This window comes from Anomaloglossus baeobatrachus, chromosome 8 (genome assembly GCF_048569485.1).
Source record: "Anomaloglossus baeobatrachus isolate aAnoBae1 chromosome 8, aAnoBae1.hap1, whole genome shotgun sequence".
In the NCBI taxonomy this organism is placed as follows: Eukaryota; Metazoa; Chordata; class Amphibia; order Anura; family Aromobatidae; genus Anomaloglossus; species Anomaloglossus baeobatrachus.
The window spans coordinates 56582960-56654578 of NC_134360.1; the positions used below are offsets into that span (position 1 = coordinate 56582960).

At 49.9% G+C, this 71619-nt stretch overlaps 3 protein-coding genes across 3 annotated transcripts; 1 reads left to right on the top strand and 2 right to left on the bottom strand.

The window, feature by feature from the left end:
• Positions 1-757: 757 nt before the first annotated feature.
• NPRL2 (NPR2 like, GATOR1 complex subunit) lies at positions 758-23419 on the bottom strand. Its single transcript, XM_075320793.1, has 12 exons — positions 23336-23419; positions 22731-22807; positions 22550-22641; positions 22199-22367; positions 20727-20835; positions 13837-13973; positions 5936-6033; positions 5623-5659; positions 3970-4063; positions 3674-3791; positions 3277-3419; positions 758-1922 (listed from the first exon to the last, which is right to left on the bottom strand). Coding segments are annotated over exons 1-12 (1143 nt in total). The 5' UTR covers positions 23337-23419; the 3' UTR covers positions 758-1854.
• A 192-nt stretch (positions 23420-23611) lies between these two features.
• Positions 23612-40725, top strand: CYB561D2 (cytochrome b561 family member D2). The gene is made up of 4 exons (XM_075320794.1): positions 23612-23801; positions 29027-29158; positions 37827-37864; positions 40118-40725. The coding sequence occupies exons 2-4, from the start codon at positions 29032-29034 to the stop codon at positions 40619-40621; spliced, it is 669 nt and encodes a 222-aa protein (XP_075176909.1). The 5' UTR covers positions 23612-23801; positions 29027-29031; the 3' UTR covers positions 40622-40725.
• Positions 40726-49485: 8760 nt separating this feature from the next.
• On the bottom strand, positions 49486-54274 carry TMEM115 (transmembrane protein 115). Its single transcript, XM_075321642.1, has 2 exons — positions 52924-54274; positions 49486-50195 (listed from the first exon to the last, which is right to left on the bottom strand). Exons 1-2 carry the CDS (start codon positions 53763-53765, stop codon positions 50000-50002), a joined length of 1038 nt encoding a protein of 345 aa, XP_075177757.1. The 5' UTR covers positions 53766-54274; the 3' UTR covers positions 49486-49999.
• Between the last annotated feature and the right edge of the window lie 17345 nt (positions 54275-71619).

A 71619-nucleotide genomic window follows, 5' to 3' on the forward strand; every position in this document is an offset into this window, starting at 1 on the left:
TTCCAGGTGGCTTGTGGCAAACGTTAAACCACACTTTTTCTGGATATCTTTGAGAAATGGCTTTCTTCTTGCCACTCTTCCATAAAGGCCAGATTTGTGCAGTGTACGACTGATTGTTGTCCTATGGACAGACTCTCCCACCTCAGCTGTAGTTATCTGCAGTTCATCCACAGTGATCATGGGCCTCTTGGCTGCATCTCTGATCAGTCTTCTCCTTGTTTGAGATGAAAGTATGGATGGACGGCCGGGTCTTGGTAGATTTGCAGTGGTATGATACTCCTTCCATTTCAATATGATCGCTTGCACAGTGCTCCTTGGATGTTTAAAGTTTTGAAAATCTTTTTGTAACCAAATCCGGCTTTAAACGTCTCCACAACAGTATCACGGACCTGCCTGTTGTGTTCCTTGGTCTTCATGATGCTATCTGTGCTTTAAACAGAACACGGAGACTATCACAGAGCAGGTGCATTTATACGGAGACTTGATTACACTCAGGGGCTTATATTTATCATCATCAGTCATTTAGGACAACATTGGATCATTCAGAGATCCTCAATGAACTTCTGGAGTGAGTTTGCTGCTCTGCAATTAAAGGGGATGAATAATATTGCATGTCCCACTTTTCAGTTATTTATTTTTTTAAAAAAGTTTAATATAAGCAATAAATTTCATTCAACTTCACAATTGTGTCCCACTTGTTGTTGATTCTTCACCATAACATTAACATTATCTTTATGTTTGAAGCCTGAAATGTGGGAAAAGGTTGAAAAATTCAAGGGGGCCGAATACTATCGCAAGGCACTGTAATGGGCCTTCTTAGAGAGCAGTGAACTCGCCGGCTGTATTGTCTCCACAGAACAGACCCATAATATTTATCCTCTATTTGTGAGGAGGATGAAAGCAAGGTCAAACATGTCCGTTTTCGTAAGCCACGTTTCATAGATCCAAACAATGTAAGGGGTCGGTACGAGTGTCACGCATGTCTGGAAGGGGCCACACAAGTGTCGTCCACGTCTCTAAGGGGCCACATCCATCACCACTATCAGTGTCAACCAGTAACTTGTACACATCATTAGATGGAGCACAAGTAACCCCCGATCCCCCACACAGTATATAAACACTCAATCTGTATTGAGTCCAGGAAGAGAACTGAAGAGAAACGTAAACATTTCTATGGTCATTTTTGTATTTTTATTATAGTTTTAGTTTTTTTTTATGTAACAATGTGATGGCTTCCCAAAACAATCCCTATTTAGGGTTAGAAAAATTGTAAAACCATAAAAGTAGCTGTTCGTAATAAATGAAGACAGTATTGTATTCTGTGCCCTACACTTGATCCAACAGCCCCTCTGCTTCTGCCATCTGGCCATTTCTGATGCAGAGCGCAGCATCTTATGACAAACTCCTCTTACTGCTGCACTCAGCAGAAGCAGACGGACACTCAAGAAGAAGCGGAGCTTGCGAGTTTCGATCTTTTGACAATGGCTGCACCACTGCCCTTATATTACAGTGTCATATACATTGCCTAATTAAAGTGCTCCCTATAGGACTTTCATGCCAGAGGAAAGTCTATAGTGTCCACCAAGATGGAGGCATTTATCCCAATGTTTACAAGCCCTTGCCATGTCTGTTTTGGGACATCTCACCACCTACATGGACATCATCCGTGCAAAAGATAAAAACAAGCTTCAACTAAAAATCATTGTATATGCCAGAGTCTACAGTCACAGGATTGTGGGAAATGTTAAAATCCAGAAATGGTGCGAGCGAGGCTTTTCTGGTCAAAACGCCTCCACTCCTGAGGTTTTCTGGGTCGGATCGCCTCCGCTCTCGAGGTTCACGCCATCGGTCCTGTTACTTCATGCACACAATGATATTGGAGTCAGAGTCCAGTCTTTCATCCAGCTCTCGATAGCTCATGCCTGGGTATGAAAATGTAAAAGCCACTGGTGAGCACCACTCTCTGACTGCTCATGGAGGGGGAATACGTATGGGGTGCAGCAATCGGATTCATATGCATAGACTATGATTAAGGACTCATATTCAATAGCACTATTTCCCCAAATGAGTAACTAAACTTTAATATATACTTTTCATTTTATAAGACGCACCGGATTATAAGACTCACACCAAATTTAGAGAAAAAAAAAAAAGGGGGGAAAAAAAAGGTCAGTTTTCTAATCCAGTAGGGAGTGGCAGTGGTGGTAAAATGGGGGTCATAGGAGGCAGGGACGGTTGTGGAGCAGGGTGATGCTGCAGGCGGTGCGGTGGGTGTCCCAGATGCTCTGCGGCGCTGTGAGGCAGAAAATACATCCAGGAACTGTCAGCAGTGCCGGCTTCAAAGAAATGGCACCCGGAGGTGGCGCATGCGCAGATTGAGTTATCGGCTCAATGACAAGCCGAGATTTCATCTGCTCAAGCGCCACCTCCGTGCGCCATTTTCCTCAAGCCCGCTGCTGGGACATCAATGGGCCAGAGGCGTCATGTGCACAGATGAGATCTTGAGCAGAGCGCTCCATTTGCGCATGCGCCGACTGTGGGTGCCATTATTTGATGCCCGTACCGCCGACGTCTTCAGGATGGCCCCTGCCTCACCGCCTGCAGCACAGAGCAGCGCCATCCCGCAGCACACAGCCTGCAGCATCGCCCCTGCCTCCTGTCACCGTTCTCCATCCCCAGTAAGCTACATTCGGATTATAAGATGCACCCCTCATTTTCCTCTGAAATTTTTTAGGAGGAAAAGTGCATCTTATAATCCGAAAAATACGGCTATCAACCATTGTTATTTTCTGAATTACCTTATTTTGCTTTGTTCTCTCCCAAAATATTACACTGAGCTGCTGAGTTCATGCTCTTTCAATAGCTGCTTTGAACTGCAACTCTAGCCAGAATCTTTACTCCAGCACCAATTACAGACCCTCTCCCTTTGCGAGCTTCCTGCTCCCCTCCCTCATGCTCAAACAGTGAGAATATTTGTAAATAGTACATTACAACAGATTCTTGTAAGAGCAGCAGTTCAAAGCAGATACTAATAGAGCACGAACTTGGCAGCTCAGACAGCACTTTCATAATGTTTGGAAGCAAGATAAAGTAATGAAGTAATGAAGCTTTAGAACTTTGCAAAAGCTGATTAATAAATAAAAAGTTTATAGTTACTCAAATAATTTTTTTAAGCCATTATTTTTTTTTCTGTGTATGTTACCACTCCTCCTCTTACCACAGAAACCGTCATTCTCCTGAACATTGTGCCATGTCCGGTTACACCGGTGCCGGTACCTGTCTTGCAGCAGATCTCATCATAGCTGTGGCTTCCTGTGTAGAGACGAGCAGGGGGGCTGCGCTCATCTCGAGACACCTTTACGGGGTATTTCTGGAGTCTTCGGATCAGATTCTTCATCAGCCCAAACTGGATGAGTTTCCTGTGTTCACATAGAACGTAACGTACATTATGTCTCCAGCACAGAGGAGCTTAAACTGTGAGTGGCTACCCCAGAAGTACCAGAAATTTGGGGTTATAATGCTCCCCACAGTCCTCCTTACAGCAACGATGTTTCCAGTGTGTCCCAGTGATGCCCCAAGCCCCCTGTGATTCATAGATGCTGAACCCGCGGGGTTTCTGGACGTCTCACTTCTGGGGTCTGTAATAGATCGGGCGCACTTTATAGTCACTGACCTTTCGTCCACTCTCTGCAGCTGCTGTGTGTGTCGGGCGATTAGATCTCGTACGGTGGTGCCGGGACTGAGGCCGCAGTACAGCTGGAAGACGTCACGAAGACTCGGCCGCTTAAGACCTAAGGGAAGTATCAGGCAAACAAGCGAGCAATAAATGGAGGCCTACCACACGCCAACATGTAAGGAAATACATGGGAAAGTATAGGAGAGCTGTAAGGATGGCTGTGCCGAGAGAACAGCAAATCTGCTATGGGGAACAGTCAGGGAAGCTTTCTATTAGAGATTGCTAATGGTCACCTGGTTTACTTATGTAGGAGATGCACTCCTCCTGCAGAGCCTTGTCGTGGATCAGCTCCTGCACCCGCGGAGTCGTGCAGTACACATTGGAGTACTGGAAGGAGAAACAGAATCCATAAAATAAACTCACCAGCCACCCCTCCTGCAGTCACTCACACCACTTAAGGCCCTTGCACCGTCCCGCAGGCCATAGCCAGCCTTAGCACCATCCCATAGACGGTAGCCACCCCAAGCTCCATCTCGCAGGCCGTAGCCACACCTTGTCCCATCCCACACACGGTAGCTACCCTTAGCACCATCTTTCAGGCTGTAGCCACCCTTTCCCATCCCACGGGGTGTGGCCACCCATAGCACCATCCCGTAGGCACAGCTGCCCCACGCGCTGTCCCACAAACCATAGCTGCCCTTTGCACCATCCTGCAGACCGTAGCCGCCCATACCACCATCCCGCAAACCGAAGTCACCCCTAGCACTATCCAGCAGGCCGAAGCCGCCCCTAGCACCATCCAGCAGGCCGAAGCCGCCCCTAGCACCATCCAGCAGGCCGAAGCCGCCCCTAGCACCATCCAGCAGGCCGAAGACGCCCCTAGCACCATCCAGCAGGCCGAAGACGCCCCTAGCACCATCCAGCAGGCCGAAGCCGCCCCTAGCACCATCCAGCAGGCCGAAGCCGCCCCTAGCACCATCCAGCAGGCCGAAGCCGCCCCTAGCACCATCCAGCAGGCCGAAGCCGCCCCTAGCACCATCCAGCAGGCCGAAGCCGCCCCTAGCACCATCCAGCAGGTCGAAGCCATCCCTAGCACCATCCAGCAGGCCGAAGCCGCCCCTAGCACCATCCAGCAGGCCGAAGCCGCCCCTAGCACCATCCAGCAGGCCGAAGCCGCCCCTAGCACCATCCAGCAGGCCGAAGCCGCCCCTAGCACCATCCAGCAGGCCGAAGCCGCCCCTAGCACCATCCAGCAGGTCGAAGCCACCCCTAGCACCATCCAGCAGGCCGAAGCCGCCCCTAGCACCATCCAGCAGGCCGAAGCCGCCCCTAGCACCATCCAGCAGGCCGAAGCCGCCCCTAGCACCATCCAACAGGCCGAAGCCACCCCTAGCACCATCCAGCAGGACGAAGCCACCCCTAGCACCATCCAGCAGGCCAAAGCCACCCCTAGCACCATCCAGCAGGCCAAAGCCGCCCCTAGCACCATCCAGCAGGCCAAAGCCACCCCTAGCACCATCCAACAGGCCGAAGCCACCCCTAGCACCATCCAGCAGGACGAAGCCACCCCTAGCACCATCCAGCAGGCCAAAGCCACCCCTAGCACCATCCAGCAGGCCAAAGCCGCTCCTAGCACCATCCAGCAGGCCAAAGCCGCCCCTAGCACCATCCAGCAGGCCAAAGCCACCCCTAGCACCATCCTGCGGAACCTAGAGGCCCCTAGCACCAACCCGCAAACCCCAGCCGCCCCTAGCACCATCGCGCAGGCCATAGCCACCCCTTCCCGCAGGCTAACCCACAGAGTGCTGCCCATTATATTGGCCCGGATAACACAGCTGTCCTTCTAGCCTCCAAGAGATGGGCAATAGGGAACAATCGTCGCGGTACGATGCAGATCAGGCTGAGATTGATGCTGAAAAATACAACAGAATTCCCCAGATCCTTACCTGGAAGATGGAGACGAGAGTCACCACCCCGTAATACCTAGAAAGCAAAAGGTGAGAGATAAAGTGACAATTCTGCTGAATTTATGATGGACACATCCCATGCATGGGTGCTGGATTACCACCGAGCTGGACACTGATCTATAACTACAAGACCCCCGGCCACAGTGCTCTTTCCTGCTTTTAGTATTGGAAAATTCCATGTTGTTATCAGACCGATTGGATTATCCGGTATTATGGATAATCAAATGCCAGATTAATGGAATGTGACAGCATTATTTAGCCAGATATTTCACTCTCCCACTAGCGCACTCACATGAGGTTCTGTATCGCGATCCGCACTAGGTTCAGCTCCACGTCGGCCTCCGCAGAGATCTTCTGGATGTGACGAAAACCATCGATATATGGAAGAATCTGGGGGAAGCAATGGAAGTGGATCATAATCATAGAATATATGGAATAACCTCTCCAGGAGCCCGCCGGAGCCAGTCACAGGTCCTAGAGATGCAGCGAAGACCGACACTTTAAAGGGTTGTCCACTTTTGGAGGCATCTTTTATTTTACCTAAATGCATTTTTTTCGGGATAACATTTTTTTTTTGAATTGTAAAATGTTGCACCATTTGTCTCCTTCACCTCCTGTGCTGCAGAATGAGTTAACTGAGAATTCATCAGTGAGCTCACACCATCAGTCTAAGGCAATAGCAACTGTACATCTTTTCAGGAGGCATTCAGACACAGCAGACGCATTTGGAGCCTGCAGACATTTACTTAGCGGGTTTATGTGGCTTCATTAAACATGCTTGTGTGTCTTAACCCCTTAACGACCGCAGGCAGTAATATTACGTCCTAGCGGTCATAATGTTACTGCCCGCGGTCTGCCGCCGGCAGCATGCCGCGATCGGCGCACATCTCAAGTGATTTTTACAGCTGAGATGTGTGCCTGCTAGGCACGAGCAGAATTGTTATCTGCTCGTGCCGTTTAACCCTTTAAATGGCGCTGTCAATATGTGACAGCACCATTATAATCGCGATAAGCTTTTACTTACCACCCGATACCGGAAGTCACGTGGCGTGACCACGTGACTTCTGGTAGTTGCCATGGTAGCACAGGGTCATGTGATGACGCCTATAGCTATCATGAGTCACTTTCGGTTTCACTCGGTCCGCAGCACAGTGAATCAGAAAGTGAGGGTATCTGCTGTTTACAGCTGTGTAGCTGTAATCAGCAGATAGGGCAGAGGGATCGGATTGTTGATCGCTATAGCCCCCTAGGGGAACTAATAAGATAAAAAAAAAAAAAGTTTTAAAAAATTAAAAATAAACACAAAAAAACCCCTAAAAGTTCAAATCACCCCCATTGAAAATTAAAGGGTATAAAAAGAAGGGAATTTTGTTACTTACCGTAAATTCCTTTTCTTCTAGCTCTTATTGGGAGACCCAGACGATTGGGTGTATAGCACTGCCTCCGGAGGCCACACAAAGCAATTACACTAAAAAGTGTAAGGCCCCTCCCCTTCTGGCTATACACCCCCAGTGGGATCACTGGCTCACCAGTTTTAGTGCAAAAGCAAGAAGGAGGAAAGCCAATAACTGGTTTAAACAAATCCTCTCCGAGTAACCTCGGAGAACTGAAAACCGTTCAACATGAACAACATGTGTACCCGCAAACAAACCAAAAATCCCGAAGGACAACAGGGCGGGTGCTGGGTCTCCCAATAAGAGCTAGAAGAAAAGGAATTTACGGTAAGTAACAAAATTCCCTTCTTCTTCAGCGCTCTATTGGGAGACCCAGACGATTGGGACGTCCAAAAGCTGTCCCTGGGTGGGTAAAGAAATACCTCATGTTAGAGCTGCAAGACAGCCCTCCCCTACGGGGAGGCAACTGCCGCCTGCAGCTCTTCTACCTAGGCTGGCGTCCGCCGAAGCATAGGTATGCACCTGATAATGTTTGGTGAAAGTGTGCAGACTCGACCAGGTAGCTGCCTGGCACACCTGTTGAGCCGTAGCCTGGTGTCGTAATGCCCAGGATGCACCCACGGCTCTGGTAGAATGGGCCTTCAGCCCTGATGGAACCGGAAGCCCAGCAGAACGGTAGGCTTCAAGAATTGGTTCTTTGATCCATCGAGCCAGGGTGGCCTTAGAAGCCTGCGACCCTTTGCGCTGACCAGCGACAAGGACAAAGAGTGCATCCGAACGGCGCAAGGGCGCCGTGCGGGAAATGTAGATTCTGAGTGCTCTCACCAGATCTAACAAATGTAAATCTTTCTCATACCGATGAACTGCATGAGGACAAAACGAAGGCAAAGAGATATCCTGATTAAGATGAAAAGAGGATACCACCTTCGGGAGAAACTCCTGAATGGGGCGCAGCACCACCTTGTCCTGGTGGAAGACCAGGAAGGGAGCCTTGGATGATAGTGCTGCCAGCTCAGACACTCTCCGAAGAGATGTGATCGCTACCAGAAAAGCCACTTTCTGTGATAGTCTAGAAAGTGAAACCTCCCTCAGAGGCTCGAAGGGCGGCTTCTGGAGGGCAACTAGTACCCTGTTCAGATCCCATGGATCTAACGGCCGCTTGTACGGGGGTACGATATGGCAAACCCCCTGTAGGAACGTGCGCACCTTAGGAAGGCGTGCCAAACGCCTCTGAAAAAAGACGGATAGCGCCGAGACCTGACCTTTAAGGGAGCCGAGCGACAACCCTTTTTCTAACCCAGATTGCAGGAAAGAAAGAAAGGTAGGCAATGCAAATGGCCAGGGAGACACTCCCTGAGCAGAGGACCAGGATAAGAATATCCTCCACGTTCTGTGGTAGATCTTAGCGGACGTGGGCTTCCTAGCCTGTCTCATGGTGGCAACGACCCCTTGGGACAATCCTGAAGACGCTAGGATCCAGGACTCAATGGCCACACAGTCAGGTTCAGGGCCGCAGAATTCCGATGGAAAAACGGCCCTTGGGACAGTAAGTCTGGTCGGTCTGGGAGTGCCCACGGTTGGCCGACCGTGAGCTGCCACAGATCCGGATACCACGCCCTCCTCGGCCAGTCTGGGGCGACAAGTATGACGCGGCTGCAATCGGATCTGATCTTGCGTAGCACTCTGGGCAAGAGTGCCAGAGGTGGAAACACATAAGGGAGCCGGAACTGCGACCAATCTTGCACTAGGGCGTCTGCCGCCAGTGCTCTTTGATCGCGAGACCGTGCCATGAAGGTTGGGACCTTGTTGTTGTGCCGTGACGCCATTAGGTTGACGTCCGGCACCCCCCAGCGGCGACAGATTTCCTGAAACACGTCTGGGTGAAGGGACCATTCCCCTGCGTCCATGCCCTGGCGACTGAGGAAGTCTGCTTCCCAGTTTTCTACGCCGGGGATGTGAACTGCGGATATGGTGGAGGCTGTGGCTTCCACCCACATCAGAATCCGCCGGACTTCCTGGAAGGCTTGCCGACTGCGTGTCCCCCCTTGGTGGTTGATGTATGCCACCGCTGTGGAGTTGTCCGACTGAATTCGGATCTGCCTTCCTTCCAGCCACTGCTGGAAGGCTAGTAGGGCAAGATACACTGCTCTGATTTCCAGAACATTGATCTGAAGGGTGGACTCCTGCTGAGTCCACGTACCCTGAGCCCTGTGGTGGAGAAACACTGCTCCCCACCCTGACAGACTTGCGTCTGTCGTGACCACTGCCCAGGATGGGGGCAGGAATGATCTTCCCTGCGATAATGAGGTGGGAAGAAGCCACCACTGCAGGGAGTCTTTGGCCGTCTGGGAAAGGGAGACTTTCCTGTCCAGGGATGTTGACTTCCCGTCCCATTGGCGGAGAATGTCCCATTGAAGTGGACGCAGATGAAACTGCGCAAACGGAACCGCCTCTATTGCCGCCACCATCTTCCCGAGGAAGTGCATGAGGCGTCTTAAGGAGTGCGACTGACTTAGAAGGAGAGCCTGCACCCCAGTCTGTAGAGACCGCTGCTTGGCCAGCGGAAGCTTCACTATCGCTGAGAGAGTATGAAACTCCATGCCAAGATACGTTAGTGATTGGGTCGGTGACAGATTTGACTTTGGGAAGTTGATGATCCACCCGAACGCCTGGAGAGTCTCCAGTGCAACATTCAGGCTGAGTTGGCATGCCTCTTGAGAGGGTGCCTTGACCAGTAGATCGTCCAAGTAAGGGATCACAGAGTGTCCGTGAGAGTGCAAGACTGCTACCACTGCCGCCATGATCTTGGTGAACACCCGTGGGGCTGTCGCCAGACCAAATGGCAGAGCTACGAACTGAAGATGGTCGTCTCCTATCACGAAGCGTAGAAAGCGTTGGTGCTCTGTAGCAATCGGCACGTGGAGATAAGCATCTTTGATGTCTATTGATGCTATGAAATCTCCTTGAGACATTGAGGCAATGACTGAGCGGAGGGATTCCTTCCTGAGGGGGGACAGGGATCACGACTCCTTCTGCTCTTAGAGAGTCCACCGCCTGCAGCAGGGCATCTGCTCGGTTGGGGTGTGGGGAGGTTCTGAAGAACCGAAGTGGAGGTCGAGAACTGAACTCGATTCTGTACCCGCGAGACAAAATGTCTGTTACCCACCGGTCCTTGACCTGTGACAGCCAAATGTCGCAAAAGCGGGAGAGCCTGCCACCGACCGAGGATGCGGAGGGAGGAGGCCGAAAGTCATGAGGTAGCCGCTTTGGAAGCGGTTCCTCCATTTGCTTTCCTGGGGCGTGAGTGAGCCCGCCAGGAATCTGAGCTCCCTTGTTCTTTCTGAGTCCTTTTGGACGAGGAGAATTGGGCCTTGCCCGAGCCTCGAAAGGACCGAAACCTCGACTGCCACCTTTTCTGTTGAGGTTTACTTGCTCTGGGCTGTGGTAAGGAAGAGTCCTTACCCTTGGACTGTTTTATGATTTCAGCCAATGGCTCACCAAACAGTCTGTCTCTAGATAATGGCAAGCTGGTTAAGCATTTTTTGGAACCAGCATCTGCTTTCCAGTCCTTTAACCACAAGGCTCTGCGCAAAACCACAGAATTGGCGGACGCCATAGCGGTACGGCTCGTAGATTCTAAGACAGCATTGATAGCATAGGTCGCAAACGCAGACATTTGCGAAGTTAGGGACGCCACCTGCGGCACCGCTGGATGTATGATAGCATCCACCTGTGCTAAACCAGCTGAAATAGCTTGGAGTGCCCACACGGCCGCGAATGCTGGAGCAAACGACGCGCCGATAGCTTCATAGACAGATTTCAACCAAAGGTCCATCTGTCTGTCGTTGGCATCCTTAAGTGAAGCGCCATCCTCTACTGCGACTATGGATCTAGCCGCAAGCTTGGAAATTGGGGGATCCACCTTTGGACACTGGGTCCAGCGTTTGGCCACCTCAGAGGGAAAAGGATAACGGGTATCCTTAGAACGTTTAGAGAAACGCTTGTCTGGATGAGCGTCGTGTTTCTGGATCGATTCTCTGAAGTCAGAGTGGTCCAAAAAAGCACTTAATTTACGCTTGGGATACAGGAAATGGAACTTCTCTTGCTGTGCCGCTGCCTCCTCTGCAGAAGGGGCTGGGGGAGAAATATCCAACAGTCTATTAATTGCCGATATAAGGTCATTAACCATGGCGTCACCATCAGGGGCATCCAGATTGAAAGGAGCCTCAGGATTAGAATCCTGATCACCGTCCTCAGTCTCATCACAGAGAGACTCTTCTCGCTGAGACCCTGAGCAGTGTGATGACGTTGAGGGTCTTTCCCAGCGAGCTCGCTTAGGCTGCCTGGGACTGTCATCTGAGTCAGAGACTTCAGCCTGTGATGCTTGAGACCCCCTTGAAGTACGGATTAGTTCCAACTGAGGGGGACCGGAGAGCAGAGACACAGCAGTGTCCATGGTCTGAGTAACTGGCCTGGACTGCAAGGTCTCCAGGATTTTTGACATAGTCACAGACATTTTATCAGCAAAAACTGCAAAGTCTGTCCCCGTCACCGGGGCAGGGTTCACAGGCGTCTCTGCCTGGGCTACCACCACATTAGGCTCTGGCTGACGAAGTGCCACTGGGACTGAACATTGCATACAATGTGAGTCTTTGGAGCCTGCCGGTAGATCAGCCCCACATGCAGTACAAACAGTGTACACAGCCTGTGCCTTGGCACCCTTGCGTTTTGCGGATGACATGTTGCTGCCTCCTCAGAGCAGTACAGGGTGTCCAGCCAAGAAGCGACCTTACAGTGCAACTATATATATATATATATATGGTACTAAGAAAAAAGTACACTAATATAACACTGAGGCACTAGTGGGGCCAGCACTAAAGTGCAGCTTACCGCCCGCTTAGGAGCGGGTGTGTGGTCGCCGAATTCCCTTTAGTCTGGGTCTCCCAGAGCCTGCTGCCTCTCCCCAGCCAGACCGCATGTGTAATGGCTGCCGGCGTCCTTGTGGAGAGGGGGGGCGGGCCCTGGGCGTATACAGACGAAGAGCGTGAAGCCTGCTTCCCACTGTGCCTAGTGAGAGGGCTGGAGCATGTAAATAAGCTCCAGCGCTCGGCGCTGCCAATTGAGCAGCGTCTCTCCCCTACCCTGATTGACAGGGTAGGGGCGGGAACGAAGCGGCGCTAGGCCGCAGAAGCCGGGGGCTAAAGTTAGAAGCGCCGCCGCCGTAAAAGCGCGGTCGGCGCAAAGTCCCCGGCGCACCACAAGTCGCAGTTGCGCCGCCGCTCCAGTAGCGGTCGGCGCAGTAGTTCCCAACATGTAACGTCACTCAGCAAGCTGCAGTGACCTAACCCCAGCGCACAGCGCTACTGTCCCCGGCGCACTACAACGCTCAGCAAGCCTTGAGAGTGTCCGTGCCTGCCGGGGACACAGAGTACCTGAAAGTTGCAGGGCCTTGTCCCTGAACGGCACTCCCGCTCCAAATCCAGCAGGTTCTCTGGGTCTGTGGATGGAGCCCGGCCTCAGGGCTTGGAGGCCGGTAAGATCCCACTTCCACAGAGCCCTCCAGGGGATGTGGAAGGAAAACAGCATGTGGGCTCCAGCCTCCGTACCAGCAATAGGTACCTCAACCTTACAAGCACCACCACGGGTGAGAAGGGAGCATGCTGGGGGCCCCATATGGGCCCTCTTTTCTTCCATCCGATATAGCCAGCAGCTACTGCTGACTACAAACAGTGGAGCTATGCGTGGATGTCTGACCTCCTTCGCACAAAGCAGAAAACAGGTGAGCCAGTGATCCCACTGGGGGTGTATAGCCAGAAGGGGAGGGGCCTTACACTTTTTAGTGTAATTGCTTTGTGTGGCCTCCGGAGGCAGTGCTATACACCCAATCGTCTGGGTCTCCCAATAGAGCGCTGAAGAAAATATACACACATTTGGTATCGCCGCGTTCACAAATGCCTGATCTATCAAAATATAAAATCAATTAACCTGATTGGTAAACGGCGTAGCATCAAAAAATTCCAAACGCAAAAATGACTTTTTTTTGTCGCCACAACTTTTGCGCAAAATGCAATAACAGGCGATCAAAACGTAGCATCTGCACAAACATGGTACCATTAAAAATGTCAGCGCGAGACGCAAAAAAATAAGCCATCACTGAGCCATAGATCCCGAAAAATGAGAATGCTACGGGTCACGGAATATGGCGTAAAACGTGCGCCACTTTTTTCGGACAAACTTCTGATTTTTTTTAACCCCTTATATAAAAGTAAACCTATACATGTTTGGTGTCTACGAACTCGCACTGACCTGAGGCATCACACCCACACATCAGTTTTACCATACAGTGAATAAAATATCTCAAAAACTATAGTGCTATCGCACTTTTTTTGCAATTTTTCTGCATTTGGATTTTTTTTGCCATTTTCCAGTACACTATATGGTAAAACTTATGGTTTCATTTAAAAGTACAACTCGTCCCGCAAAAAATGAGCCCTCACATGACCATATTGACTGAGAAATAAAAGTTACGTCTCTCAGAAGAAGAATGGTGAAAAAAAAAAACCCGGAAAGCGAAAAATCGGCCGGTCGTGAAGGGGTTAATTGTGGTTTTAGTGTTCCAATTTCTGATTTTTTTTTTTGTTTTCCTTGCAAACGCATGAAAAGAAATAGATAAAACAAAAAATATTACATTATATCCAGCGTTCATGCCAAAGGGAAGAAACACAGAGCAGACAACAGAGCAGCGCCCATAGACTAGACCGGAGGACGGGGGGCTCATTCTCTACACCTGCAGATTTACCTGCTGTGTTGTCAGATCCCACTGTGCGTTACAGAAGTCGTCTTTGTCTTCTGTGAATACTGGGACGTCGTACTCCTGGGCTGTAGGGGGCGCCACCCGCAGATCTATTACCTTTAGGTGCATGGTGTTACTTTCATCTGGAAGAACAAGGAAGAAGGGAATTTTGTTTACTTACCGTAAATTCCTTTTCTTCTAGCTCTAATTGGGAGACCCAGACAATTGGGTGTATAGGCTATGCCTCCGGAGGCCGCACAAAGTACTACACTTAAAAGTGTTAGGCCCCTCCCCTTCTGCCTATACACCCTCCGTGCTCCCACGGGCTCCTCAGTTGTGGTGCAAAAGCAAGAAGGAGGGAAAATAATTAGAAACTGGTTTAAAGTAACTTCAATCCGAAGGAAACTCGGAGAACTGAAACCATTCAACATGAACAACATGTGTACACAAAAAAACAGGGGCGGGTGCTGGGTCTCCCAATTAGAGCTAGAAGAAAAGGAATTTACGGTAAGTAAACAAAATTCCCTTCTTCTTTTTCGCTCTATTGGGAGACCCAGACAATTGGGACGTCCAAAAGCAGTCCCTGGGTGGGTAAAATAATACCTCGTAAGAGAGCCGTAAAACGGCCCTTTCCTACAGGTGGGCAACCGCCGCCTGAAGGACTCGTCTACCTAGGCTGGCATCCGCCGCAGCATAGGTATGCACCTGATAGTGTTTCGTGAAAGTGTGCAGGCTCGACCAGGTAGCCACCTGACACACCTGTTGAGCCGTAGCCTGGTGCCTCAAAGCCCAGGACGCTCCCACGGCTCTGGTAGAATGGGCCTTCAGCCCTGAGGGAACCGGAAGCCCAGCCGAACGGTAAGCTTCGATAATTGGCTCCTTGATCCACCGAGCCAGGGTTGATTTGGAAGCCTGTGATCCTTTACGCTGGCCAGCGACAAGGACAAAGAGTGCATCCGAGCGGCGCAGGGGCGCCGTACGAGAAATGTAGAGTCTGAGTGCTCTCACCAGATCTAACAAGTGCAAATCCTTTTCACATTGGTGAACTGGATGAGGATAAAAAGAGGGTAAGGAAATATCCTGATTGAGATGAAAAGGTGGATACCACCTTAGGGAGAAATTCCGGAACCGGACGTAGAACCACCTTGTCCTGGTGAAAAAAACAGAAAAGGGGCTTTGCACGACAACGCTGCTAGCTCAGACACTCTCCGAAGAGAAGTGACTGCTACTAGAAAAACCACTTTCTGCGAAAGTCGGGAGAGGGAGATATCTCTCATTGGCTCGAATGGTGGTTTCTGAAGAACCATCAGCACCCTGTTTAGATCCCAGGGTTCTAACGGCCGCTTGTAAGATGGAACGATTTGACAAACTCCCTGCAGGAACGTGCGTACCTGTGGAAGTCTAGCTAGGCGCTTCTGGAAAAAACACAGAGAGCGCTGAAACTTGTCCCTTAAGGGAACCGAGCGACAAACCCTTTTCCAGTCCAGATTGAAGGAAGGACAGAAAAGTAGGTAATGCAAATGGCCAGGGAGAAAAACCCTGAGCAGAGCACCACGACAGGAAAATTTTCCACGTCCTGTGATAAATCTTGGCGGACGTTGGTTTCCTAGCCTGTCTCATAGTGGCAATGACTTCTTGAGATAACCCTGAAGACGCTAGGATCCAGGACTCAATGGCCACACAGTCAGGTTGAGGGCCGCAGAATTCAGATGGAAAAACGGCCCTTGAGACAGCAAGTCTGGTCGGTCTGGTAGTGCCCACGGTTGGCCGACCGTGAGATGCCACAGATCCGGGTACCACGACCTCCTCGGCCAGTCTGGAGCGACGAGGATGGCGCGGCGGCAGTCGGCCCTGATCTTGCGTAACACTCTGGGCAACAGTGCCAGCGGAGGAAACACATAAGGGAGCTGAAACTGCGACCAATCCTGAACTAAGGCGTCTGCCGCCAGAGCTCTGGGATCTTGAGACCGTGCCATGAACGTTGGTACCTTGTTGTTGTGCCGGGACGCCATGAGGTCGACGTCCGGCACCCCCCAGCGGCAACAGATCTCCTGAAACACGTCCGGGTGAAGGGACCATTCCCCTGCGTCCATGCCCTGGCGACTGAGATAATCTGCTTCCCAGTTTTCCACGCCTGGGATGTGAACTGCGGATATGGTGGAGGCCGTGGCTTCCACCCACATCAAAATCCGCCGGACTTCCTGGAAGGCTTGTCGACTGCGTGTGCCGCCTTGGTGGTTGATGTATGCCACCGCTGTGGAATTGTCCGACTGAATTCGGATCTGCTTGCCTTCCAGCCACTGCTGGAACGCTTTCCGGGCAAGATACACTGCCCGAATTTCCCGAACATTGATCTGAAGCGAGGACTCTTGCCGGGACCACGTACCCTGAGTCCTGTGGTGGAGAAAAACCGCTCCCCACCCTGACAGACTTGCGTCCGTCGTGACTACTTCCCAGGATAGAGGACGCAGGTGAAACTGCGCGAAAGGGACTGCTTCCATTGGTGCCACCATCTTCCCCAGGAAGTGCATGAGGCGCCTCAAGGGGTGTGACTGGCCTTGAAGGAGAGATTGTACCCCTGTCTGTAGTGACCGCTGCTTGATCCGCGGAAGCTTCACTATCGCTGAGAGGGTATGAAACTCCATGCCAATGTATGTGAGCGATTGGGTCGGTGTCAGATTTGACTTTGGAAAATTGATGATCCACCCTAAACTCTGGAGATTCTCCAGGGTAGCGTCGAGGCTGTGTTGGCATGCCTCTTGAGAGGGTGCCTTGATCAACAGATCGTCTAAGTACAGGATCACCGAGTGACCCTGAGAATGGAGGACCGCTACTACAGTAGCCATAACCTTGGTGAAAACCCGTGGGGCTGTTGCCAGGCCGAATGGCAGTGCCACGAACTGCAGGTGTTCGTTTCCTATGGCGAAGCGCAAGAAGCGCTGGTGCTCTGGGGCAATCGGAACGTGGAGATAAGCATCTTTGATATCGATCGATGCAAGGAAATCTCCCTGGGACATTGAGGTGATGACGGAACGGAGGGATTCCATCCGGAACCGCCTGGTCTTTACGTGTTTGTTGAGAAGTTTCAGGTCCAGGACAGGACGGAAGGACCCGTCCTTCTTTGGGACCACAAACAAGTTGGAGTAAAAACCGTGGGCCTGTTGCTGAAGAGGAACAGGGACCACCACTCCTTCTGCCTTCAGGGTGCCCAGCGCCTGCCGAAGAGCCTCGGCTCGCTCGGGAGGCGGAGAGGACCGGAAGAATCGAGTCGGGGGACGAGAGATGAACTCTATCTTGTAACCGTGAGAGAGAATGTCTCTCACCCAGCGGTCTTTTATTTGTGGCAGCAAGGTGTCGCAAAAGCGGGAGAGCCTGCCACCGACCGAGGATGCTACTAGAGGAGGTAGAAAGTCATGAGGCAGCCGCTTTGTTAGCGGTGCTCCCAATGGCCTTTTTAGGACGTGACTTAGACCGCCATGCATCAGAGTTCCTTTGTTCTTTCTGAGACCTTTTGGACGAGGAAAATTGGGACCTGCCCGCGCCCCGAAAGGACCGAAACCTCGACTGCCCTCTCCTCTGTTGGGAGAGGTTCTGCTTGGGCTGGGGTAAGGATGTATCCTTTCCCTTGGATTGTTTGATGATTTCCTCCAGGCGCTCGCCAAAGAGCCTGTCGCCAGAAATTGGCAAACCGGTTAAACGCTTTTTGGAAGCGGAATCTGCCTTCCACTCCCGTAGCCACAAGGCCCTGCGGACTACTACCGAATTGGCGGTCGCAACTGCCGTACGGCTCACAGAGTCCAGGACAGCATTCATAGCGTCAGACGCAATTGCCGAGGTCTGGGAGGTAATGGAAGCCACTTGTGGCGCGGCCGCTTCAATTTTCGCTTGACCTGCTGATATAGCTTGTAGCGCCCATACGGCTGCGAATGCTGGGGCAAAAGAAGCTCCGATAGCTTCATAGATGGATTTCATCCAGAGCTCCATCTGCCTGTCAGTGGCATCTTTAAGCGAGGCCCCATCTTCCACTGCAAGTATGGATCTAGCCGCCAGTCTGGAGATTGGAGGATCCACTTTGGGACATTGAATCCAACCTTAAACCACTTCCGGGGGAAAAGGATAACGTGTATCCTTAAGGCGCTTAGAGAAACGCTTATCCGGAAAAGCATGGTGATTCTGGATTGCCTCTCTGAAATCAGAGTGGTCTAGAAACATACTCTGTGTACGCTTGGGGAACCTGAAGCGAAATTTCTCCTGCTGAGAAACAGACTCCTCCGCCGGAGGGGCTGAGGGAAGAATATCCAGCAACTGATGAATGGATGCAATAAGATCATTCACTATGGCGTCCTCGTCTGGAGAATTAAGATTGAGAGCGCTCCCAGGATCAGAATCCTGATCAGCTGTTTCCGCATCATCAACCAGAGAATCCCCCCGCTGAGACCCTAAACAATATGATGTCGAGGGAAATTCTAAGCGGGCCCGCTTAGACGATCTGGGGCTAGGTTCTAAGTCCGAACCCTCCGTCTGGGATGTATGAGATACCCCGTGAGGACATTGTTGGTCCAACTGAGGGGGGTCAGGGAACAATGATTCAACAGAGTCCCTTTGCTGAGATACCGGTCTGGACTGCAAGGCTTCTAGTATCTTAGCCATAGTCTGATAGAGTTGATCCTTAAAGGCTGCAAACTCAGTCCCCGTCACCTGGACAGTGTCAACAGGTGGCTCCCCCTGGGCCCCTCTTAGCAGAGGATCCGGCTGAGGAAGTGTCACAGGGGTCGAACACTGTACACAATGAGGGTCAGTGGAACCTGCCGGTAGCTGGGTCTTACATGCGGCGCAGGCAACATAATAAGCCTGTGTTTTGGCACCCCTGCCGTTTATGGGCGCCATGCTATAGTTTTCCCTGAGTAACACAATAGGGTATATAGCCAGAAAGAACTGTGCTCATACAGTGTAAATTATATACAGTACACAAATAATGTACCAATACAATACAGCACCATGGGGCTAGCAGCACATGTGCTGCTTACCAGCCGCCTAAGCGGTTGTGAGGCCACCAGAGACCGTGTCTGGGTCTCCCATGAATATGTCCCTCTCTGCAGCGTCGGTGGAGCTGACAGGAATGGCTGCGGCGTCCTGACGAGCTGAGGAAGCTGTGGGCGTGGCCTAGAAAGAGCGCGAAACGGGCGCTCATACTGTGCACAGTGAGGGGAGTGGAGCATGTAAATCATACTCCAGCCCTCATTGCTGCTCGCTCCGTGCAGCGTCCCGCCCTTCCCCTGCCTGTCAGGGCTGAGGGCGGGAGAAAAAAAAAAAGGGAAACTAGGCCGCAATGAAGCCGGGGACTGTAGTAATAAACGCGGCCGCCGTAAAAGCGCGGTCGCGTGAAAGTCCCCGGCGAACTACAAGTCCCAGCCGCGCCGCAGTGTCCCGTGGCAACGGCGGTCAGTGCGGTAGCCCTTACATATAAACACACTCAGCGACGCTGAGTGTGTAATGGCACATATAGACCCGGTCAGCGCCGCGGTCCCCGGTGCACTAGCACACCCAGCAAAGCTGAGGTGATGCCGTGCGCGGTCCCCATAGGGATACAGAGTACCTTTAAGATGCAGGGCCATGTCCCTGAACAGTATCGGCTCCTATCCATCAGGCTCCACAGGAGTTGTGGATGAAGCCCGGTCTCAGTGCCTGGAGACCGATAAGATCCCACTTCACCCAGAGCCCTAAGAGGGATGGGGAAGGAAAAACAGCATGTGGGCTCCAGCCTCCGTACCCGCAATGGATACCTCAACCTTAACAACACCGCCGACAAAAGTGGGGTGAGAAGGGAGCATGCTGGGGGCCCTATATGGGCCCACTTTTCTTCCATCCGACCTAGTCAGCAGCTGCTGCTGACTAATCTGTGGAGCTGTGCTGTGCGTGTCTGACCTCCTTCGCACAAAGCAAAAACTGAGGAGTCCGTGGGAGCACGGGGGGTGTATAGGCAGAAGGGGAGGGGCCTAACACTTTTAAGTGTAGTACTTTGTGCGGCCTCCGGAGGCATAGCCTATACACCCAATTGTCTGGGTCTCCCAATAGAGCGAAAAAGAAATTTTAGTAAAGGTGTTCTCTCCGTGTCCTGCACGATGGGGTCAATTATCTCACCCTACATGAGAGATGGTGGAGAGAAGCAAAGCCAAATGGAGCCGACGGGTGTCAGCCACGGTACAGCTGAAGATCACAGCGGCCATTTGTGCGAAAACCAAGTGCTTTTGACTGCAAATCCTCAGCAAAATCCACATGAATAACAAGCAGAAATTGCTGCCGATTTCAAAACCGATGGTCGATCCAGAGCTCAGAGCCGGAAGCCGATCCAGAGCTCGGAATTGGGAGCCGATCCAGAGCTCAGAGCCGGGAGCCGATCCAGAACTCGGAAGCGGGAGCCGACACAGAGCTCGGAAGCGGGAGCCGACACAGAGCTCGGAAGCGGGAGCCGACACAGAGCTCGGAAGCGGGAGCCGACACAGAGCTCGGAAGCGGGAGCCGACACAGAGCTCGGAAGCGGGAGCCGACACAGAGCTCGGAAGCGGGAGCCGACCCAGAGCTCGGAAGCGGGAGCCGACACAGAGCTCGGAAGCGGGAGCCGATCCAGAGCTCGGAAGCGGGAGCCGATCCAGAGCTCGGAAGCGGGAGCCGATCCAGAGTTCAGAGCCAGGAGCATTGCCGATAGAAAACAACACTAAAAGAAAAAGCTTCTGCCCTTCCTGAGCCTTGTGAGAGGCTCAGGAAGGGCATGTCCTGTCTCATGTAGGGTGAATAACTGCACTCCCCCAACCCCCATGCACTACAGAAGGTGATATGAAAGATTCTATGTACTCTCTAGTGGTCAATGGTCCAGTACAAAGCTGTCAGGTCTGTACCTATGGGGAGGGAGCACTCTCCGGTCGAGTTAAGCCCCTCCAGCAGGATGCTCATGATGGGCACCAGTCTCTGCTTACTGTCCTCATTAGAGATAAAGCCAGACTCCAGCTACAACGAGAGAAAAAGAAAGTGATGAGGCCTAGGGGACAGGCAGACATCAGAATAGTGAGTTACACATCTTACATTTTCATTTATTTTACTCGCTTATATAACGTCATGAATTGCAGACATCATCTCAGTCCCCATTGAGGCTCACAATGTACATTCCCTAATCAACTTCCTTATAACTGTTTTGTGCCTTTATATATCCATCACTGTTACTGAATGCCCTGATGAAGGAGTCAAAGTGCTCCGAAACGCATTGTCAAATAAATTAAAGCCAAGGAATCCATCTAGTCCTGTTTTATCGGCAGCATAGGTTTAACCCCTTCTCCTTCAGACTCAGACTTTTCAACTGCGTGCGGCTGTGGCACCTAGTGTTAAGCTGCCTCACACAACTGCACCAGGTGAGCAATATTCCTCACAATTGTGGTTTCCGCTCAGATAAGATGCTATTTTGTGCTACATTATCTTTCCGACTTTTCCCTTGTTTGAATCTACATTTCCTATCAGTATATCTCTGGAATGTGGGAGGAAACTGGAGAACCCAAAGGAAACGTTTGTGGCAATTGAACCCAGGAGCCCAGTGCTGCAAGACTGCTGTGCTAACCACTGAGCAACTGTGTTGCCTATATACTACAGTGCTAACGACTGACCTACTGTGTTGCCCTATATATAGTACAGCGCTAACCACTGAGCCACTGTGTTGCCCTTTATACAGTGCTAATCACTGAGCCACTGTGTTGCCCTATAGATAGTAAAGTGCTAACCACTGAGCCACTGTGCAGACCTATATATAGTGCAATGGTAACCACTGAGCTGCTCTATATATAGTATAATGCCAAACTCTAAGCCTCCGTGCTGCCCTATGTATAGGATAGTGCTAATCATGAAGTTGCTCTACATATAGTGCAGTGCTAACCTCTGGGCTGCCATTATATATATATATATATATATATATATATATATATATAAATTCATATATATATATATATATATATATATATATATATATATATATATATATATAAATTCATAACAGTGGTAACTACTGGGCCACTACAGTGCTCTATATATAGTAGAAAGTTAACCACTGAGCCACTGTGCTGCCAACTTACTTATATGTTCTTATTGTGCCTGGTGCCATAAAATGGTCTCTGTGCCACTGACTGGACACACCCACAACTAGTAACACCCAGTCTGTTTATATTTCCAGTAGGAATAACAAAAGGACGTTCCATATACAGAGACCGATGCTCCTTAATGATAACATTAACCCATTCACATCCCTACAACAGACTGACATAAGGAATCAACCTCGCTTCGATGATCACAAGTTATGCAGTGAACTACCCCTTTAAGAGGAGCGGACCTCCAGCGTCTTCAGGTATCCTGCGAGCTTCTTCACGATGGGCTCCAGCGCACACGTCTTGGCTCTGGCGTTGCACACAAAGCCCAGGTTAAACAGCAGAGCGTTGCGGCTGTACTTCTTGTGCTCGATGCACACCGGGCAGCCAATCAGCTTCTTGTCCATGGCGGTCCTGAGCAAAGAACACAGAAGAGTCAGCGATGGACACAAGACAGCCTCCATGGCAGCTATTCATCTGCTGCATAGCCATTATGGCACCATACTGACTGTTTCCCCATCAACTCCAGATGTAATTGTTTATAAAGGTTCAGTGCTTTGGCCCCTGAGATCCGGGGCCCCAGACTTTACACTCACACTGTGATCAGCTTGTTCTGGAGCTCGGGTTTGGTGATTATATAAACCTGGACGGTGTCAAACAGCTCCCGCGAGATATACTCCTCGGGGACCTGCCAATACACGTGTGACATCATCATCATCCTCCTGCCAAGATACCTCGGGGGAGGGGGGGGGGGAGATCAGCGCCGCGTTCACTCACCTGGTAACTGATCTTGGGGCCAAGGGTCGGATGGAACTCGCTGAAGAAAACGCACTCGATCCTCCGACTGGACATCACTGCAAACACCAAAAGAGAGGAGTAAGCGGGGGTGGGGCAGACACGGAAAATACATGAACCAATGAGAAAATCCAGTGCTCAGACCCCGCCCATCAGGAGCCAGCTGTAGAGCAATCGTTATGCTACGCCTTCCTGAGTTACGTCCTATGTCGGGATCGTGGTTCAGGTCCCTTAGAGGGATTAAAGAATATAGTAAAAATTAAAAAAATAAATGAATCTTTAAAAATATTCCAAAAATCCCCCTAAAACATAAAAAAAACAAACAAACAAAAAACCTCCATACAAGTTTGGTGTCGCCGTCATTGCACCGACATGGAGAATCCCGATTAAAAGTAATGTCTTCCACACTAAGAATGCCGTAAAAACAAAACCCCAAAACAATGGCGGAATTGTGTCTTTTCGGGATTATCTGGCCCTATGACAGCGGCTCTATGGCAGAATATGTAGCTACTTTCTGCACATTCTGCCCTTCTTCCAGGCTTCTCCACAGGCTGCAGATATCATCTGACCCCCAGATCTGCACTCACTCTTCCTCCTCTTCTTCCTCCTCTTCTTCTTCTTCAGCCTTTCCCCCCCACCACCACCAAGAATGGCAATGAACCAGTCCTGCACAAACCGGAAACAGCATGGTTGCGTCTCAAGCCTCTCTTCCACTCTGGTCACGCCCCTCCGCGTTTATTGGTCGATTGTCAACCATTCCAGAGTGTACAATCTGTATTCAAACCCATAAGCAAAACGGATGATGGGCGTGGCTTCCGGGTGATTGACAGGAGCTGTACCAAATGAGACATCGGGATGGGGGGGGAGCAGCGGAACGATTCATTTCCTGAAGGCGGCGGAGACCTCGAAGAGACAGACGTCCGGGAGTCCCGCAGGAGGGGATGAGACGGTGCAGGACTACAACTCCCAGCAGGACAGGAGAGCAGCCTGCAGTGGCTGACAACTGCGAGTCACAGGGCTGCGGCTGAAGATTGGGAGTGTCGTCACTGTGCGGTGGGAAGTTCCATCACTTTTCTGTGTATTTGTTGTTTTTAGATCTCTGCTTGCTGTCAGTGAATACAGCCAGACTTGGTTACATTCACTGACAGCAAGTCATATGCAAAAGACATCCAGAGGCTGGAAACCTGCCCTGACCTGGTGCAGCTCACAGCTGAGGATTTGTTACAGTGTGTCAGTGCGTAATTAGAGGATTGTCAGGCAGGATACCAGTGTAACGAACCTTCAGCTGTGAGACGTGTGACCCCGTGCACCGCAGCATAACTGCATGAAAATACGCTATGTGGGTACATAACCTAAGGCTATGTGCGCATGTTGCGTTTTTTTTCCGCGAAAACGCTGCGTTTTGAACTGCAGCGTTTCAGTGCCAAATTGCATGCGTTCAGCTTCCCCAGCAAAGTCTATGAGAGCCGAAAAATCAGTGCACACCTGCGTTTGTAAACGTAGCGTTTTGGATGCCAAAAATCGCTGTGGAAAAAAAAGCAGCATGTCACTTCTTTTGTGCGTTGTAGCTGCGTTCTCCACCCATTGAAATCAATGATGTGGTCAGAACGCAACCAAAGTGCACTTGGACTGCATTTTTGTTGCGTTCCGCATGCTTTTCTGACAAACAAAACGGAGGTCTTTTCAGTCTCTGTCAATGTCGGTCAATCTCTGTGGATGTCGGTGAATCTCCCTCTCTGTCCCTCTCTCTGTCCATCGGTCAGTCTCTTCCCCCTCTCTCATACTCACCGATCACTGGCGCGGCGCTGCACGGCGTTCACACTGCTCCGGCGGCTTCTCCTCTTTTGAAAATGCCGGCTGCTCATTATTCAATCTCGTATTCCCTGCTTTTCCCGCCCACCGGCGCAACAACGTGCGGTCCCCCCAATTTTGATACTAGCCAGGGTAAAGCCACACGGCTGAAGGCTGGTATTCTCAGGATGCGGAGCTCCACGTTATGGGGAGCCCCCCAGCCTAACAATATCAGCCAGCAGCCGCCCGGAATTGCCGCTGCCTTTAGATGCCACTGTCCCGGGACTCTACCCGGCTCATCCCGAATTGCCCTAGCGCGGTGGCAATCGAGGTAATAAGGAGTAAAGGCCCAGTCACACACAATGACGTACCAGCGATCCCGAAAACGATTCGACCTGATAAGGATCGCTGGTAAGTCGCTGGTGAGATATCACACAGTCAGACCTTACCAATGATGCAGGAATGAAACAGGTCGCAGTAGCGATCTGTATAACGATCTCAGCAGTCACTGTGACCCTGTCACACAGCGTCAAACACAGCGATGTGTCCTGCCCAGCAGAACATCGCCTTTGAAGAAAATGGCCTGGACCATTCTGCAACGACTAGAGATCTCACAGCAGGGGCCTGATCGCTGGTAGGTGTCACACATAACGAGATCGCTAACGGGATCGCTACTGCGTCACAGAAACCGTGCTCGTGCTACCGATTTCGTTATGTGTGACGGTACCTTTAATGGCAGCAGCCCATAGCTGCCACTAAGTCCTAGGTTAATCATGACAGGCGTCTCCCCGAGATACCTTCCATGATTAACCTGTAAGATAAAGAAAATAAACAAACACATCCAAAAAATCCTTTATTTGGAATAATAGACAAAAAAAACCCCTCTTTCACCACTTTAATTCTCAAATACCCCTCCAGGTCCGATGTAATCCACACGAGGTCCCACGACGCACTCAGCTCTGCTACATGAAGCTGAGAAGCGGTCACAGACCAGACTGCTCTCTGTCAGCTCCATGCAGCAACTGAAGTGAGCTGCGCGATCAGCGATGAAGTCACAGGTGAGTTGCTAATTGCGCTGCTCACTTCAGTCACTCAGGGGATTTGCGGTCACCGGTGAGTTATTCACGGGTGACCGCTAATCAGGACGCCACACACAGACAGAGCTGCAGTATGACAATGAAGTCAGGTGAAGTTCACCCAAATTCATTCTCATCGCGCGACTCTGTCTGTGTCGGCTGTCTGCCGGCATGTAGCAGACCTTAATTGCTGGGGGAACGCACTGTCAAAAATGCATCCAAAACGCATGGAAAAAGCATCCAAAATGCATGCGTTGTGGATGCATATTTCTTTTTTTTTTTTTTTACAATTGCAGTGTCCAGTCTGCCAGAGGGTGCGTTCTTTTCTGCACTGCAGAGAACGCAACGTGCGCACATAGCCTAAAAAGCAACATGTCACTTCTTTCATGCGCTTTGGATGCAGCCCCCCGCTCTGTCTATGGGAGGGGCTGCATCCAGAGCGCATGAAATCGGCTTTTCATTACGGACTGTTTCTGCAGCGTTTTTTCGCGCACGTGTGCTGTTCAAATCGCTGCAGAAATTTCTGCAGGGACAACGCAACGTGGGCACATAGCCTTACTGCATGCATCCTGCGTCCCCAGCACAATCTATGAAGATTGTGCATAATCTATGTGCACGTTGCGGTTTAGAACGCAGCATTTCGGCTGATACCTAGATGCTGTGTTCTAAAAAGCAACATGTCACTTCTTTTGTGCGTTTTGGCTGCAGTGTCGGTCGGTCTCTCTGTCGGTCGGTCTCTCTCTCTCTGTCGGTCGGTCTCTCTCTCTCTGTCGGTCTATCCCTCTCCCCCCTCGCTCATACTCATCGATCCACGATCACTGGCGCGGCGCTGCACAGCTGTCACACTGCAGCGGCTTCTCCTGCTTTTGAAAATGCCGGCCGCTCATTATTCAATCTGGTATTGCCTGCTTTCCCCGTCGCCTATGATTGGTTGCAGTCAGACACGCCCCTTTGCTGAGTGACAGCTGTCTCAATGCAACCAATCACAGCCGCCGGTGGGCGGGTCTATGTAGTGCAGTAAAATAAATAATTTAAAAAAAAAAAACGAAGTGCGGTCCCCCCTAATTTTGATACCAGCCAAGATAAAGCCACACGGCTGAAGGCTGGTATTCTCAGGATGGGGAGCCCCACGTTATGGGGAGCCCCCCAGCCTAAAAATATCAGCCAGCAGCCGCCCGGAATTGCCGCATCGATTAGATGCGACAGTCTTAGGACTCTATCCGGTTCATCCAGAATTGCCCTGGTGCGGTGGCAATCTGGGTAATAAGGAGTTAATGGCAGCCCATAGCTGCCACTAAGTCGTAGGTTACTCATGGCAGGTGTCTATGAGACGCCCCCAATGATTAACCTGTAAGTGAAAGTAAATAAACACATACACCCAAAAAAATACTTTATTTGAAATAAAAGACAAAAAAACACCCTCTTTCACCACTTTATTAAAATCCCCAAACACCCCCCAGGTCTGGCGGAATCCTCACGAGGTCCCATCTGGCGGAATCCTCACGAGGTCCCATCTGGCGGAATCCTCACGAGGTCCCATCTGGCGGAATCCTCACGAGGTCCCATCTGGCGGAATCCTCACGAGGTCCCATCTGGCGGAATCCTCACGAGGTCCCACGACGCATCCAGCTCTGCTACATGAAGCTGACAGGAGCAGCCGTAGAACGGTCGCTGTGAGCTACATGCAGCAACTGAAGTGAGTCGCTCTGTTAGCGGAGACGTCACTCAGGTTACCCACGGCCACAGGTCTCGGGGTGGAGGACTCGAGCTGGCCGCGGGTAACCTGAGTGACGACACCGGTGATCGCGCGGCTCACTTCAGTCACTCGGGAGATTTGTGGTCACCGGTGAGTCCTTCACCTGTGATCTCAAATCAAGCCGCTGCACACGCACAGAGCCACGCGATCACAATGAAGTCGGGTGAAGTTCATTCTGATCGCGCGGCTCTGTCTCGCAGCCAGCCGTGCTCTTTTTGACAGTGCGGTCCCACTCGGCTCTGCCGTAAGTCTATAGGGATGCAGCAGAGCCGAGTGGGACCGCACTGTCAAAAATGTGCGTTCTGGAAGCATCCACAGAACGCATGAATTCAGCAGGAATTCTGCAGTTACAATGCGTTTCAGAACGCAGCTTTTCAGCTGCGTTCTGAGACGCACATGCAGTGACTTACACGCTGCGTATTAGAACGTAACGTGGGCACATAGCCTTACGGCCTTAAGGTCTTCATGGACTTTCTTGTTTTTTAATGCAAAGTCCTTCCCATTGGCGCTGATCCCGCTCCGTACCTCACCTGGGTGCTGTTGTGGCGGTGCTCAGGAGCTGATCCCACTCCGTACCTCACCCCCAGGACGTGCTGTTGTTGCGGTGCTCAGGAGCTGATCCCGCTCTGTACCTCACCCCCAGGACGTGCTGTTGTGGCGGTGCTCAGGAGCTGAACCTGCTCCATACCTCACCCCCAGGACGCATGGTTGTGGCGGTGCTCAGGAGCTGATCCCGCTCTATACCTCACCCCCAGGATGTGCGGTTGTGGCGGTGCTCAGGAGCTGATCCCGCTCCGTACCTCACCCCCAGGACGTGCTGTTGTGGCGGTGCTCAGGAGCTGATCCCGCTCCGTACCTCACCCCCAGGACGTGCTGTTGTGGCGGTGCTCAGGAGCTGATCCCGCTCCGTACCTCACCCCCAGGACGTGAGGTTGTGGCGGTGCTCAGGAGCTGATCCCGCTCTGTACCTCACCCCCAGGACGCATGGTTGTGGCGGTGCTCGGGAGCTTATCCTGCTCCGTACCTCACCCCCAGGACGTGAGGTTGTGGCGGTGCTCAGGAGCTGATCCCGCTCTGTACCTCAACCCCAGGACGTGAGGTTGTGGCGGTGCTCAGGAGTTGATCCCGCTCCGTATCTCACCCCCAGGACGTGAGGTTGTGGCGGTGCTCAGGAGCTGATCCCGCTCCGTATCTCACCCCCAGGACGTGAGGTTGTGGTGGTGCTCAGGAGCTGATCCCGCTCTGTACCTCAACCCCAGGACGTGAGGTTGTGGCGGTGCTCAGGAGCTGATCCCGCTCTGTACCTCAACCCCAGGACGTGAGGTTGTGGCGGTGCTCAGGAGCTGATCCCGCTCCGTACCTCACCCCCAGGACGCCCAGTTGTGGCGGTGCTGATAATACAGCTGCTGGGATGGAAAAATAACAGCAGTGTGACTATTGAAATGGGAAAAATCTGCAAATGGCTGCGCCCTGCGGGGCTTAAGCTTGTAGGCTCTGCCGGACGCACACAGAGCACATTGCATGTATAATGGTCACTGATGTCTGTGGCTCCTCGTATCCGTATCTATATTAGTCACAGTTACGCGTCCGCTCGTCTCACTGCAGGGGGCGCCGCTCCATTCTGTGTCTTATAACGATCGTTGTCTGTTTTGTAGGATCAATGGCGCAGAGCTCAGACCCCGACTCCCGGCTGCACCGCACACTGCGCCTGATATCCGGGGCCGCCGCTCATCTCACCGCCTTCGCATTCACCATTTACATCGCCTACGTATCCCAGCTGGGAACATGTAAGTATGAGGCAGTGGAACGTAGAGTGTAATAACTACAGGGGTTATATCAGCACTGGAGCGTTATAACAGGGTGTAAAACACTGAAGTGATTCACATATATAGAGTATCGGACCTTTATAACTGTAGGATTAAACAAAACCCTTCAAATCTTTTTCATGTATGAAAGAATAACAGGTATACACATCCAAACAGTGTGCATGGTGCAAAAAGGATTTGGAAGATGCACTGGAAGGACAGTGTTTGACATGTCTGAGCCACATTGCACCTTAGGGAGCCCCCTCTGCGCTTAGGTAGGGGATAATCTTCTAGGGTTCAGAGCTGTAGCGTTCTCATTTTTCGGGATCCGGGGCTCAGTGACGGCTTATATTTTGCATCTTGAGCTGACATTTTTAATTATACTATTTTTGGGTAGATGTGAAATTTTGATCACCTGTTATTGCATTTTTGCTGCGGCGATAAAAAAACCCAGAATTCTGACTTTTTTTTTTTTTTTTTTTTTTTTTTTTACATGCTGTGTACTGATTATATTGATTGATTTTATATTTCTTCAGCGCTCTATTGGGAGACCCAGACGATTGGGGTATAGCTACTGCCCTCCGGAGGCCACACAAAGCACTACACTAAAAAGTGCAAGGCCCCTCCCCTTCTGGCTATACCCCCCCGTGGTATCACGGGTTCTCCAGTTTTCAAGCTTTGTGCGAAGGAGGTCAGACATCCACGCATAGCTCCACAGATTTTAGTCAGCAGTAGCTGCTGACTATTTCGGATGGAAGAAAAGAGGGCCCATATAGGGCCCCCAGCATGCTCCCTTCTCACCCGTGGATGGTGTTGTAAGGTTGAGGTACCTATTGCTGGTACAGAGGCTGGAGCCCCACATGCTGTTTTCCTTCCACATCCCCTTGTAGGGCTCTGTGGAAGTGGGATCCTGCCGGCCTCTAAGCTCTGACGCCGGGCTCCATCCACAGACCCATTTGAACCTGATGGATATGGAGCAGGAGTACATTCAGGGACATGGCCCTGCATCATACAGGTACTCTGTGTCCCCGGCAGGCACAGACACACTCCGGGCTGGCTGGGTGTTGTAGTGCGCCGGGGACCGTAACGATTGAGTTGGTGTTCCTGCAGTTTACTGGGGGACTTTTGTGTTGTGGGAACGCAGCGCCGACCCCCATTGGACCGGCGGCGCTGCTGTGACTTGTAGTGCGCCGGGGACACGCCGACCGCGCTTTTACGGCGGCGGCGTTTATAAATCCAGTCCCCGGCTTTTGCGGCCTAGCTCCGCTTCGTTCCCGCCCCCACCCTGTCAATCAGGGTAGGGGAGAGACGCTGTTTCGCAGCAGCGACGAGGGCTGGAGCCTGATTTACATGCTCCAGCCCTCTCACTAGGCACAGAGGGAAGCAGGCTTCCCGCTCTTAGTCAGGAACGCCCAGGGCCCGCCCCCCCTCCTCTCCTAGGACGCCGGCAGCCATTACATGCAGTCTGGCTGGAGGAAGGACGCAAGGCTCTGGGAGACCTGGACTAGGGGGCTTTTGGAGAACCACACACCCGCTCTTAAGCGGGCGGTAAGCGGCATTTCAGCTGGCCCCTCTAGTGCCTCAGTGTGTATTGGTGTACTGTGTCACCAGATATATATATTTATTTATTGCTTGCACTGTGAGGTCGCTTCCTGGCTGGATACCCCAGATCGCTCTGAGGAGGCAGCAACATGTCATCCACAAAACGCAAGGCTGCCAAGGCTAGGGCTGTGTGCACTGCGTGTGCTGCATGTGGGGCTGCTCTACCAGCAGGTTCCAAAGACCCCCATTGTGTGCAATGCTCAGATCCGGTGCTGCTTCGCCAGCCGGAGTCCGGAGGGGTAGTGACCCAGGCTGAGACGCTTGTAAGTCCTGCCCCGGTGTCAGGGACAGACTTTGCAGTTTTTGCTGACGGAATGTCTGTGACTATGGCAAAAATCCTTGAAACTTTGCAATCCATGTCTGGGGCTCAGTCTATGGACACGGTGAGGTCTCTGTCCTCTAATCCCCCTCAGTTGGAATTAATCCAGACTGCAAGGGGGTCCCCGGCTTCCCAGGCTGAGTATTATGACTCAGATGATAGCCCCAGCCACCCTAAGCGAGCTCGCTGGGAAAGACCCTCAACGTCATCACACTGCTCAGGGTCTCAGCGCAATCAGTCGCCCTGTGATGCGTCTGAAGAGAGTGATCAGGAGTCTTATCCTGGAACCCCTCTCAATCTGGATACCCCGGATGGGGACGCCATGGTAAACGAGCTTATCTCAGCCATCAATAGACTGTTGGATATTTCTCCCCCAGCTCCTTCTGCAGAGGAGGCAGCTGCAGAGCAGGAGAAGTTTCGTTTCCTCTATCCCAAGCGTAAATTGAGTGCTTTCTTGGATCACTCTGACTTCAGAGAGTCAATCCAGAAACACGACGCTCATCCAGAAAGGCGTTTCTCTAAACGTTCTAAGGATACACGTTTTCCTTTCCCCCCTGATGTGGTCAAGCGCTGGACCCAGTGTCCAAAAGTAGACCCCCCGATTTCCAAACTTGCAGCTAGATCCATAGTTGCAGTGGAGGATGGCGCTTCACTTAAGGATGCCAATGACAGACAGATGGACCTTTGGTTAAAATCTGTCTATGAAGCTATCGGCGCGTCGTTTGCTCCAGCATTCGCAGCCGTATGGGCACTCCAAGCTATTTCAGCTGGTTTAGCAAAAGTGGATGCTATCATACATCCAGCGGTGCCGCAAGTGGCGTCCCTTACCTCGCAGATGTCTGCGTTTGCGTCTTACGCTATTAATGCGGTCCTAGAATCTACCAGCCGCACCTCAATGGCGTCCGCCAATTCGGTAGTTTTGCGCAGAGCCTTGTGGTTAAAGGACTGGAAAGCAGATGCTGGTTCCAAAAAATGTTTAACCAGCTTGCCTTTATCTAGAGATAGACTGTTTGGCGAGCCATTGGCTGACATCATTAAACAGTCCAAGGGTAAAGACTCTTCCTTACCCCAGCCCAGATCAAGCAAACCTCAGCAGAAAAAATGGCAGCAGAGGTTTCAGTCCTTTCGAGGTTCGGGCAAGACACAATTCTCCTCGCCCAAAGGGACTCAGAGGACGCAAAGAGTCTCAGATTCCTGGCGGGCTCACGCACGCCCCAAGAAAGCAAATGGAGGAACCGCTTCTAAAGCGGCTACCTCATGACTTCCAGCCTCCCCCCCCCCCCCCCGCATCTCCGGTCGGGGGCAGGCTCTCCCGCTTTTCCGACATTTGGATGTCACAGGTCAAAGACCGGTGGGTGACAAACATTTTGTCTCGCGGGTACAGAATCGAGTTCAGTTCTCGTCCTCCAGCTCGGTTCTTCAGAACCTCCCCACATCCAGACCGAGCAGATGCCCTGCTGCAGGCGGTGGACTCCCTAAGAGCGGAAGGAGTAGTGATCCCTGTCCCTCCTCAGGAACAGGGTCGAGGGTTTTACTCCAATCTCTTTGTGGTTCCAAAAAAGGACGGCTCATTCCGTCCTGTTCTGGACCTAAAACTGCTCAACAAACATGTGCACGCCAGGCGGTTCCGGATGGAAACCCTACGATCTGTCATTGCCTCAATGTCTCGAGGAGACTTTCTTGCCTCAATAGACATCAAAGATGCTTATCTCCACGTGCCAATTGCTACAGAACATCAACGTTTTCTACGTTTTGTGATAGGAGACGACCATCTTCAGTTCGTAGCGCTGCCATTCGGTCTGGCGACAGCCCCACGGGTCTTCACCAAGGTCATGGCGGCAGTGGTAGCAGTCTTGCACTCTCAGGGACACTCGGTGATCCCTTACCTAGACGATCTACTGGTCAAGGCACCCTCTCAAGAGGCATGCCAACTCAGCCTGAATGCTACGCTGGAGACCTTACAGTCTTTCGGATGGATCATCAACTTTCCAAAGTCGATCCTGTCACCGACCCAATCACTCACGTATCTTGGCATGGAGTTCCATACTCTAGCAGCGATAGTGAAGCTTCCGCTGAACAAACAGCGATCACTTCAAACAGGGGTGTAATCTCTCCTTCAGGGTCAGTCGCACCCCTTGCGGCGCCTCATGCACTTCCTAGGGAAGATGGTGGCAGCCATGGAAGCAGTTCCCTTTGCGCAGTTTCATCTGCGCCCACTTCAATGGGACATTCTCCGCCAATGGGACGGAAAGTCAACGTCACTAGACAGGAAAGTCTCCCTCTCCCAGACGGCCAAGGACTCTCTACAATGGTGGCTCCTTCCCACCTCATTGTCTCAGGGAAGATCCTTCCTGCCCCCGTCCTGGGCAGTGGTCACGACAGATGCGAGTCTGTCAGGGTGGGGAGCAGTTTTTCTCCACCACAGGGCTCAGGGAACGTGGACTCCGCAGGAGTCCACCCTTCAGATCAATGTTCTGGAAATCAGGGCAGTGTATCTTGCCCTACTAGCCTTCCAACAGTGGCTGGAAGGAAAGCAGATCCGAATCCAGTCGGACAACTCCACAGCGGTGGCATACATCAACCACCAAGGAGGGACGCGCAGTCGGCAAGCCTTCCAAGAAGTCCGGCGCATTCTAATGTGGGTGGAAGACACAGCATCCACCATATCAGCGGTTCACATCCCGGGCGTAGAAAACTGGGAAGCAGACTTCCTCAGTCGCCAGGGCATGGACGCAGGGGAATGGTCCCTTCACCCGGACGCGTTTCAGGAAATCTGTCGCCGCTGGGGAGTGCCGGACGTCGACCTAATGGCGTCCCGGCACAACAACAAGGTCCCGGCATTTATGGCGAGGTCGCGCGATCAAAGAGCTCTGGCGGCAGACGCCTTAGTACAGGATTGGTCGCAGTTCCGGCTCCCATACGTATTCCCACCTCTGGCACTCTTGCCCAGAGTCTTACGCAAGATCAGATCCGATTGCAGCCGCGTCATACTCGTCGCCCCAGACTGGCCGAGGAGATCGTGGTATCCGGATCTGTGGCATCTCACGGTCGGCCGACCGTGGTCACTTCCAGACCGACCAGACTTACTGTCCCAAGGGCCGTTTTTCCATCAGAATTCTGCGGCCCTGAACCTGACTGTGTGGCCATTGAGTCCTGGATCCTAGCGTCTGCAGGATTATCCCAAGGAGTTGTAGCCACAATGAGACAGGCTAGAAAGCCGGCTTCTGCTAAGATCTACCACAGAACGTGGAAGATTTTCTTATCCTGGTGTTCCGCTCAGGGAGTGTCTCCCTGGCCATTTGCATTGCCCACTTTTCTTTCTTTCCTACAATCAGGGTTAGAAAAGGGCTTGTCGCTCAGCTCCCTTAAAGGGCAAGTCTCGGCACTATCCGTGTTTTTTCAGAAGCGTCTAGCACGTCTTCCCAAGGTGCGCACGTTCCTGCAGGGGGTCTGTCATATTGTGCCACCGTACAGGCGGCCGTTAGATCCATGGGATCTGAACAGGGTACTAGTTGCTCTCCAGAAGCCGCCTTTCGAGCCTCTGAAGGAAGTTTCCTTTTCTCGCCTGTCACAGAAAGTGGCGTTTCTTGTTGCGATCACATCGCTTCGGCGAGTGTCGGAGCTGGCAGCTCTGTCATCCAAGGCTCCCTTCCTGGTGTTCCACCAGGACAAGGTAGTGCTGCGCCCCATTCCGGAGTTTCTCCCTAAGGTCGTATCCTCGTTTCATCTTAATCAGGATATATCCTTGCCTTCCTTTTGTCCTCATCCGGTTCACCGGTATGAAAAGGACTTACGTTTGCTAGATCTGGTGAGAGCACTCAGAATCTACATTTCCCGCACGGCGCCCATGCGCCGTTCCGATGCACTTTTTGTCCTTGTCGCTGGTCCGCGCAAGGGGTTGCAGGCTTCTAAAGCCACCCTGGCTCGATGGATCAAAGAACCAATTCTAGAGGCCTACCGTTCTGCGGGGCTTCCGGTTCCTTCAGGGCTAAAAGCCCACTCAACCAGAGCCGTGGGTGCGTCCTGGGCATTACGACACCAGGCTTCGGCTCAACAAGTGTGCCAGGCAGCTACCTGGTCGAGTCTGCACACTTTCACCAAGCATTATCAGGTGCATACCTATGCTTCGGCGGATGCCAGCTTAGGTAGAAGAGTCCTGCAGGCGGCAGTGACACCCCCGTAGGGGAGGGCTGTTTTGCAGCTCTAACATGAGGTATTTCTTTACCCACCCAGGGACAGCTTTTGGACGTCCCAATCGTCTGGGTCTCCCAATAGAGCGCTGAAGAAGAAGGGAATTTTGTTACTTACCGTAAATTCCTTTTCTTCTAGCTCTTATTGGGAGACCCAGCACCCGCCCTGTTGTCCTTCGGGATTTTTTTTTTGTTGTTTGCGGGTACACATGTTGTTCATGTTGAACGGTTTTTCAGTTCTCCGACGTTATTCGGAGTTAATTTGTTTAAACCAGTTATTGGCTTCCTCCTTCTTGCTTTGGCACTAAAACTGGAGAACCCGTGATACCACGGGGGGGTATAGCCAGAAGGGGAGGGGCCTTGCACTTTTTAGTGTAGTGCTTTGTGTGGCCTCCGGAGGGCAGTAGCTATACCCCAATCGTCTGGGTCTCCCAATAAGAGCTAGAAGAAAAGGAATTTACGGTAAGTAACAAAATTCCCTTCTTTGATAGGGCATTTCTGAACGTGGTGATAAATGTTTTTTTTTATTTTATTTTCAAAGGGGTAAAAGGGGGGTGTGATTTGAGTGATTAAAGTTAATTCCCCCCTTAATTTTAAATTACATTTTTTTTTTACACACTTCACTTCTCCTGATCAGAGTGGTGCTTCAGCATCGCTCTGATCAGGAGAAATGCTGCGTAAGGCCCCATTCACACATCAGTGATTCTGGCATCTACGTTGCAGTTTTCATACATACCAGAATCACAAACATACGCAGACCCATTAAAATCAATGGGTCTGCGCACACATCATTGATTTCTCACTTACCGTGTGTGCCCACATGCGTGTCTGTGTGTTTGGCACGGAGACATGTCAATTTTTTTCTGGCATCACTGATGTCACACGGACCACACAGTGCTGTGATCCATGTAACACGTGCCAGAGAAAACACGTATCTTTGAAATTAAATGATTTTCTATACTCGCCTGGCTCCGGCCGCTGCTGGCTCCGGCCGCTGCTGGCTCCGGCCGCTGCTGGCTCCGGCCGCTGCTGGCTCCGGCCGCTGCTGGCTCCTGCTTCCATGCTGGCTAATTATTCTCATGCATATTCACTGCACCTCAACCCGGAAGTAACAGCAGCGGTGAGACAGCAGAGCCGGAAACATCAGCACCACGGACAGCAGGAGCGGGGACAGGTAAGTATAAAAGTGCCTGATCTCCGTGTGCTATCACAGAGCTCACCCATGTGCCAAAATCATGGCACACGGAGTGCCACATGCGTCTTTAACACATCATTTAAACGTCTGTGGTTTTGACTGACGTATGAAAGAGGCATTAATGTGAATGCCAACAATGACGCCTCAGGAACTGAGTCATGGCAGCGTGAGGGGTCATCATCTGACCTCACTTCCATGGCAACCCATTAGCACCCCGTAATCGTGTCACAGGGCCACCGATGGTGGCGGGGAACAATGTGATCCACACCGGAGCTCATTAAATCGCGCTGTCAGTTTGACAACACGATCTAAGGGGTTAACAGGTGCGGGTGGATCTTCGACCTCCGATAAACCCAGGCCTGTTAGCTGCGCGTCTGCTGATCTGATAGATAGGGACAAACACGGCCAAGGATGTATAGGGGTTACTAATATAAATTACTAGGAAAATACCCACAGCTTCACTTGCAGAAAATGTGTCAAATTTTTAGCTACGCATGGTAAGGTTATATATATATATATATATAACCTTACCATGCGTAGCTAAAAATTTGACACATTTTCTGATATAGAGATTTATATATATATATATATATCTATCTATCTATCTCTATATCAGAAAATGTGTGTCTTGAAAGATCTGAATTCTCAGTTATAAAAGCTGCCTCACAGTCACACTTTTCTAGCTGTCCATAGCAACCTTTACCTTAGCAGCTTCAATGCTGAAAGCTGTACTCTGGTTGCTATAGGCAACCAGAATGATCTTACTGTGAGGCGGTACTCCTAAATGAGGCCCCAGTTACTTCTACACTGATTGTTGCTATAGTGACAGACTTTAGAGCGAGTTATCAAGTTGCTGCCCCTTTTTAAGAGCGACTATTTGGGTGCCATTGCTTAATTCTTTAACACCCTTTGGGCAAAAACTGTTTTTTCATTCAACACACAGACCCCTATTTTCTCCTTTATTTCTATAGAGCCTAAATTCAGGGGTCAAATCTCATGAAAGGGGGAGATTGAGTTTTACCGTTTGTAGTAGTTTTAGTCTGGGGTTATAGACGAGCCGTGCAAAATCTCACTAGAATAAGATTTTAAGGGTTTTGTTTAGTCTTCTTATATGGGGGTCTGATATCGGTCACAAATAGGGTGTAAGCGCTGGACATACGTGATGAGGCACAGTAGTGATTTGATGGGTCTCTATACTGGACCTGTCCCATTGATGAGCTTTACAGTGAGAAATGGCTGATACCAGGAACAATAGTTTGCATCCCTCCCTTATGGTGATGCAGGAGCCATCAGTGGTCTGATGTGATATTACCTGCTGTTAACACTTTGTCTTCCTTTTCCCAGCACTGTTCTCGTGGCATCCGTTCCTCATGAGTCTGGCGGTGAGTCCCTGCTGCTTCCATAAATGTGAACAGTCTACGGCCGCGGTGCAGATGAGTGTTTAATGTGAATATGTAGCAATCTAAAGCGGGCTTTACACGCTACGATATATCCAACGAGATGTCAGCGGGGTCACGTCGTAAGTGACGCACATCCGGCATCGTTAGTGATATCGTAGCGTGCGATGGTGAACGAGTTGAAATACTCACCTTTTCGTTCATCGTTGACACGTCGCTCATGTTCTAAAAATTGAACGTCCTGTTGTTCATCGTTCCCGAAGTAGCCCACATCGCTCCATGTGACACCCCGGGAACGATGAACACAGCTTACCTGCGTCCCGCCGGCAATGAGGAAGGAAGGAGGTGGGCGGGATGTTACGTCCCGCTCATCTCCGCCCCTCTGCTTCTATTGGGCGACTGCTGTGACGCTGAATGTCCCTCCCCCTTCAGGAAGAGGATGTTTGCCTCCCACAGCTAGGTCGTTTGGAAGGCAAGTATGTGTGACGGGGGGTTACAGAATTGTGCGACACGGGCAACAAATTGCCCATGCCGCACAAACTATGCGGGGCGGGTGCGATCGCACGAGAAATCGACACATGTAAAGCAGCCTTAAGAGGAGAAAACCATGTGATCACTGGTTGTTCCCTCTGCACTTGCAGCACCAAGGGGGAAACCACGGGTCACTGGTTATTCCCTCCGCACTTGCAGCACCAAGGGGGAAACCACGGGTCACTGGTTATTCCCTCCGCACTTGCAGCACCAAGGGGGAAACCACGGGTCACTGGTTATTCCCTCCGCACTTGCAGCACCAAGGGGGAAACCACGGGTCACTGGTTATTCCCTCCGCACTTGCAGCACCAAGGGGGAAACCACGGGTCACTGGTTATTCCCTCCACACTTGCAGCACCGAGGGGAAAATCCATGTGGTTATTCCCTCCACACTTGCAGCACCAACAAGAAGTGGTGAATGATGGAGAGCACAGGAGAGACACCTCACTGATCTGCAAATAAGTGTAAACTAAATTCTCTAAACCTGGATTTCTCCATTCTGGAGTCTGAGCCCTGTGCAAAAATCCTGGCACTTGCAGCCTCTATAACTGAGGATATTAATGGTCGTCTGAGGAAGGTTCTGCTGCATGCACTTGGGCAAGTCATCAGGGGGAGCACATTTCTAGCACGACATCCCCAGACCACATGTTCCTCGCAGTACTGTGAGCAGCCTTCATGTCCTAAACCTGCTCCTATGGCCGCAGCGTCTCCATTAAGCACATCTGGATGTCATTAGTTAGTGATTACACAGGAGCTGCCAGCAGCGGATCTTGATAATTTACCCAAGTGCATTCAGCTGCAGACTCTTCCTCAGACGACCATTAATAACCTCATTGATAAGAGCTGAGGCTGGAAGTGCCGGGATTTCTGCATGTGGCTCAGACTCCAGACTAGAGAAATAAATCCAAAGTTTCTAAGGCCCCTTCCACATTGCGTTTTACCCTCCGCTCACAGGTCCTATCGGAGCATCTGTCCGAACCGCCCCTCCCCCACTCTGCAAAGCTTGTTCCGGACGCATGCGCCCGACAGGGCCATTCACTGTTATGGAGCACACTGCGTTAGCATGTGTTCTGTTTTGTGCCATTTTTTGCACTACGTTCGGGTGGCCGTCTGCAGAAACTTATATATGCAAAAAAATGGCACAAAACAGAGCACACGCTAACGCAGTGCACTCCATAACAGTGAATGGCCCTGTCGGGCGCATGTGTCCGGAACACGCTTTGCAGAGTGGGGGAGGGGCGGTTCGGACGGATGCTCCGATGGGACCTGTGAGTGGAAGGTAAAACGCAATGTGAAAGGGGCCTAAATGTTTCGTCTTTTGTATAATTTGCAGAACAGTAATGTCTTCGTCCTAGGATATCCAGAATTCCAACACTTCTCCTTCCAGAGTGTATTTCCTCCAGAGCTGCACTCACTATTCTGCTAGTTGTTATTGGAAACAGTCAGTAAGCTTGTGGACTTTACCAGCTTAGCTTACTGCCTTGTAAGACATGGAGGCAGTTAACTTTTAATTTAGCATAAACTAAACAAATAGGGAATGCAGAGATTTTAGATCTGCAGAATGGTGAATGTTCTTCTACCATTGTGATTACAGGTGTACAATTCGCCCAATCGTTTCCTATGCTCCATTATGATCAGCATGTTTGGGGTTGTGGATGGAGGGATCAGCAGTGACTGATGGCATTTGTCTTGTCTTTTTCTTTGCAGTTCTCCTTCTTTATGACAGAAGCCATCTTGGTTTTCTCTCCTGACTCCTCCCTGCTGCACTCCTTCTCCCGTAAGGCGCGGGTGCGAGCGCACTGGGTTCTGCAGCTCCTCTCCATCTTCTGCGCCACCCTGGGCTTGGGAATCATCTACTATAACAAGATTGTACACGGGAAGCCTCACTTTTCCACCTGGCACGGTTTAGTGGGATTACTCACCGTACTGTGGGCGATGGGGCAGAACGCTGGCGGGATAACGCTGCTGTACCCCAAACTGGTGCAGCGCTGGACCCTGTCTACCCGCAAGCTATACCATGCTACCTCTGGCCTGCTGGGATACCTGCTGGGGTGCACAAGTCTGTTCCTCGGCATGTGTTCTCTGTGGTTCAGCGCCCATGTCACTGGCACCCTGTGGTACATTTGTGCCCTCTGCCCGCTGATCACTGGCCTAGTGGTGATGAGTCAGGTCAGTAACGCTTACCTGTACCGTAAGAGGAGCCAATCCTAAGGCACAGGACCCCCCCTTCTCCCCATCGGGAGACGCCATGCTACTTTTTTTTATTTGGATATTTCAAGGACCAGAAAAAAAAAAAAAAAAAACTCGGCCAAAAATCCACAAAGCCCGTCCCCAATGAGCGAGGAGCAGAGCTGCCCTCCCCAGGACTCGTTACTTTCATACGTGTTACATAAAGGTGTAAAATAAAAGTATTACAGATTTTGTTTTTAATAATTTTAAAGGTGTATTCATTTCATATCCCAGCCAGAGCTGCATTCATAATTCTGCTGATGGCTGCTTTTCTTTTTACATCCACAATCCACCACAGACTACATAAAGATCGAGCAGGGGTTGAACAGAAAACCAGTAGTAGTGTGTGTGTGTGCAGCTTTGGCTGTGACTGGAGTAGAAGCCGTGGAAGTATAACTCCCCACATTCGTGCTCTCTAGCCAGATGTGTGGGTAGTAACGTGGACGAGCGTCATGATGTGTACAAACGATACGAAGGTCTATAGTGACTAATCCGGGTGCATTAGTCACTATAATGCAGAGTCCAGCTCTGCAGAGATGATACCTCAAGACTTTGTCAGGATGGAATGAGCGATCTCAAACCGTACAAAAGCCCACGAGCGGCCGACGTCTCTGCAGATCATGTCTTATTCTCAGCCAACCTGTGATTTCTGATGACCTTAAGGCTATGTGCCCATGGGAGCTTTTTGCTGCGGAGTTTGCCGCGGAAAACCTGCAGATTTTTCAGATAAATCCGCAGGTTCTAGCATGTACAGGCACTCCATGTTACCCTATGGGATATGGGGAGTGTGTGTCCACGCTGCGGAATCTGCTGTGGAGATCCCTCAGCCGCACCTAACTGCATGTCAATTATTCATGCGGATTTACTTGCGGAGATCCCGGCCCTCCGCTATGGAGATAGAGGCCGGGACGTCCGCAGGTAAATCGTGTGAAACTCCGCATGTTTCCCGCAGCTATTCCGCTGGAAACTCGCAGCTAAAAATAGCTGCGGATGCCAGCGGGCAGCTGCGGGAAACATGCGGCCGTACCTGCGGATACATCCGCAGGTACAGAGTCCCGTGGGTACATAGCCTTACAGTGATAGATTAAGGCTATGTACCCACGGGACTCTGTACCTGCGGATTTTGCAGCGGAAAACCTGCGGATTTATCTGGATTTTCTAGATAAATCCGCAGGTTTTAGCAAGTACAGACACTCCCCATGTTATCCTATGGGACGTGGGGAGTGTCTGTGTCCATGCTGCGGTATGTGCAGAATATGCTGCGGATATCCCGCAGCCGCACATAACTGCATGTCAATTATTTATTCGGAAAGATCTGCGGAATTCCCGGCCCTCCGCTATGGAGATAAAGGCAGGGACTTCCGTAGGTAAGTCGCATGAATGTCCGCAGGTTTTCCGCAGCTGTTTCGCTGGAATCACGCAGCAATGGATAGCTACGGATTCTGGGGAGCTGCTGCAGGAAGCCTGCTGATATATCGGCGGGTACATTGTCCCGTGGGCACATAGACTTAAGTCTTATGGGATCATTGCTGATTTGTTGGACTCAAACTTAAGGCCGCTTTACACGCTGCGATCTCGCTAATGTGCGTACCCGCCCCAATCGTTTGTGCTGCACAAAATCGCACGGACCCGTCACACTACTTACCTGCCTAGCGACGTCGCTGTGACCGGCGAACCGCTTCCTTTCTAAGGGGGGCGGTTTGTTCGGCGTCACAGCGACATCACTAAGCGGCCGCCCAATAGAAGCAGAGGGGCGGAGATGAGCGGGACGTAACATCCCGCCCGCCCCTCCTTCCTTCCGCATTGCTGGTGGACGCAGGTAAGGAAGAAGGGAATTTTGTTTACTTACCGTAAATTCCTTTTCTTCTAGCTCCAATTGGGAGACCCAGACAATTGGGTGTATAGCTATTGCCTCCGGAGGCCACACAAAGTATTACACTTAAAAGTGTAAGGCCCCTCCCCTTCTGGCTATACACCCCCAGTGGGATCACTGGCTCACCAGTTTTAGTGCCAAAGCAAGAAGGAGGAAAGCCAATAACTGGTTTAAAGACCAATTCAATCCGAGGAAACATCGGAGAACTGAACCATACCACATGAACAACATGTGTACCCGAAAAAACAGAAAAACCCCGAGAAAACAAGGCGGGTGCTGGGTCTCCCAATTGGAGCTAGAAGAAAAGGAATTTACGGTAAGTAAACAAAATTCCCTTCTTCTTTTTCGCTCCTAATTGGGAGACCCAGACAATTGGGACGTCCAAAAGCAGTCCCTGGGTGGGTAAAAGAATACCTCGTGATAGGGCCGTCAAACAGCCCTTTCCTACAGGTGGGCAATCGCCGCCTGAAGGACTTATCTACCTAGGCTGGCGTCTGCCGAAGCGTAGGTATGCACCTGAAAATGCTTGGTAAAAGTATGCAGACTCAATCAGGTAGGTGCCTGACACACCTGCTGAGCCGTAGCCTGGTGCCGTAATGCCCAGGATGCACCCATGGCTCTGGTTGAATGGGCCTTCAGCCTTGAGAGAACCAGAAGCCCAGTAGAACTGTAGGTTTCAAGAATTGGTTCCTCGATCCCCCGAGCCAGGGTGGATTCAGAAGCTTGCGACTGTTTACGCCGACCAGCGACAAGGACAAAGAGTGCATCCGGGTGGCGCAGGAGCGCCATGCGGGAAGTAGAACCTGAGTGCTCTCACCAGAACCAACAGATGCAAATCCTTCTGAAATTGATGGACTGGACGAGGACACAAAGAAGGTGAGGTGATATCCTGATTGATATGAAAGTGGGATACCACCTTAGGGAGAAATTCCGGAATCGGACGCAGAACTACCCTGTCCTGGTGAAGGACCAGGAAGGGAGATTTGTATGAGAGCGTTGCTAGCTCGGAAACTCTCCTAAGAGACGAGACCGTTACTAGAAGGCCACTTCCCGAGAAAAGCGGGAAGGGAGACCTCTTTCAAAGGCTCGAAAGGCGGCATCTGGAGAGCAATTAGAACCTTGTTCAGATCCCAGGGCTCTAACGGCCGCTTGTACGGAGTGCTGAGACGACAAACTCCCCGTAGGAACGTGCGTACCTGAGGAAGTCGTTTCTGAAAAAATACAGATAGCGCTGAGACTTGTCCCTAAAGGGAACTGAGCGACAACCCTTTTTCCAACCTAGATTGCAGGAAGGAAGGAAACATAGACGATGCAACCGGCCAGGGAGAAACACCCTGCGCCGAGCACCGAGATAAGAATATCTTCCACGTCCTGTGGTCAATCTTGGCGGACGTTGGTATGCTAGCCTGTCTCATGGTGGCAACCACGTCCTGAGGTAATCCTGACGACACTAGGTTCCAGGACTCAATGCCACACCATCAGGTTGAGGGCCGTAGAATTCAAATGGAAGAATGGCCCTTGAGACAGCCAGTCTGATTGGTCTGGTAGTGCCCCCGGTTAGCCTACCGTGAGGCACCACAGAACCGGGAACCACAACATCCTCGGCCAATCTGTAGCGACGAGGATGGCGCGGCCGCAGTCGGTCCTGATCTAGCGCAGCACTCTGGGCAACAATGCCAGAGGTGGCACATAAGGTAGCTGGAACTGCGACCAATGCTGAACTAAGGCGTCTGCCGCCAGAGCTCGATGATTGTGAAACCGTGCCATGAAGCTGGCACATTGTTGTTGTGCCGTGACGCCATTAGATCGACGTCCGGCCTCTGTCAGCGGCGCCAGATCTCCTGAAACCCGTCCGGGTGAAGAGACCATACCCTTTCGGCCACACCCCGGCGACTTAGGAAGTCAGCTTCCTAGTTTTCCACGCCTGGGATGTGAACTGTGGATACGGTGGATGCCGTGTCTTCCACCCACATCAGAACCTGCCGGACTTCCTGGAAGGCTTGCCGGTTGCGCGTTCTTCCTTGGTGGTTGATGTATGCCACCGCTGTGGAGTTGTCCGACTGAAGTCGGATTTGCTTGCTGTCCAGCTGCTGTTGGAAGGTTTGTAGGGCAAGATACACTGCTCTGTGTTCAAGAACATTGATCTGAAGGGTGGACTCTTGCTGAGTCCACGTACCCTGAGCGCTGTGGTGGAGAAAAACTGCTCCCCACCCTGATAGACTCGCGTCTGTCGTAACTATCGCCCAGGATGGGGATAGGAAGGACCTTCTTTTTGACCATGAGGTGGGAAGAAGCCACCACCGTAGAGATTCCTTGGCCGCCTGAGAAAGAAAGACGACTCTGTTGAGGGAGGTCGACTCCCCGTCCCATTGGCGGAGAATGTCACATTGTAGTGAACGCAGATGAAACTGCGCGAAAAGAACTGCCTCCATTGCTACCATCTTACGTAGGAAGTGCATGAGGCGTCTCAATGTGTGCGACTGGTTCTTAAAGAAGAGATTGCAGCCCGTAGTGAATGCTGTTTGTCTAGCGGAAGCTTCACTATCGCTGAGAGAGTATGAAACTCCATGCCTAGATATGTTAGCGATAGGGTCGGGGTCGGATCTGACTTCAAAAAGTTGATGATCCACCCAAAACTCTAGAGAGTCTCCAGCGCAACGTTCGGGCAGTGTCGGCATGTTTCCTAAGAGAGTGCCTTGACAAGTAGATCGTCTAAATATGGGATCACAGAGTGACCCTGAGAGTGCAGGACTGTGACTACTGCTGCCCTGACCTTGGCGAAGACCAGTGGGACTGTCGCTAGCCGGAAGGTAGAGCTACGAACAGAAGGTGTTCGTCTGCTATAACGAAGCGTAGAAACGCTAGTGCTCTGGATCAATCGGCACGTGTGGATAAGCATCCTTGATGCCTAATGATGCTAGGAAATCTCCTTGGGACATTGAGGCGATGACATGGCGGAGGGATTCCATCCGGAACCGCCTGGTGTCCACGAGCTTGCTGAGCAGTTTTAGATCCAGAACGGGACGGAACGGCCCGTTCTTATAGGCACCGCAAATAATGTGGGGTAAAAACCGTGACCTTGTTCCTGAAGAGGAACGGGGGTCATCACTCTTTCTGCCTATAGAGTGCACCCTGTTTGCAGAAGAGCAGCGGCTCGGCCGGGAGGTGGAGAAGTTCTGAAGAATCGAGTTGGAGGACGAGAAGTGAGCTCTATCCTGTACCCGTGAGACAGAATGTCTCACACCCAACGGTCATTGACCTATGGCAGCTAAATATCGCCAAGGCGGGTGAGCCTGCTACCGACCGAGGATGCGGAGAGAGGAGGCCGCAAGTCATGAGGAAGCCGCCTTGGAAGCGGGTTTTCAGACTGTCTCTTTTTTGGGCGTGACTGAGCCCGCCAAGAATCTGAGCTCCTCTGATCCCTTTGAGTCCACATTGGACGAGGAAAAATGGGACCTGCCCGAGCCTCGAAAAGACCGAAACCACGACAGCCTCCTGCTCTGTTGGGGTTTGTTGTGTCCGGGCTGAGGAAAGGATGAATCCTTACCCCTGGACTGTTTAATGGTTACATCCAAACGCTCACCAAACAGTCGGTCAGCAGAAAAAGGCAACTGGTTAAGCAACCTTTTTTGGAAGCAGAATCTGCCTTCCATTCACTTAACGAGCAGACCAGGCTCTGCTTAAAAACACGGAGCAGCGTAGGCTACTGCCGTACGGTTCGCAGAGTCTAGGGCAACCTGAATCGCGTAAGAAACAAATGCAGACATTTGAGAGGTTAAGGATGCCACCTGCGGCACAGATGTACGTGTAACCGTGTCAATCTGTGTAAGACAAGCTGAAATAGCTTGGAGTGCCCCAAGGGTGAGAATGCTGGGGCCAACGGTGCGCCGACAGTCTCATAGATGGATTTAGACCAGAGATCCATCTGTCTGTCAGTGGCATCTTTAAGTGCAGCTCCATCTCCCACTGCAACTATGGATCTAGCTACAAGCCTGGAGATTGGAGGATGCCGCTTGGGACACTGGGTCCAGTCCTTGACCACGTCAGGGGGCAGGGATAACGTGTATCCTAAGCCGTTTGGAGAAGCGCATATCTGGATAAGTGTGGTGTTCCTGGACTGCCTCTCTGAAGGCAGAGTGGTCCAGAAAAATACGTGAAGCTGACTCCTCCACTGGAGGAGCTGGGTGAGAAATAACCAACATTCTATTGATGGACGCTATAAGATTATTCACTATGGCGTCACCATTAGGTGTATCCAGATTGAGAGCGGTCTCAGGATCAGAATCCTGAGCCGCTACTTCCGCCTCATTACACAGAGAGTTCTTCTGCTAGGACCCTGATGAAACCGAGGGCCGCTCATAGTGAGCCCGCTTAGGCTGTCTGGGACTGACGTCTGTGCAGAGCCGTGACTCTGGGATGCGTGTGACATTCCCGGAGCTGTTAGTTGTTCACACTGAGGGGGGCCATGGATCAATGATTCAACAGTGCCCATGTTGTGAGAGACATGTCCGGACTGCTAGGCTTCTAGTATCATAGCCATAGTCTCAGAAAAACTGTCAGTAAATACTGCAGACACCGTCCTCATCCTCTGGCCATTAGCAGAGACTCCGGCTGAGTTAGACATAATGGGGGTCTATGTAACCTGCCGGCCGTATAGCCGTACATGCTGTACCGGCTGCATAGAAAAACATGTGGTTCTGCACCTTTGTTTTACACAGAGAATATGCTGATAACTCCTCCGCACAATCCAGGAGGGTATATACAACGTGCGACCAAACAGTGCAAAGTATATAGTACAAGCATATCTATAAGTGCACTTCTGCACTAGTGGGGTTAGCACCACAGGTGCTGCTTAACGCCTGTTGCAGCGATTGTGTGACTATCAGAATGCCAGGGTCTTCCACACTTGTCTCTGTATCGTACAGAAACTGACACTAATGGCTGCCGGCGTCCTTGTAGAGAAGGAAGCCGTGGGCGTGCCTGAGAAAGTGCGGGAATCCGGTTTCACAGTGCACACAGTGAGAGGGGTGGAGTATGCAAAACATACTCCAGCTCTCAGCGCTGCTGTGCTATGCAGCGTCACGCCCCTACCATGACTGTCAGGCCTGTGGGCGGTAACGAAGGGAGACTAGGCCCAGAAGCCGGGGACTCGAGTTAATAAGCGCGGCCGGCATATCAGTGCTGGCCGGCGCGGAAGTCCCCGGCGCACCACAAATCCCAGCGGCGCCTTAAATAAAAGTGGCAGCGGCGGTTAGCGCAGTAGTCACCCAATACACTAACACACCCAGCAACGCTGTGGTGTGCGATGGCACTAGTGCGGACAGCGCCGCTGTCCCTGGCGCACTAACACACCCAGCAGTGCTGCCGTGTGTCTGCGCGGTCCCCACAGGGACACAGAGTACCTCCATGTAGCAGGGCCATGTCCCTGAAGATACTCCGCTCCATGTCCAGCAGATACCAGGGGCTGTGGATGGAGCACGGTCTCAGTGCCTGGAGACCGATAGAATCCCACTTCACCCAGAGCCCTGTAAAAAGGGATGGGGAAGGAAGCAGCATGTGGGCTCCAGCCTCCGTACCCGCAATGGGTACCTCAACCTTAACAAACACCTCCGACATGAAGTGGGGTGAGAAGGGAGCATGCTGGGAGCCCTGTATGGGCCCTCTTTTCTTCCATCCGACATAGTCAGCAGCTGCTGCTGACTAAACAGTGGAGCTATGCGTGGATGTGTTGCCTCCTTCGCACAAAGCACAAAACTGGTGAGCCAGTGATCCCACTGGGGGTGTATAGCCAGAAGGGGAGGGGCCTTACACTTTTACGTGTAATACTTTGTGTGGCCTCCGGAGGCAATAGCTATACACCCAATTGTCTGGGTCTCCCAATTAGGAGCGAAAAAGAAAGGTTCCTTGTTCCTGCGGTGTCACACATAGCGATGTGTGCTGCCGCAGGAACGACGAGCAACATCGTACACTCAGCAGCGACGATAATTGGGAATAGGTCAGCGTGTCACAGATTTTGAACGTTTTTGCAACGATTCAAAATCGCTCATAGGTGTCACACGCAACGACATCGCTAACGATGTGCGTCACAAATTCCGTGACCCCAACGACATCGCTTTAGTGATATCGTAGCGTGTAAAGCAGCCTGTAGTCCTGAGAAGTCTGTGGATCCTGGCAAACACCTCAACACACGGCCACTGAATGATCATAAAAGTCCCTGGTGGATGTGGATTGATCCAATGAATTAATATACAGTCATCACCTGGAGCCACCACCCTCTATCCAGCAGCGGACCACAAGGTCTAAGAACAGAAGCCGAAAGCAGCAATACACATGACATAGTACTAAAAATGTGGTCAGACTGCATTATACTCCACAGCTGCACTCACTATGTACTGATACTCAGTAACTGCACCAGCAGAATAGTGAATGCAATGATGTAATATACAGCATGTAACTAACTCAGGATCAGCATAGGATAAGTAATGTATGTACACGCTGATTCCACCAGCAGAATAGTGAGTGCAGCTCTGGGGTATAATACAGGATGTAACTCAGGATCAGTATAGGATAAGTAATTTACACAGTGACTGCACCAGCAGAATAGTGAGTGCAGCTCTGGAGAATACATTATTGATCCTGTATTATTCTCCAGAACAGCACTCACTATTCTCCTGGTGGACTCACAATGCACATACATTATTGATCCTGTATATACATTGTGAGTCCACCAGCAGAATAGTGAGTGCAGCTCTGGAGAATAATACTGGATGTAACTGAGGATCAGTACAGAATAAAGTGATGTATGTACATAGTGAGTGCAGCTCTGGAATATCATACAGGATAGGTTGGTGAGTTTCCCTGCTACATTCTGGTCAAAGTTTGGACTTTTCGGACTCCATCCCTTTGCTCCTGCATATGCACTACACCCATGATGAAAAGTTTTTTTTTTCTGGGTCAGACATACACAATTGAATACTTTTCAAAAAAGTTTAATCCAGACAGAAAAATATGAACATTTACATCCCCGGATCAGAAAATGAAAATCCTCCAAGAGGGAAGGAAAAAAGAAAAAAAAAAGAAAAAGTTCTTTCCCGAGGTCCAGCTGATCACCGCCCCCCCCCCCATGCGGAGCAGCCGGAGACGTCTCCAGTGAGTTCGTCTCTGCCCAGGTTTCGTCTCCCGTTGCACATAGATGTACGGGAGAGTCCTCCATTGTGATGGCACATCCCATATAAAAGTGCTGCCCCCGATACTTTTTGGTAGTGTTACGGGAGGATATGGAGTAGAGGGAGGGAAGGTGCTGGGAGCGGAGCTGGCGGACAGGTCACATGGGGCGTCTGAGGGGGTCCACCGTGCAAACAATGTAATACCAATAGTGATGGTGGCGGCCCCTGCAGGACGTGTAGTGTATCCATATCCTGCTCCTCCAGGAGGTTGCACCGTGTTGAACAGCGGCCGACCGATAGTGGGCAGCGCCTGCAGGTGGGTTATACCATGGGTGATGCTGCTGCACTCGGCTCCTGAGCTGCTGGAGTATCTGCTTTACCACCAGTGCTGCTACTGAAGGACGTCTCATGTGACACATCGTCGTCTTCTTCCTCCTCCTCCTCTTCCATGTTCGGCCAAGATGTCTGGTCTTCTACTCGCTTCAACCGCTCATTCAGTGCCTTCAGAGCCAGCTGCCTGCAGAGGACGAGAGGAAAAGTCAGGACGACCACCCGCTAGCATCACACACAAACCCAAACAGAGGCGTCACCAGGAACAGACACTGGTCTTGTACACCCAAAGGATGATAAATCTCAGGCTGCTGGGCTTCGCCTCACCCCACGGCATGTGACTAGAGGCTAAGATCTGGTGCAACAGCAGAAGTAACTGCAGCTCTGGAGGTGACTGGAGTATTAAACAATGTAATAACAGCATAGTGACTGACCTCTGGAGGATAAGACCTGATGTAATAGCATAATAGTGACTGCAGCTCTGGAGGTGACTGAAGGATAAGACCTGATGTAACAGCAGAATAGTGAGTGCAGCTCTGGAGGATAAGACCTGATGTAATAGCAGAATAGTGACTGCAGTTCTGGGGGTGACGGAGTATAATACATGATGTAACAGCAGAATAGTGACTGCAGTTCCGGAGGTGACTGGAGGATAAGACGTGATGTAGTAGCAGAATAGTGAGTGCAGCTCTGGAGGTTAGGACACAATGCAATAGCAGAATAGTCAGTGCAGTTCTGGAGGTTAAGAATGTAATAGCAGAATAGTGAGTTCAGCTCTGGAGGTTAAGAATGTAATAGCAGGATAGCGAGTGCAGATCTGAAGGTTAAGACACAATGTAATAGCAGAATAGTGAGTGCAGCTCTGGAGGTTAAAACACAATGTAATAGCAGAATAGGGAGTGCAGATCTGGAGGTTAAGACAATGTAATAGCAGAATAGTGAGTTCAGCTCTGGAGGTTAAGAATGTAATACTATTCTGCTATTACATTGTGTCTTAACCTCCAGAGCTGTACTCACTATTCTGCTGAGTACAGCTCTGGAGGTTAAGACACAATGTAATAGCAGAATAGTGAGTGCAGCTCTGGAGGTTAAAAATTTAATAGCAGAATAGTGAGTACAGCTCTGGAGGTTAAGAATGTAATAGCAGAATAGTGAGTGCCGATCTGAAGGTTAAGACACAATGTAATAGCAGAATAGTGAGTGCAGCTCTGGAGGTTAAGAATGTAATAGCAGAATAGTGAGTACAGCTCTGGAGGTTAAGAATGTAATAGCAGAATAGTGAGTGCAGATCTGAAGGTTAAGACAATGTAATAGCAGAATAGGGAGTGCAGATCTGGAGGTTAAGAATGTAATAGCAGAATAGTGAGTGCATCTCTGGAGGTTAAGACAATGTAATAGCAGAATAGTGAGTTCAGCTCTGGAGGTTAAGAATGTAATAGCAGAATAGTGAGTACAGCTCTGGAGGTTAGGAATGTAATAGCAGAATAGTGAGTGCAGCTCTGGAGGTTAAGACAATATAATAGCAGAATAGTGAGTGCAGCTCTGGAGTTACGAGACAGCAATAACAATAGTGAGTGCAGCTCTGGAGTTTAAGACACAATGTAATAGCAGAATAGTGAGTGCAGCTCTTGAGGTTAAGAATGTAATAGCAAAATAGTGAGTGCAGCGCTGGAGGTTAAGACAGTGTAATAACTGCAATTCTGGAGGTGACTGGAGGATAAGACACGACGTAATCACAATACAAGGCAGTGATGGGTGAGAGTTACATTTTCAGTATTTCTTAAGTTTCGAACTGCCTTTCGGAAAAGCAAAAGTTTTTTTTCATTTAAAGGGCCGGCATCCAGTCTGCTGCCAATACATATTTAATAATCAATCATTCTACAGCTTCTCAATAGACTGTGCTTTAATGTTTCATTTTCAAAACCTCTGCTTGCAGTCAGTGTAAAGATTGTGAAGCTGAGTTCACATTGTAGTTTGGTCTTATTGACTTTTCCTTGCAGTTTTATATAAAACCAGAGAGTCCTTACAACATTCTCTATCAGAGCAGCCACCACTGACCTCTAATAAACCCACCGCATCACAGCCACACAAGAGGGGCCGCGAGGGTTAGAGCTTCACCAGCCGCCGGTCCATGCTTTTTTCTGAGATCTTCTTGCTCCTTCTGTTTGGGGGGGAATTTACATAGAGCCCCTTCACTTTCTCTGCCAGAGCAGGAAATGCCCCCGGGGAGCGATGCCAAATCTTATTAATCATCCGCTGAACGGCTTCATGCACAAGAAAAGATCATCCCGACCGTGAACAGGAAACCCCGGGGCCCACCAGTAACTGCAATCATCGTCCACGCTCCACAGAGTGGCCTCCTTTCCTAGGAAAGCTGGGTGACAACCAATATTGCCGCCATTATAGCCCCCAGGGCACCTCCGCTCCATTGTCTTTCCTGCACCGCAGACAAGCCTTTCTGGTAAAGCCGGGTACACAGCATCCTGCGGCAGGTAATTGCCCATTTCTCAGTATTAATTACTTCTGCTTGCGGTCAATGAATGGAAACATTCTTGTTTATATTACAAAGATGAAAACCATCAGCACATGATGGCAAGCAGTAGTCACACATAATACGGGGGGGGGGGGGGGGCAACATGACATTATGGAATTACCAGTCATGTAATTGGCTTTGAGGGTTCATTACAATGTATCCATCCTCTAAGTGGAACGGACCGATACACTGTAATGAGCGATCAGGATAGATTTGCTCCTCTAGAAGTTTCTCTCCACAGTGTACATTGTAACAAACCCTCAGTTGGAATATAAAATATGAGATTTTTCAGTATCTATGTAACCAAAAATGTTTCAATTCATTGACAGCAAGCATAAAACTGAAAAGTAATGTTAAGTCTATGAGAAAATTGTATTCTTACCTCCTGCGTTCGGCATCTTGTGGGTCGGTGCCTGGTAAGCTGATGGTGATGGAGGATGGTGCCCCCACGTCGTATCTCTTGACGGCTCGCGGGCAGAGTCGCAGTTTCACCAGGCCGGCATGCGTGAGGGTGCCCAGAAGGGCAGCAGCGGGCTGCAGGGGCGCTGGGAAGAAGCTGGCAAATGAGAAATGGTCGGACATGTCTCCTCGGCCACGGCTGTGTCTCTGGTAGAAGCGTAGGTACACCCATCCGGACAGCAGCCCTAGACTGTAGCCCACCAGCATCTGCCCCGGGATCAGCCCGGCCACGGTCAGGACTATCGCCCCCAGCAATGTCAGCTGAGGAAGCAGCCGCACCCAGCGCTGAGGCTCCACCAGCCCGTCTCCAATCGTCTGTTTATGAGCCACCAAAACTGCGCCAGCAAAAGCTGGAAAGCCGTGGACTCGGGCAGAGAACAGGAAGTACAGGTCAGAGGTGGCAGCGTAGGCCACAAGGAAGAAGAGGGAGCTCAGGACCCCCACAGACAGACTGACCACCCCATAAAACAGGAGCAGCTCCGGGGCCCCCCACAGCGGCTCCAGCCGGCGACCAGCACCCAGCGTCAGCAGCAGATTGGCCAGAACGTCCCAGAGGTGCAGCTCCACCAGTCCATGTGTCACCAGCGTCCACAGCCACAGATTGGGGGGCAGCAGCAGTCCAGGGGTGACGGCCAGAAGGTGAGCGCTGTCCACCCAGAAGGAGAGAAGGTAAAGGAGGACGACAGCCCCCCACAGGCACTTCACCAGCACGCTGCTCCCGGACAGCGCCGACACCACGCGGTTAGCAGGGATGGAACGCAGCATGGCAGCACTGACCGGGCCACTAATATCTAAACTTGAGTTCACCCCGCTCCGACTGTGGCACCCCAAAATGCTCACCAGTCACTCAGCGCTAATCTACAAAACTACATATACGAGGGGAGCACCCCCAGTATGGGAAGTACAACTCCAGTCCTCCTGCCAGATCTGTCACTGCATCCTCTATAGAGGGTCCTAAAAACGGTAACACCCCAAAAAATGCCCCCCTATAGAGGGTCCAAAATAGTGTCTCCAAAAAACTGCACCCTATAGAGTCCTAAATTCAGTGACCCCCAAAAAAGTGCACCCTATAGAGGGTCCAAAATAAAGTCACCCCCAAAAAGTGCTCCTATAGAGGATCCTAAATACAGTGACCCGCAAAAAGTGCCACTATAGAGGGTCCTAAATACAATGACCCCCCAAAAAAGTGCACCCTATAGAGGATTCTAAGTGCAGTGTCCCAAAACTGCTCCTATAGAAAGTCCTAAATACAGTGACCCCCCCCCCAAAAAAATGCCCCCTATAGAGGGTCCAAAATAAAGTGCCCCCCAAAAAACTGCCCCCCTATAGAGGATCCTAAGTACAGTTACCACCAAACTGCTCCTATAGAGGGTGGTCCCAGATACAGAGTGACCCTATAAGGGAACCATAAAAGAAGCTGCCCCTATAGAGCCTGTGGGAGAAGCTACTGCAGGGCCTATTAAAAGCAAATAGCCCCTAAAGAGGGTCCCTAATACACGCTGCCCCCTATACTGCCCCCTACAGAGCCGCCCCTGTGCTGCAGCTTCCCCTGTAGAGTCCGCACCATGAACTTCCCGTACCGGGTCTCCCTGGTAATTTCTCCTCCTATTTCCGGCCCCGCCACCTGTGCCCCCCTACACTGGTCGCTTCGGTTCCGCCCCCGGTCCCCGCCGCTCTCCGGCTCCGGGTTCCGGCCTGTACGGGGGAGGCCGCCGGACACTTCCACCCGACAACGTCACCAGCCGCGCAGCGCACAAACAGGCAGCACGCATGCGCCGCCGCCGCCACCGCACAGACCTCTGGGAAGTGGTTGTCCTGAGGAGCGGCCATGGTGGAGTCGTGCGCATGTGCAGGGCTGAAGCGATGGTCAGAGCGGAAGTGTTATACAGTGATAGTGGCGCGGGTGTCATTGGGAGAAGGGGAGAGGTCAGGAAAGAGTAAAGAACTAGTTTCGATTCACTGCCAGTCAGCAGGAAGGGTGGAAATAATAAGCAAGTCTGATTCAAGGTTATTTTGAGAAAACTGGAAAATTCCTTTAATGTGCAGACCCAGTCTGAGGGCGTCCCTGTGCCTTTTTTCCTGTGTTTTTGCAGACTCCAGAACACTATCCCCCATTATTGTGCTTCCTCTTCATCCCATTTCCCACTCCCTGAATATCCAGTCCGCCGGGCGCAGTGTTCATCAAGGATGCCCATGACAAGAGAACCGGAATCCACAGATCACTGGGAGGTTTCGTGAGGCATCGCCAGAGTCCAGGAGGTCGCCCTGTCTACTAGTAGACCTCAGATGTTTGAGCATCTTGTGACCGCTGCAGCCAATCAGTGGACACAGATCTATGCCAGATCATCAGGTTATATCAACTGCATAATATATACAGGAGATACCCAGGTTATGCCAGCTGTACATATATAATTATATACAGGACATGCCCAGGTTATACCAGCTGTACATATATAATTATATACAGGAGATGCCCAGGATATACCAGCTGTACATATATAATTATATACAGGAGATGCCCAGGTTATACCAGCTGTACATATATAATTATATACAGGAGATGCCCAGGTTATACCAGCTGTACATATATAATTATATACAGGAGATGCCCAGGTTATACCAGCTGTACATATAATAATAATAATAATAATTTATTCATTTATATAGCGCTATTAATTCCACAGCGCTTTACATACATTTGCAACACTGTCCCCATTGGGGCTCACAATCTAGAGTCCCTATCAGTATGTCTTTCGAGTGTGGGAGGAAACCGGAGACCCCGGAGGAAACCCACGCAAACACGGGGAGAACATTCAAACTCCTTGCAGATGTTGTCCTTGGTGGGATTTGAACCGAGGACCCCAGCGCTGCAAGACTGCAGTGCTAACCACTGAGCCACCGTGCTGCCCATATAATTATATACAGGACATGCCCAGGTTATACCAGCTGTACATATATAATTATATACAGAAGATGCCCAGGTTATACCAGCTGTACATATATAATTATATACAGGAGATGCCCAGGTTATACCAGCTGTACATATATAATTATATACAGGAGATGCCCAGGTTATACCAGCTGTACATATATAATTATATACAGGAGATGCCCAGGTTATACCAGCTGTACATATATAATTATATACAGGAGATGGCCAGGTTATACCAGCTGTACGTATATAATTATATACAGGAGATGCCCAGGTTATACCAGCTGTACATATATAATTATATACAGGAGATGGCCAGGTTATACCAGCTGTACGTATATAATTATATACAGGAGATGCCCAGGTTATAGCAGCTGTACATATATAATTATATACAGGAGATGCCCAGGTTATACCAGCTGTACGTATATAATTATATACAGGAGATGCCAAGGTTATAGCAGCTGTACGTATATAATTATATACAGAAGATGCCCAGGTTATACCAGCTGTACGTATATAATTATATACAGGAGATGCCCAGGTTATACCAGCTGTACGTATATAATTATATACAGAAGATGCCCAGGTTATACCAGCTGTACATATATAATTATATACAGAAGATGCCCAGGTTATACCAGCTGTACATATATAATTATATACAGAAGATGCCCAGGTTATACCAGCTGTACATATATAATTATATACAGAAGATGCCCAGGTTATACCAGCTGTACATATATAATTATATACAGGAGATGCCCAGGTTATACCAGCTGTACATATATAATTATATACAGGAGATGCCCAGGTTATACCAGCTGTACATATATAATTATATACAGGAGATACCCAGGTTATACCAGCTGTACATATATAATTATATACAGGAGATGCCCAGGTTATACCAGCTGTACATATATAATTATATACAGAAGATGCCCAGGTTATACCAGCTGTACATATATAATTATATACAGGAGATGCCCAGGTTTTACCAGCTGTACATATATAATTATATACAGGAGATGCCCAGGGTATACCAGCTGTACATATATAATTATATACAGGAGATACCCAGGTTATACCAGCTGGACATATATAATTATATACAGGAGATGTCCAGGTTATACCAGCTGTACATATATAATTATATACAGGAGATGCCCAGGTTTTACCAGCTGTACATATATAATTATATACAGGAGATGGCCAGGTTATACCAGCTGTACATATATAATTATATACAGGAGATGCCCAGGTTTTACCAGCTGTACATATATAATTATATACAGGAGATGCCCAGGGTATACCAGCTGTACATATATAATTATATACAGGAGATACCCAGGTTATACCAGCTGGACATATATAATTATATACAGGAGATGTCCAGGTTATACCAGCTGTACATATATAATTATATACAGGAGATACCCAGGTTATACCAGCTGTACATATATAATTATATACAGGAGATGTCCAGGGTATACCAGCTGTACATATATAATTATATACAGAAGATGCCTAGGTTATACCAGCTGTACATATATAATTATATACAGGAGATGGCCAGGTTATACCAGCTGTTCATATATAATTATACAGGAGATGCCCAGGTTATACCAGCTGTACATATATAATTATATACAGGAGATGCCCAGGTTATACCAGCTGTACATATATAATTATATACAGGAGATGCCCAGGTTATACCAGCTGTACATATATAATTATATACAGGAGATGGCCAGGTGATAGCAGTTCCACATAAATAATTCCATACAGAATCCAGGCTCCTCGCCTCTTCTCGCCCTACTACCTGCACCAGTGACACTATCTCCTTAAATCTCTCACCCCAGCTGTCACCACTCACCTAACTAAAATATTCAATCTCTCTCTCCTCTGGTGTCTTTTCGTCCTCCTTCAAACATGCCAGCATACACCCATTACTTAAAAAAACATCCCTGGACCATAATTGTGCCGCTAACTACAGACCTGTCTCTAATCTCCCATTCATCTCCAAACTCCTGGAACGCTTGGTCCACTCCCGTTTCATCCGCTATCTGTCAGATAATTCTCTCCTTGACCCTTTACAATCCGGTTTCCGCTGCTTACACTCTAGTGAAACTGCTCTTACTAAAGTCTCTAATGATCTACTAACAGCTAAATCTAATGGTCACTGCTCCCTGCTGATCCTCCTGGATCCCTCTGCTGCATTCGATACTGTGGATCACCAGCTCCTCCTCACTATGCTCCGCTCTATCGGGCTCAAGGACACCGTTCTTTCCTGGTTCTCCTCTTACCTCTCTGACCGCTCATTCACTGTATCCTTTGCCGGCTGCTCTTCCTCTCCTCTTCCCCTTACGGTCGGGGTTCCTCAGGGTTCAGTCCTAGGCCCTCTCCTTTTCTCTCTATACACTGTCCCTATTGGACAAATGATCAGCAAATTTGGTTTCCAGTACCATCGCTATGCTGATGACACCCAACTGTACACATCTTCTCCTGACATCACCCCTGCACTATTACAAAATACTACCGATTGTCTGTCCGCTGTCTCCCCGCTGTCTCCAACATCATGCCCTCCTTCTATCTAAAACTGAAGCTGTCAAAAACTGAACTTCTCCTCTTTCGTCGCTCTCCTAACCTTCCGAAACCCAATATTACCATTTCTGTTTGTAGCTCTACCCAGTGGCGTACCGTCAATAGAGGCAGGCCAGGCCACTGCCCGCGGCAGCTGCCCGCTTTCACTTTAATCTCAGGCTGAGTGTCAGACTCTCAGCCTCGGCATGTACAGTGTCTAGGAGGAGCTTCTCCAGCTCTGTTCCTCGTCTCTCTGGCTGAATTTGCATGTACACGCCCCTGGCTGACGCAGCACTAGCCAAAGAGTTGAGGTTTGGACTCGGCGGCAGACAAGTGAGCAGCAGCTATTGGTAATGGCTACTGCTCGTGGGCGGCTCTGCACGGCATCGACACTCAGCAGAGAGTCAGGCAGACCCGGGCCCAGCGGTGGTAGTAATCTACTTACAGGACGGTATGTATGGGTTAGGTATGAGTATGGGTTATGGCATGTATGAGTGTATGGGCTCCGTCCAGGTAGGGCTGAAGTGTATGGGCTCCGTCCAGGTAGCGCTGAAGTAATAATATATATGCTACCCCCCCAGTAACATTTATGCCCCATCCCATCAATAATGCATGGAGGTCTATGCGGGGTGAATTAGAATGCATGGAGGTCTATGCGGGGTGCATTATAATCCATGGAGGACTATGCGGGGGGCATTATAATGCATGGAGGACTATGCGGGGGGCATTATAATGCATGGAGGACTATGCGGGGGCATTATAATGCATGGATGTCTATGCAGGGTGCATTATAATGCATGGAGGTCTATGCGGGGTGAATTAGAATGCATGGAGGTCTATGCAGGGTGCATTATAATGCATGGAGGACTATGCTGGGGGCATTATAATGCATGGAGGACTATGTGGGGGGCATTATAATGCATGGATGACTATGCGGGGGGCATTATAATGCATGGAGGATTATGTGGGGGGCATTATAATGCATGGAGGACTATGCGGGGGGCATTATAATGCATGGAGGACTATGCGGGAGGCATTATAATGCATGGATGACTATGCGGGGGTCATTATAATGCATGGAGGACTATGTGGGGGGCATTATAATGCATGGAGGACTATGCGGGGGGCATTATAATGCATGGATGATTAAGCGGGGGGCATTATAATGCATGGAGGATTATGTGGGGGGCATTATAATGCATGGAGGACTATGCGGGGGGCATTATAATGCATGGAGGACTATGCGGGAGGCATTATAATGCATGGAGGACTATGCGGGGGGCATTATAATGCATGGAGGACTATGCGGGGGGCATTATAATGCATGGAGGACTATGCGGGGGGCATTATAATGCAATGAGGACTATGCGGGGGGCATTATAATGCATGGAGGACTATGCGGAGGGCATTATAATGCATGGAGGACTATGTGGGGGGAATTATAATGCATGGAGGACTATGTGGGAGGCATTATAATGCATGGAGGACTATGCGGGGGGCATTATAATGCATGGAGGACTATGCGGGGGGCATTATAATGCATGGAGGACTATGTGGGGGGCATTATAATGCATGGAGGACTATGCGGGGGCATTATAATGCATGGATGACTAAGCGGGGGGCATTATAATGCATGGAGGACTATGTGGGGGGCATTATAATGCATGGAGGACTATGCGGGGGGCATTATAATGCATGGATGACTAAGCGGGGGGGCATTATAATGCATGGAGGATTATGTGGGGGGCATTATAATGCATGGAGGACTATGCGGGGGGCATTATAATGCATGTAGGACTATGCGGGAGGCATTATAATGCATGGAGGACTATGCGGGGGGCATTATAATGCATGGAGGACTATGCGGGGGGCATTATAATGCATGGAGGACTATGCGGGGGGCATTATAATGCATGGAGGACTATGTGGGGGGCATTATAATGCATGGAGGACTATGCGGGGGGCATTATAATGCATGGATGACTAAGCGGGGGGCATTATAATGCATGGTGGATTATGTGGGGGGCATTATAATGCATGGAGGACTATGCGGGGGGCATTATAATGCATGGAGGACTATGCGGGAGGCATTATAATGCATGGAGGACTATGCGGGGGGCATTATAATGCATGGAGGACTATGTGGAGGGCATTATAATGCATGGAGGACTATGTGGGGGGCATTATAATGCATGGAGTACTATGTGGGAGGCATTATAATGAATGGAGGACTATGCGGGGGGCATTATAATTCATGGAGGACTATGTGGGGGGCATTATAATGCATGGAGTACTATGTGGGAGGCATTATAATGAATGGAGGACTATGCGGGGGGCATTATAATTCATGGAGGACTATGCGGGGGGCATTATAATGCATGGAGGACTATGCGGGGGGCATTATAATGCATGGAGGACTATGCGGGGGGCATTATAATGCATGGAGGACTATGCGGGGGGCATTATAATGCGTGGAGGACTATGCGGGGGGCATTATAATGCATGGAGGACTATGCGGGGGGCATTATAATGCATGGAGGACTATGCGGGGGGCATTATAATGCGTGGAGGACTATGCGGGGGGCATTATAATGCATGGAGGAATATGCGGGGGGCATTATAATGCATGGAGGACTATGCAGGGGGCATTATAATGCATGGAGGACTATGCGGGGGGCATTATACTTTATGTAGGTACATAATACTGTGTGTAGGGTTCTTTATTCCATGTGGAGAGGTGTGAGGGTCACAGTTGGGGAGCATACTGTGTTGGAGTAGTTGAAGGGTGGTACAGTAGGGTCATTATACTGTGTGTGTGGAGGGTACTGTGGAGGAAGTCACTGTGGGGGTATTGTGCAGTTTGTGAGACACTTTTGCTCGCATCCTACATTCTGGGTGTAATGAAAGGGAAATCCAGGGTCTCAATAGGAGGAAAATTAGTTTGTAACGTCTTCAAAGTTGTGCGATATGCTCTCGATGACTATAGCTGAATAATATATTTTTTTTTTGGGGTGGGGTAGGCCCAATTAGAAATTCTGCTATGGGGCCCCATGATTTCTATGTACGCCCCTGCCTGAAACCAAAGCAATTACCGCGAGAAACCTGAATTATCTGCCGCCGCCGTCACACGCAGCCGTCGCCATTACACTGCCGTACCAGGCGGAGCATGTAATCAGCAGCATTACACCTCCTGTACACGGCCACTATTACATCTTATCTCTTATATCACTGGAGGAATGGGACACGGCTCATCCTGCACCAAGAGGAGAGCGGACAACCCCTCCGAGTGTCAGACAGTAAAGAGACCAGCCGAGAGAAAGACACTTACAGCAGCACTTCCACTCAGTAAATTACCTTTATGGGAGTTTCCCTATTCAATGTCTGAAAATTCACATAAATCATCCTACACTGATCCTGAATTACATCCTGTATTATACTCCAGAGCTGCAGTCACTATTCTGCAGGTGCAGAAACTGTGTAAATACATTACATTACTTATCCTGTACTGATCCTGTTTTATACTCCAGAGCTGCACTCACTATTCTGCTGGTGCAGTCACTGTTTTACATACATTATATTAGTTTTCCTGTACTGATCCGGAGTTACCTCCTGTATTATCCCCTTAACGACCCATGACGTACTGGGTACGTCATGGATTGTGTGCCGTTAATCCCCGCCCCCTGCCGTGGGCAGGCGGCGGCGATCCGTGCACATATCAGCTGTTTTCAACAGCTGACATGTGTGCCTGCTAGCCGCGGGTAGAATCGCTTCCGCCCGTGGCCATTAACCCCTTACATATCGCTGCCAAAATCAGGCAGCGATATGTATATGCGCGCCGCCATGACAGTCACTTACCCCGCCCCCATGGAGTTACCTCCTGTATTATACTCCAGAGCTCAGGGCCGCCACCAGGAATTTCAGGGCCCCATACTGCCAAAATTTTGGGGCCCTCTTGAGACTCCGCTTCTGCCTTAGCTCCGCCTCCACCCCTGGAACCTTCCACATTTCCACCATCACTCTTGGAAAATAGTTCTGCAGTCTTCACCAATCAAACATTAATATCTATAAATAAATTATATATATATATATCTATATATATAATTGCCTTATTCTGTCTGTCTGTCTGTCTTGCTCCAAAATTCTGTCCTTACCGCGACAAGCTTCTCATTGGCCGCTCGCCTCGGCTCCGCCCCCCCGCACGGATTGGCCGCTCACCCAGGCTCCGCCCCCCACACAGATTGGCCTCTCGCCCCGGCCCCCTGCACGCATTGGCAACTCGGCCACGCCCCTCCCCCCTCACGCATTGCACGCCTGCCCTGGCCCCGCCCCCCGCATGCATTCCCCGAACCGACACGGAGCCCCGACTCCCAGGTGAGTGCTGTACCCCCGGGAGCCCACACCAGCGTACGCCGGCAACCCAGCCGACACATACCCTCGCATTGCTGGGGTTGCCGGCGTACGCTGGTGTGGGCTCCCGTGCGATCGTGTGTATGCGATCGGGTGTGTGCGTGTATGCGATCGGGTGTGTGCGTGTCGGCAGAAGGCAGAGGAGCACGGCGTGCAGAACAGCTGCTGGGACCGCCCACTGGAGGGCACAGGCTCAAGTGGGGTGTGAGTGTATGCGATCAGATGTGTGTGTGTATACTGTCTGATGTGTGACTGTGCAGCACGATGGGGGGTGCGCAGCATGGGGGATGGAGCACGATGGGGAGTGCGCAGCATGGGGGATGGAGCACGATGGGGAGTGCGCAGCATGGGGGATGGAGCACGATGGGGGGTGCGCAGCATGGGGGATGGAGCACGATGGGGGGTGCACACCTCCCCCCAAAACATTTCCCTCCTGTTTATACAAAATGAATCCTAAACGTCCATAACACTCATAATCTTTTTCACGGCTGGTCATTTTCAGGGTTTGCCATCATCTTGGTAGCTGGAATTCTCTTTATATGAGGTCTCATTAGTTATGATAGGTCTTTCAAATGGTTCCTCATTTTGATACATGGTTTTAGTTTTTTGCATTATTTGTGAAAATATCCGAAATTTGACAATAAATTTACAATTTTCAAACTTTGAAATTTTCTGCCCATAAATCCGAGAGTTATGTCACACAAAATAGTTACTAAATAAAATTTCCCACATATCTACTTGTTTTTTTACTATCACTTTCCATCCCTTATCCCGGAGCTTCCCTGGTGGTAGTGATCACGTGAACCCGTTACCCATTTTGCAGAAGGGGGTGGTCGTCTTGGCCTTGGGCCCAGACCTGGAGGAGGAGGTGTTGGAGGCTCAGGGGTGGAGATGAGCGAACTCGATGTCCGGTTTTTGAACCAGGCACTGACTTTAAAAACCAGAGTTCGGATTCGGAGTTCGGATGCTTCACTTGTGAATTCCACTCGTGCGAGCATCGCTGTGCTCAGATACGCTTGGTGCTCAGCCCGGAGCGAGCCACTTGCAGTGCTTGAACGGCGCGCACTGGAGGTAACAACAGCGTGATTAGATGTGGTGTGTAGATTGTGGATTGGATCAGTAACATGACGCATTTCATTGTGTTGCCGGTACTTACGAATGTCAAGACTCTGGCTCAGATGTTCATCAATGAGATCGTGAAGCTTCACGAGATTCCTTCTGATGTGGTCTCAGATTGGGGATCCCAGTTTGTTTCCAAATTTTGCAGAGCCTTTTGTGCTCGACTGGGGATGCAATTGTCTATCTCTTCTGCCTTCAATCCTCAGTCGAATGAGCAGACCGAGAGCATAATTCAAAATTTGGACATTTTCCTTAGATCGTTTGTCTCCGAGAACCAGGAAGATTGGACATCTTATTTACAAATGGCCAAATTTGCTTTAAAGAATTGTCACCAGGAATCTACTGGCAAGTCACCGTTCTTTAGTGCATACGGTTTTCATCCGCAGTTTGGTACCTTTAGTTGTAGGGGTGCTTCAGGAGTTCCTGAGGAGAACCGTTTTGCCTCATCGCTCTCTTCTGTATGGCAAGGGGTTCAGAAAATTTGAAGCTCATGGGAAACAGATACAAACGTACGGCTGACAAAAAACGCTTGCCTGGTCGGGACCTAAGTGTGAATGACTGTGTGTGGTTGTCTACCAGGAACATAATGTTGAAGATTCCATCCTGGAAGCTGGAGCCTAGGTTTATTGGTCCCTGTAAAATAACCGCCGTCATTAAACCAGTAGCATTCCATCTGGAGTTACCTCAGGCTCTTATGCCTGCTTTACACACTTCAATAAATCTTTCAATCCGTCGTCGGGGTCAAGTTGTAAGTGCCGCACATCCTGCATCGTTCGTGACGTATTTGCGTGTGACACCTACGTGCGATCAAGATTGAACGCAAATACGGTGATCGCATACACGTCGTTTATTCCTCATACATTGGACGTTTTGTTGTATGAACCTAGGCAATTGTAACGTGTGACATCCCTCATACGATTTTGGTGTCTGATGCTATGTGCGCAGGTGTGCGCTCTGCACCGCAGCTTAAAAATGGTCTGCTTCAGAGCGCAGCTGAAAAGCTGCGTTCTGAAGCACCTCACAATGTCTGTCATGCACTAATCTCTGTCAGTCGGTCACTATCTCTGTCCCTCTCTCTCTGTCCATGTCACTCTATCCCTCTTACCCCCTCTCTCATACTCACCGATCCCCGATCCCCGGCGCTGCACGGCATTCACACTGCTCCGGCGGCTTTTACTATTTTGAAAAAGCCGGCCGCCCATTAAATAATCTCGTATTCCCTGCTTACCCCGCCCACCGGTGCCTATGATTGGTTACAGTGAGACACGCCCCCCACGCTGAGTGACAGGTGTCACAATGCACCCAATCACAGCAGCCGGTGGGCGTGTCTATACTGTGCAGTGAAATAAATAATTAAAAAAAACGGCGTGCGGTCCCCCCCAATTTTAAAACCAGCCAGATAAAGCCATACGGCTGCAGGCTGGTATTCTCAGGATGGGGAGCCCCACGTTATGGGGAGCCCCCAGCCTAACAATATCAGCCAACAGCCGCCCAGAATTGGCGCATACATTAGATGCGACAGTTCTGGGACTGTACCCGGCTCTTCCCGATTTGCCCTGGTGCGTTGGCAAATCGGGGTAATAAGGAGTTATTGGCAGCCCATAGCTGCCAATAAGTCCTAGATTAATCATGTCAGGCGTCTATGAGACACCCTCCATGATTAATCTGTAAATTACAGTAAATAAACACACACACCCGAAAAAATCCTTTATTAGAAATAAAAAACACAAACATATACCCTGGTTAACCATTTTAATCAGCCCCAAAAAGCCCTCCATGTCCGGCGGAATCCAGGATGCTCCAGCGTCGCTTCCAGCGCTGCTGCATGGAGGTGACCGGAGCTGCAGAAGACACAGCCGCTCCTGTCACCTCCACACAGCAACTGAAGACAGCCGCGCGATCAGCTGAGCTGTCACTGAGGTTACCCGCTGTCACTGGATACAGCGGTGGCCGCGGGTAACCTCAGTGACAGCTCAGCTGATCACGCGGCTGTCTTCAGTTGCTGTGTGGAGGTGACAGGAGCGGCTGTGTCTGCTGCAGCTCCGGTCACCTCCATGCAGCAGAGCTGGAAGCGACGGTGGATCATCCTGGATTCCGGCGGACATGGAGGGCTTTTTGGGGCTGATTAAAGTGGTTAACCAGGGTATATGTTTGTGTTTTTTATTTCTAATAAAGGATTTTTTCGGGTGTGTGTGTTTATTTACTGTAATTTACAGATTAATCATGGAAGGTGTCTCATAGACGCCTGACATGATTAATCTAGGACTTATTGGCAGCTATGGGCTGCCAATAACTCCTTATTACCCCGATTTGCCAACGCACCAGGGCAAATCGGGAAGAGCCGGGTACAGTCCCAGAACTGTCGCATATAATGTATGCGCCAATTCTGGGCGGCTGTTGGCTGATATTGTTAGGCTGGGGGTCTCCCCATAACGTGGAGCTCCCCATCCTGAGAATACCAGCCTTCTGCCGTATGGCTTTATCTGGCTGGTTTTAAAATTGGGGGGGACCGCACGCCGTTTTTTTTAATTATTTAATTATTTATTTCACTGCACAGTACAGACACGCCCACCAGCTGCTGTGATTGGGTGCATTGTGACACCTGTCACTCAGCGTGGGGGGCGTGTCTCACTGTAACCAATCATAGGCACCTGTGGGCGGGGAAAGCAGGGAATACGAGATTGTTTAATGAGCGGCTGACTTTTTCAAAATAGTAAAAGCCGCCGGAGCAGTGTGAATGCCGTGCAGCGCCGCGCCGGGGATCGGGGATCGGTGAGTATATGAGAGAGGGCTGCTCAATTCAGTTACTCAGTAGTTTAGCGGTCACCGGTGAGTCCTTCACTGGTGACCGCTAATCAGGGCGCGACACAGACAGAGCCGCAGCATGACAATGAAGTTAGGTGAAGTTCACCCGAGTTCATTCTGACAGTGCGGCTCTGTCTGTGTCTGCCGTCATCTGCCATTCAGCTCTGCTACATGGCTGTCTGTGGCTGCTGTTAGCGGCCATGTAGCAGAGCTGAATGGCAGATGACATAGTAAAAACGCATCCCTACACATTACACACGCTTGGCAAGTCAATAAATAAATAAAAAAGGGTGCCCAATGCATACGTCACAGAACACATGATCTAAAGGATCGCACACAAAATTGATCAATTTAACATAGACTACTAACGCACGTGTGACAGCAAATGAACGACCTACGTGCAATCTCATTCAATCGCATATGCGACCTGGGCGTGTCACATCGCATACGAGATCGCATACCTAATTGTAAGGTGTAAAGCAGGCTTTAGGATCCACAATGTGTTCCACAGGTCACTGCACAAAAAGTATGTGGAACTTTTGGAGCCATGCCCCTTACCGCCAGCTCCAATCGTGCTTGATGGTAATTTGGAGCTTTCAATAGCTAAAATTGTTGTCTCTCGTATTTGTTGTTCCCTTTAATACTTGGTGCACTGGAGGGTTTATGGACCAGAGGAGAGGATGTGGGTCCCAGGATCGGATGTGAATGCCACAAGATTGGTTCATTCATTTCATGCTGCCCATCCAGATAGGCCTGAACCTGAGTGTCCGGATACTACTCATAGAAGGGGGAGTATTGTCACAGGTCTGTCATGCTTAACAGACAGTCATGAGGTTTCTAGCAATAGAAGGTCACAGTGTTTGGCTGCGCAAAATGCTCCCTGACTTTCTATTGTTTCTGCTGTCAGTATTCATTGTACTAGGTAGCTTTTCTGCTTGGTTTTCATCTCTTTCCCTTTGGGACTGCTTAAATACTCCCATCTTCCCTGGACTTGTGCTGGGGATATTATTCAGTTCAGTGAAGCTCTACATGCAAGCAAGTGGCTTGTACCCATCTGAAACTTTGCTGAACTTCTACCCGAGTTATTTGTGGATAAGTAGTTTGTGCTTTTCCTCCTGTGTGTCCTCCCTGCGTCTTCTCTAGTGTTTAGTGGGGTTGACGAAGAGCCCATGCCACCCGTTACCTATTTAGGGCCCAGTACTAGGGATACCTATTTGGCTCGAAGCATAGGTGCGGAACCTATTAGGGTAATGAGGGACCCCAGGGACCAGCAGTAGATTTGGTCAGGGGTCACTATCTCCCCCTTCCCTAGGGTCAGGGTTTCCCTTCTCTTCCCTTTTTTCGTTCACTTGGTACTTCCCTTTAACAATTTTATACCATTAGGTGGTGAAGAAAGAATAATTACATTTTTTTTCCCTAAAATGTTGTTTTAGCCCCAAGTTCTTAATTATTATAAGGGCTATTTAGAAAAAATGAACCATACAGTTTGTTTTGTAATTTTTCCTGAGTGCGCCGCTGCCCTCCATGTAAGGTACAGTGCAAAGCTGAAAAGGCAAGGAGCACCATAGCGGACTTCAGAATTTGTCATTGTCAGCGACTCAAGTGCCAGAACAGCAGAAATCCCCACAAGTTACCCCAATTTACAAACTACACCCCTCAATGAATTCACATTTAGTGTTACATATTTAACACTAAAATGTTAACTCCAGATATCCAATTTTCACAAGCTGAATAAGTAAAAACGGTCCCATAATGTGTTACACAATTTCTCCTGAACGTGGCAATACCCCACATGGGACTGTACAGTACTGTCTGATTTTTGGAGCAAAGATTTTCCTAGAATAGTATATGGACTCCATCTGCAGTGACCCTATGTGCCAAAACAGCAGAAACCCCCTCAAACCAAGTTTTGGAAATTACACCCCTCTGGGAGTTCATCAGTTGTAGTGATGCCTTTGTATCTGGAAAACACCCAATGGTGTTAAACACAGTGAATGCTGCAGAATTAAACATTTCAACTAAGCTGTTAACTGTAGTTTAGGCACATTGTGGGGCTCAGAAAGGAGGGGGGCATTTTGATTTAGGAGTGCAGATTTTGCTGGATTTCTTTTTTTGGGGGAGCCATAGCGCTTCCCCAGAGCCTTTGTGCTACCAGTAAGGTGGAAAGCAGATATTTTCGTTAACAGATGACTGACCTGAGTGGGGACTTGTTTGTAGGTTGAGTTGAATGCTATTTGGTGGCAATTTACAGAACATTGTGGATCAGCTCACATTTATCCTGTGCTCTATGCTGAGCGCTTACATCAGGATTTCCATCTACATCTAAAAAATAGGTGATTCAGGTGAAACTCACATCGAATCCATTCACTATAATGAGGCAGCAGAGTTACTCTGGACTCCATTCGGCCTCTGTTCTGTTGTGTCCTTCTTTTTAAGGCCCCCTTCATACACTCATGATTCCGGTAGGTATGACGCCCGTTTTCACACGTACCGTAGACCCGGGCACACGTAGACCCATTCAAATCAATGGGTTTGCGCACATGTGCGTGTTTTCCCATGGACCGTGTGTCCATGTGGAGCATACGTGTGTCCGTGTGCTCCACACATAGACATGTCCGTTTTTCTCCAGCAGCACGGGTCTCACACAGACCGCACGGATGTGATCTGTGTGACATCAGTGTGACACATACCGGAGAAAATCACGTTTCTGTAAAATATTGTACACTCATCTTCTCCAGCGCTGCTGTCTCTGCCACTGCTGTCACTTGCTTCCAAGTGCTCATCGCATATTCACTGAGCTGAGGACCGGAAGCAGCAGCAGCGGGGAGTCAGCAAAGCTGGAGACCGCAGAGCTGAAGACATCAGTACCACGGACAGCAGCGTCAGGGACAGGTGAGCATAAAGTTCTTGTTCTCCGTGTGTTATCACGGATAGCACACAGAGAACACTCATATGCCGAAATCACGGCACACAGAGGGCCGTACGCACCTTTTACACGTCCGTGGAAAATGTGTGTGGTTTTTCACAGACGTGTGAAAGAGGCCTAAAGGTGGTCAACACTGTTGTTGACTGCACTTTTGTGCACATCTAAAAAGAAGGACAGCGATGGACACAAGGCAGACAAGAATTCAAAGGGACTCCCGCTGCCGCACTATAGGAATTTTCCTTTGGGAATTTTATCTCAATCACATTTTTCAGAGATTTACACATAATCAGCTTAGATCGCAAAATAAATATGAGCAAATGGGAGGCAGAATGAACAGATCAAGAGCAGTAGAAGAATTGGCTTTCTAACGTCATTCACTGTGCGGTATAAGTGATTAAGCGGCTTTATTCCTCCGGTCAGTATGATTACAGCAATACCAGATTTATATAGGGGGTTTGTTTAGGTTTGGCTACTATCATACTAAAAAACGCTTTTTTACCAAATAAAAGTTTTTTTGCATAAACAAATTTTAAAGGCTATCGTTTTTTATTTTTCTGCCAACAAAATCATGTGGGGGTTTGGCTTTGAGTTGGAGTTTTTATTGGTACCATTTTGATCCGCGTAATATTTTTTGATCGCTTTCTATTCCGCTTTTTGTGAGGCAGACTCAGAAAGAAACAGCAACTCAGGAATTTATTTTGTTATTTTTTAGTGTTGTTCACCATGTCATATAAGTGATAAGACAGCTTTATTCTTCAGGAGAGTACAAATACAGTGATACCACATTTATATTGTTTTTTTGTGTGTGTTTTGCTCCTTTTGCACCATAAAAACTATTTTATAGAAAAAAGAACAGTTTTGGCATTGCTATATCCTAAGAGCTATAGCATATTTATTTTTTTCCCTAACATGGTGGCTCGTTTTTTGCAGGACAAGATGACTTTTTCATATATTCAGTTTTTATTTACATGCAACTTTTTAATCGCATTTTATTCCACTTTTTTGGGTGATATGATGAGAAAGCATAGTTTTTATGTCACATTTTTTTTTTACGGTTTTCACTGAACGACTTAATTATTATTCAAGTTTTATAAATCAGATCTTTCTGGATTCGGCGATACCAAATATGTTTAATTTTTTTGTTTATTTCTTTAATTACATAAATATACATATTTATTGGTATAATATTTTTTTCATTTTTTTGCGCTCAATTTTTTTTTTTACTTTTTACGTCTATATAAACTATCTTTAGTGTTAAACAAGCACTTTGCTCATTTGTCGAATGATCCCTAAATTATTTACAAGAGCCATCATCTAATAATTGCATTTGATAACATGTCGAAATCATGGAAAAAAAAACCCACTTCTTCCAAGAACTCAAACAATGATTTTTTTTAATTTATCTTTTTATCAAAGAGCAAAATACAAACAAGACAACACAAAGCTTTGACCTTCTGTCATTTTAACAGCATCTATGATTCTGATTCCTTCTCTTACACCACTTAACACTATTCTTTTATCTCATCATGCAGAGTAAGGTGGTTTTAATACAGGTCGCAATGACGAATGCTACTTTTTATACAGTATATGGGCAAAACTGTTGAACACACTTGGAAAGTGGAAGTGTGCCGCCCCTGTGGAAGCAGCCGAGCTGCTCGGATCCAGGTTCGCTGTGTCTCGAGGGTCTCCGGACCCGGGGGTCGTGCGGCCACTCAAATGTAAGGGGGATATTTACAGGGGAGTTGATATGTAGTTTGTGACGCCACCCGTGGTGTACGGTAATTTGGGGAGTACTGCCACTGCCGCTGGGAGTACCCGGGGTGATGAAGTGGGGCAGCAAGGCG

Bases quoted from the DNA above. Each gene is read 5' to 3' on its own strand.
- TMEM115 (XM_075321642.1), bottom strand. From the start codon at position 53,765: ATGCTGCGTTCCATCCCTGCTAACCGCGTGGTGTCGGCGCTGTCCGGG. The intron at 50,196-52,923 runs GTAAGAATACAA...CGTCCTCTGCAG, and splicing joins CAAGATGCCGAACGCAGGAG to GCAGCTGGCTCTGAAGGCAC.
- CYB561D2 (XM_075320794.1), top strand. From the start codon at position 29,032: ATGGCGCAGAGCTCAGACCCCGACTCCCGGCTGCACCGCACACTGCGC. The intron at 29,159-37,826 runs GTAAGTATGAGG...TCCTTTTCCCAG, and splicing joins CGTATCCCAGCTGGGAACAT to CACTGTTCTCGTGGCATCCG. The intron at 37,865-40,117 runs GTGAGTCCCTGC...TTTTCTTTGCAG, and splicing joins CGTTCCTCATGAGTCTGGCG to TTCTCCTTCTTTATGACAGA.
- NPRL2 (XM_075320793.1), bottom strand. The intron at 13,974-20,726 runs GTACAGACCTGA...TTGTTCTTCCAG, and splicing joins AGAGTGCTCCCTCCCCATAG to ATGAAAGTAACACCATGCAC. The intron at 3,420-3,673 runs GTCAGTGACTAT...ATGTGAACACAG, and splicing joins CTGCAGAGAGTGGACGAAAG to GAAACTCATCCAGTTTGGGC.